Here is a 68020-nt window from a genome sequence, read left to right as displayed (position 1 = left end):
ATAAAAAGGGAATATCTTAAAAAGTAATTTTAGGAGAAGGAAGATAGATGCAATTGTTTATTTCATTAGTTTATTTTCACCTCAGGTGTCCTTTAAGTAGGATTGGAAATGAACATACTGTACACATTTAAGGTTTGTATAAAGTGATGTTATGTACCCTTAAAGGCTTGCATATCGATCTTGCATACCCTTTAAAGGACAACTGGAGTGAGAAGAACATGGAGGCTGCCATATGTTTTCTTTTCTTTTAAGCAATACCAGCTGCCTGGCTGTCCTGCTGATCCTCTGCCTCTAATACTTTTAGCCATAGACCCTGAACAAGCATGCAGCAAATCAGGTTAGCACCACATATATAAAAACCACTGATCTGCAGTGTCTAAGGCCTCTTTTGCACGGACTGTTGAGCTGTGTGCTCAGCGAGCAGTTACCAAGCAGCAGTGAGCAGTTGTGAGTTTGAGAGGCATTTCACTGCCTATAAACAGTCAGTGGAAAAGAGGCCTAATTCACACACCTTAAAAGGACTCCGAGCACCTCTCATGCTCATGGGCATGCCTTTAACCTCTTGCCGACCGCGTCACGCCAGTAGGCGTGGCCGCGGCGGCAGCCCCAGGACCGCCTAACGCCAATTGACGTAAAGTCCTGGGGCTCTGTTTTGCAGGAGATCGCGCGCAGGCTGCGCGCGCATCTCCTGCTTGGGGGGCGGAGCTCCGCCCCGCCTTCAGTCTCCGAGCGGCTATTGCCGCTCGGGAGACTGTTAGACGGCGTGATCGCCGTCTATTTACTCTGTGCAGCGCTGCGATCAGCAGCAGCGCTGCACTGGGGACAGCCGTGTGACACGGCTGTCCCCCTGGGGGACAAGAGAGCGATCGGCTCTCATAGGCAGAAGCCTATGACAGCCGATCGCCGTAATTGGCCGGCTGTGGGGAGGGAGGGAGGGAGGGAGGGAAGGGATTTAAAGGAAGAGGGTTTTTTTTTTCAAAATACGGCAACAATAATATTTATTAAACAAAAAATAAACATGGGGGGAGCGAGCAGACCCCACCAACAGAGAGCTCTGTTGGTGGGGAGAAAAGGGGGTGGGAATCACTTGTGTGCTGTGTTGTGCGGCCCTGCAGCTTGGCCTTAAAGCTGCAGTGGCCTTTTAAACTAAAAATTGCCTGGTCACTAGGGGGGTTTAGCCCTGCAGTCCTCAAGAGGTTAAGACTCCGACCAGTACTGCAAAGTACTTAAAGATGCATACCTTTCTGAAGCTTGTGCTCTCCTCTTTCATTTGATGCCTGAATCGCCATTCTACACCAAATAGTTTTTATTCGATTTCAATTTAAACATCGCGGCTGCCATCTTGGCTATGTTCTAACTTCCGGATCACCCCTGTGTTCTCTGTTAGAGAAGTGCTTCACTGAATGAAGCAGGAAGAGGAAGTGACACGCATGGCCATTGCAAGAGGCTCCTGCAGAGAAGGCCTAGTATGGGTGGATAAAGGTAAGCTACAATACATCCACAAGAATCTTATGTAGTCACACAAAGCTCTACTGGATGAGCTGATTTAAAGCAGATTCAGTTGTATTAGTTGGGTGTGCCAAAAATCTACTAATCCTCTCAGCGTTGATTCATATTGGTTGCTCATTTTTGATGGATCGCGACCAGCAGAAACGTGAACACATCAGGCAGCACTAAACAGTTGAAACTGCAATGCAATAGGAGGCTTGGAGGAGGTGCAAAAACTGAAGCTGTGCCTCTGCTCTCACTTCAGGTGTGCTGTAAGTAACCAGCTCTGTTTTCCCCTAGACTGTCCATTATTATAATAATAATAAACAGTATTTGTATAGCGCCTTTCTCCTGTCGGACTCAAAGCGCTTGCGAGGCAGCCACTAGAGTGCACTCAGTAGCAGTGTTAAGGAGACTTGTATAAGAAACTCCTTACTGAAATAGGTGCTGGATTACTGAACAGGCAGAGCAGAGATTTGAACCCAGGTCTCCTGTGTCAGAGGCAGAGCCCTTAACCATTACACTTTCCAGCCACTGCTATATACATGAACTGGAGAATAAAATATAGCATAATATATTTCAAGTGTCAATGTGCTGAAATGCTGCTTATGAGGTATCGGTGCTATTCCCAGACATGTACTTATTCATGCACTAGATGGCGACAGAGATGTGGTTGGTTGCTTTACTGATGTCTCAGTAAGGACCTTTGGATTTCTAGTAAAACTCAGGAAGTGTTGTAAACAGCAGTTCTAATGCAATAAATCCACTTTCATAACCTTAATGGACACTGTAGTGAGAGTGAGATGGAGGAGCCATATTTATTTCTTTTTAAGCAATACCAGTTTCCTGGCTGCCCTGCTGATCAACTGCCTCTAATACTATTAGCCATATACCCTGAACCAGTATGCAGCTATCAGGTGTTTCAGACATTATTGTCAGACCTGACGAGATTGGTTGCATGCTTGTTTCTGGGCCAAATAGATCAGCAGGTCTGCCAGGCAACTAGTATTGTTTAATGGGAAATACATATGGCTGCCTCCCTATACCTCTCACTACAGTTGTCCTTTAAAGAGAACCCGAGGTGGGTTTGAAGAATATTATCTGCATACAGAGGCAGGATCTACCTATACAGCCCAGCCTCTGTTGCTATCCCAAACCCCCCTAAGGTCCCCCTGCACTCTGCAATCCCTCATAAATCACAGCCATGCTGCTGACAAACAGCTTGTCAGAGCTGGCTGTGTTTATCTCTACAGTGTCAGGCTGCTGCTCTCCCCGCCTCCTGCAGAACTCCAGTCCCCGCCTGCATCCCTTCCCTCCCTGCTGATTGGAGGGAAGGGACGGGGGCAGGGACCGGAGCTATGCAGGAGGCGGGAGAGCAGCTGAGACTGACACTACAGATGTAAACAGAGCCTCACAGCACGGCTGTGATTTATGAGGGATTGCAGAGTGCAGGGGGACCTTAGTGGGGTTTGGGATAGCAACAGAGGCTGGGCTGTATAGGCAGATCCAGCCTCTGTATGCAGATAACATTCTTTAAACACACCTCGGGTTCTCTTTAAACTAAATGCTTAGGTCTTCACCATAGAGATTAGTGAGTTATTCAATAAATTGTAGGTTGCAATTGCTGTTCTTATTTACAATGCCAAAAACTGCCATGCACTGTAGATGTTAACAGCAGGGAGGGAGGTCTGCATTTACCAATGTTTTGGTGTTATATTTATTTTTTAAAAAATACATTAAATTTTATACACACCTCCTATTCAACCACTCATCTCTTATACAGGCTGCTATTACCATTGGAATTCAGAGTCCACCAGCATGGGACCCTGCACCCCTAAGCAATAAGAAGAAAATAGATGAGAAGTGAGGTTTAATTCTTTGAGGTTTAAAATCTTGTATTCATTTGGGTGAGATATCGTTTAGAAGTTAATGACCTGAATGCAGATATCTAGAAGTTCCATTATCATTAATAGTTGCTTCCAGATTCCTGCAGAAGTCCTCCCAATTATATCAACTCCGCCTCCTGCATTGTCCATAACAATAGACAGCAGTGCTATGCAGAGGGAGTGGAGGAAAGGCTTAACCAGTTCCTCCTCTCCCCCCCCCCCCCCCCGAATGTTGCAGACCATGTGAGATGATAATGCAGAGAAGAGACAAAATCTACCTGAAGTTTGGGTGTCTTTTCTTATACAAAAAGTTTTTATATGTCCTCTTCTATGGTTTAACTAGCTACATACCTTCACTTTGATTTTGTGATGTCCAATCCTTAGAGATTATTAACGGTCGATGAAGACATCCATCCATGTGGGAGTATGGCTAAGTGTGTGAATTAATTTTGTGCTAAGACTGAGAAGAACGGTAATTAAAGTCTTGAAGCCTTACAGCAGACATACATGACATAGGCAGTTTGATTAGGCAGGAATTGGATGACTGTAGGTATGTCCAGCCTTCCTGTCTGACCATGAGGAGATGACATTTTTTCTTCCCAGGACCCTTTTTGGTACAAGAATAGATCCAGTAGAGATGAAAATGATCATTGATTTCAAGATGACAATGATTTCAAGCCCATCACACTCCTAAAACTTCTTAAAACAGCCCTAACCCAAAACTATATGAAAAATAAAGAGGAAGTTTCACATAACTGTGCCCAGTACTCCGCACTATATAAAAAAAAAAAAAGTGAGTGAATGAGTTAGATTTTATTATACTCACTGGTGTATTCACTCACAATGGATGTGTCTTCCTTCTCTGTCTCTCCCATCTCTAAATGTAACTTGCAGGCTCCACGTAGCTGATTCTGCCTTGAACAGAAACATTGGTGGTCAAATTGTGCTAACAACATCCAATTACTATAGAAAGGGTCTTGAAAAGGATCAATAACTCATTTTAATGCGCTGAAAACTGAAAGCATTCATTTCACCATCATTAAGGGCCCGTGCGCACTTAAAATCACTATCATGGTATGATCATGATTTTTAACCACTTTGCAAGCACGCAGTTGTCGTGTTTTGAAAGCACGTTTGATTGTGATTCTTGACGAGTTAAGAAGTAAACGTGGGAAGTATTTTTTAAATGGGAGATCACAACAAATTTGCAAAGCACCACATTTGCTATGCAATTTTCTTGCACTTCCATTGATGTAACCCAAACACAGGAAAAATGCTACAGAAATTACGCTTTTGATTAGGTGAAAACTGATTTGCACTGCTGTGAACAGGGCTGGGAGACTTAGGTGCAGGATATAGCTGGTATATGGCTCCTGCACAACTCCTGGCGGCGTTAATTACTATTCCCCCTCCATGTCGACGTGGACTGTGGGGAATGATGTAATTCAGCTTCCAGCTGGCGGCCGAATTACAGTGTTTTAAAAATAACCTCAGCTCTGTCTTCTGACAGCACCGACGTTACTCAGTGTGTGCCGCTTTAGCCGTATTTCCTATTATGGTCTTTGATGGCGCCGGCTGCGCCCAAACCTCCTGCGCTGGATTCTCAGTGTTCGACTGGGATTACTATGTTAATCACGCTGCCTTTGCGATTGTCAAAATGCATGCGCTTCAACTATTTAATTGAAGCGCATGCAGTACGTACAGGCCCGAAAATGTTACAACATATTAGATTTACCAACAGCTAAGAAACTTAGAGAATCACAGGAATGTTCCACAATTCTCCATATGTTTCCTTGTGGTGCTCTCAATATGCTGAAGACCACATGGCATACTGTATGTAGCTGCAATTAACGTATTGTCTTAGTGAAAACTTATTACCCATGGCACGTGAAGTAATTGTTGAGGAGCTCTGATACATAGTACAGTATATAAAAGTACAAAAACCATAAGCGTAAGTGCAGGCACCTATTATTGGATATGGAAAGTTATTGATATCTGCCTGATACTGATATCAGAAGATATCCTTCCCTCTGCTTTTCTCATTGGTTCATACATCTGTACAATGCAGAAAGTAAAACTGATAACTCCTTCACACTACTTCAATATGCCATTTTACTGCTATTACATGTTCATTTCACAGGATAAAGGGATCCACACATATAGTATGTACTCCCATCTTGGTACTAACTGAGGTATGCAAGGCAGCTTACCCAGTGACTCCCTGAAGCATATGGAGATGTTCACAGGTGAGAACAAGAAAACAGAGTAATCACAGCTAGGTCAGTGTAATATGGCTTGTTAAAATACCTATTTAAAGGACAACCGAGGTGACATGATGAGATGGACATGTGTATGTACAGTGCCAATCACACAAATAACTACATTAGTGTAATAAACGAAGGGGCAGCTGCGGCGAACAGCACCGCCGCCACAGCTGCCTCCGTGCCCCTGCCCGTCCCTCCGGCGTCTAGGACGCCGAGGACGGGACTGTCATTTTCCCATAAGGTCGCTGTCTCGCACAGACAGCACCTTTATGCGGGGAGGAGCTGCGTCAGCTGACCTGCTTGTCGGCTGAGGTCAGAGGAGACTCACGGCGCCCCGGATTGGCTGATTGCAGGGGGCGTGCCTGTGAGGTCTCCTCTGCTTCTTAAGCCTTCGGGCTTCAGTTACTCGCTGTCTGCTGTCGTGAATACTATGTGTTAGCGCTCAGACCTTAGACTAGTATCCGGTGTGCTTTGATCTGGGAGGAAACCAGGGATTTCACACAAGACTAGGATTATTGTATATTATTGTATTGATTACCTGTGTATGACTGTGGCTAAACTCTGACTTCGCATTCGCTTGCTGATTCTGTACTTCTACCTATCTGCCTATAGTTGCTGAACCTCTGCCTGTTAACTGATTACTCTTCTGCCTCACGATTCTGTACTGATACTTGCCTCTCTGTTGCCGTACCTTGCCTGTCTGACCACTCTACTTACCAGTGGGCCCTAGCCACTGGTGAGGTGCTCTATACCCGCCAGCTCCACTGGTGAGGTGTCGCCTAGTGACTGATAGTACCTTCCCAGCCCCTCTGGGAAGGTTTAGCCAAATCTATCTAAGTCCCCTGTTATACCTTTCCAGCTCGACTGTCAGCCTATTTCCGTATCCTCCTAGTCAGACCTTTCCAGCCCTGCTGAAAAATGTCGGTGTGATTATTTGTCTGATTTATTATTGGTCGCTTACCAGCTCCCCTGGTATAGACCAGCATTACTATTTCCTGTACTCTCTCTGTTAGTACCTTCTCCAGCTCCTCTGGGAAGGTTTGATCAAATCTATACAGTCAGCGTACTGATAGTACCTTACCAGCTCCTCTGGTAAAGTCTCGCAAAACTATTAAAGTTACGGTTGCACCAATCACTACTCACACAGTCTGTGTTAGCTATACTGGCATTATTAGTGATTCTGCAGATCACCTAATAATCTGGTATAGTGTCTGTATTATTGGTGATTCTGCAGATCACCAAATAATCAGACATCTGAGTTATAACACCCAACCGTTACAATTAGGCTGTGTTCCTTTTTTTCTTCTTTCTCTGGCTGAAAGAGAAACATCAGGTATGCAAATGACAGTTTCTGTCTGGGTCGGACTGAGTCTATAGCATAACCTTCACTGATAAGTAATTACAGCCATAAATCACTTTCCTGTCAGTAAATTGCTTCTGAGAGCAGGAAAAAAGATCCAATCAGAAGCTAAGCCGCATCCCAGGAAGTACTTGTGCTGCAGCTGACCGCTGCAGCGCAAAGATACAGAGGCATGTCATTTTGCACAGGACATGCCTCTGTGTCCTATTAAGATCTAAAAATGCCACATCGGGTTCTCTTTAAAGGTAATGTATGGTAAAGTGCATTTATTTTTCTTAACGGAAGTGGAGTTACACACTTCAACGTTTGTTTTCTGCTTCTGTAATCAAATATGTCTGAATAAACTTAAATGGCTTAAAGAGACACTGAAGCGAAAAAAAAAATGATGATATTATGATTTGTATGTGTAGCACAGCTAAGAAATAAAACATTAAGATCAGATACATCAGTGTAATTGTTTCCAGTACAGGAAGAGTTGAGAAACTCCAGTTGTTATCTCTATGCAAACAAGCCATTAAGCTCTCCGACTAAGTTAGTCGTGGAGAGGGCTGTTATCTGACTTTTATTATCTCAACTGTTCCTGGACTATTTACTTTTCCTCTGCTAGAGGAGAGGTCATTACTTCACAGACTGCTCTGAAAGACTCATTTTGAATGCTGAGTGTTGTGTAATGTGCACATATTATAGAATGATGCAATGTTAGAAAAAACACTATATACCTGAGAATAAAAGTATGAGAATATTTTCTTTGCTGCTAATCTTCTAGTAATTATTCATAGTACACAACCAATTCACTATATCATTTTTTTTTTCGCTTCAGTGTCTCTTTAACAAGGTTTCAAATTAAGCATGATTAAAAATGCATTTTTGTTGTACTCTCTTCTAATATAGCTTTCTTTAGGGTGCATTACTTACCATACTGTGAAGTGATACCAAATTAGCTGAAAACAAATGCATGTGCTGACACACTACTGTAGTGTCAGAACCACAGAAGAGGAAGTCAAGTATTGGGGCCATGAAATGAAGAGAGGAACTGTGACAGCAGGAAATCAGCACAGACGGAACTGTCAGCCAAACACGTATTGCAAGAAGCGGAACAACTTAAGAGTGTTGAATATAGCATAAAAAGAGTAAACTCCTGTACAGAGACCAGGATACAGCAGACCAGACCACATAAACGGTAAGAAAAATATGACCTGAGATTGTTAAGGGCCTGAGCCCACAAATGCAGTTGTATCCGCTTCTGTCCGCTTTTCTGCATCTGTGACATTGATGTGTAACTGAAAAGCGGACACAACTTCATCAGTGGGCTCAGGCCCTTAGTTAAACTGATTATAGGTAACTATCATGTATAACTGGTGCATAAATGTGCATGTTATAGTCCAGCTTTATCCAATAGTAAGATTGTCAAATGATGGAAAAGTCTACCTGTCGCACACTTTCTGCTGTGACATGAGTAGGCATAGACAACTGCAGCCACATGTAGCAAGACCTGGCCTTGTTAGATAATAATCATCCTGTGGTTTTTTTAAGTCGACTTATCTAATAATCTCTGCTATAATCTGTATACAATTAGGGACAGTTATTGACAGCTACAGTATACATGGGCATACTGTATGTAGTATATAAATAGGAACTAATTCATAATGCATTGTGAACAGGGCCGGGTTGCGGCATAGGCTGGAGAGGCTCCAGCCTCAGGGCGTAGTGTAGGAGGGGTGCACAACTCACTCAGCTATCATTCCCTTATTGTGTTTGAAGCAGAGAGAAATATGAAAAAGGGATACATGGCAGTGACTGCAAGCCAGATAAGTAGAGATTAAGGTGTTGGGGGCTTTGGGGCGCCTCTTATTCTAATACCAATCAGTGTGTGACGCTGGGGTAAGAGGGATGGAGGGGCGCACTTTGGTGTCTCAGCCTTGGGTGCTGGAGGACCTTGTCCCAGCTCTGATTGTGAACACTCTGTAGTCTACTCAAAAGAATACCTGTCTAGATAAGAACATGTTTCTATAATATCTAATGGTGCATGGTACTCTGCTCTTGTGCGCGGTACTCTGCTCTTGTGCGCGGTACTCTGCTCTTGTGTCTGGGCATTTTCCCAGAGTTATTCTACCTCTGCCCCCATGAATTAGCGGTCTGGAGTGTATGTTTGAACAAACAGCAGATATTACTCCATTTTGACCCACAATTGCTGCTGTTTGACATCAGCAGAGTTCAACAGGTTTCTCTGGGAGTATCATTGGTCTTTTCTGATATTTCATACTCTACTGTACCTCTCTACCTTGGTTGTTGTTTTAGATCAGGGGCCCCCAAGCATTTTGGGTCGAGGGCCGGGTCAACATACTTCAGACTGCTGGGGGGCCAGAATATACATAAAATGATGTATAAGTCTTTGCGGGCCAGACAGTAAAGCATACTCAGGTGACAACCTGCAGTCCAATTGGACAGCAGTGTTACCTGATGTGGAATTTGATTGGAAACCAGCAAATTACTGCTTTCTGGCTTCCATGTGGATGGGTGGTGCCAGCACTGCTATTCTATATGCGGACCACCAATATTTAAAGATGTAGCTGACCGCATCTATAAATAATACATTTTGTGTGTGGGGGGCCGGTAAAAAAGCCTCAGGGGGCCACATTCGGCCCGCGGGCCTTAGTTTGAGGACCAATGTTTTAGATAGTCCCATTTATAAAACTCAATAGGCTGGCAGGTCTGACTGAGGTTTGGTAGGTTGAAGAAAAGCTTGTTGCCTGCATAGAGAACAACATGATCTAATTATCAGGCCACAACTCTAAAGACTTTGCATTTGTAATGTTAAGTCTGCTACACATGAGCCAATTCACAGGTCTTTAATCAGTTATGATCGGTTTCTCATGATGTGGTTGATTGGATGGATCAGTAGTCAGTAACAGGTAACCAGGAGAGAGAAGTCAAGAATGCAGTGCACAGCAACCGGTATCCAAGAGGGTGTAGGTAGGTAAATAGTGGTCAGTAATGGGTATCCAGAAGAATCAAGCATAGAATCCCAAGTTCACAAACGCACTGGGTGAGCCTAGTTGTATATAGATTAGGTACAGAAAGGCATTAGGACTGTTTGACAACTTTCTGCAAACAGGGAAAGATGTATACAGGCCGAATACCTAAATAATGAGTAGATTAAGACTAAAGAGTTTAAGTAAAATTTGAATTTTCATAGATAATGTTGCTGACTGCAGATAGGGTGATCTTCTGCCACACTGCAGGAACATGGTGCTGCAGAACTGTGTCCAGAGTGTACTTCCCCTCTTCGGTCTTGGTGTAGTGTCACAGTATGTGGGACCAGATGGAACAGGTACCCTCTCTCCCTGAAAATAAGACCTACCCTAAAAATAAGCCCTAGCTGGAATTTTGAGAATGCTTGAAATATAAGCCCTACCCCAAAAAAGGCCCCTGCGAAAGTTAAAGTGGCATTATTGCGTATTCCCTGGTTTTTAGTCCCTTTAACATAAATATTTGTAAGTGGAGCAATGTTATTGCCACGTATTGTGGCTGATCAAAAGGATTTTTTACATTGCCACTAACCATTTATAGCTAGTGAGTCACGTCAGAAGATTTACCTTTCTGACGCAAATTAGCATAATCCATTCTGCAGTAGGAGGCATCTGTATTTATAGATACTGCAGCCGTTAGATTCCCCCCATCTGGTCAGCTCAGCTAGGTTTGGTCCAACTTGTAACTGCACTGTCATGCAGTTATTAAGATCTGTGTAGGCTGCAGCTGTGGTACGGGTTTATAGTTACACACTGCTCGCTGAAGACCCCTAATTTGAAGCTGGCACAGTGATGGACACCTATTGTTGTCCGTTGCTGTGGCTTTCTAATTGCGCAAGACAGCGGCGGCATCAGCGAGCAGATAGAAGCTGAGCCTGCACACTCGCCAGGTTCAATAAATTGTAGAGATGTTTACGTAATTAGTCTTGCATTTCAAACCTAAATATGATTTATACAACGGACAGCAGTGAACTTGACATCTGTTTTTACATGCTCCCCTATAGATGTGGAAAGCAGTTGTGGGGCACAATGTGTCAGTAGCTCAGACTGAAGGTGGAGATGACTGGGAAACAGATCCAGACTTTGTGGTAAGTGAGGGAATTATGATCAAACTATTTTTTTGTGTAAAGCAATTTTTATTGATTTTCATAGCAATCCAACACAAAGAAAACCAAATTCCCCTGTTCTCCCGATACTTAGCTGATCCCCCACCCTCCATTAGAGGCATAAAAGAAAACACAGAAATTGAGAAGATACATGAATAGAACATATTAGCCAGCGATTAATCCTCAAATATCAATTTTGTTAAAAGACAACCAATTTTTCCATACCTTATAACATTTCTTAGAACAGCCTCTGTTTTCATAGAGACAATTATAAGTAGGAAGATCTGCATTTTCCCCCTGCATAAAATCTGCTACTGACGGTGGCAACGACTTCCTCCAGTGCATGCCCACCATTCTAGCATACATAAGCAACAGTGGGCCAAGAAGGCTTTCTGACCAAACTATTTAGTAAATAGATTTCCCCTTTCTAAACACCCAGTCCTACATGCCATGAGACTGACAAAAAAATCTTTAAAGGACAACTGACCTGAGAAGAGTGTGGAGGCTGCCATATTTATTTCCTTTTAAACAATGCACATTGCCCGGCTGTCCTGCTGACCCACTTCCTCTAATACTTTGTCATAGACCCTGAACAAGCATGCAGATCAGATGTTTGACTGTATTTGCTGCATGCTTGTTTCGGGAGTGTGAGCACTGGCAGGTTTGGGAGCCTCCATAGGTGCCCATACAAATATCAATAAATAGCAGGTGCCAGGATAGCATGCAAATTTCGCATCAGTTAGCGGGCGTGAAACTGGTTGGCGCGGCTGTAAGCAAGCACTCCACTGATGTGAAACAGCTGCTCAGTTCATCTCCGGGCACCCACCTCGTTATCACTCAGTTTGTTGCACACACCTTGTTTTGGATTGCTTGATGCACTTTTTATGTGGAATAAAGCCTTTGCAACTTCATGGAGTCCTGCAGTGCTGCGGCTGCCTCCTGTTCTTTTGCATAAAATTTAGATAGATCTGTAAGAAGAAGAACGAAGTTTCAACCACTCAAGACAAAGCTTCAGTAACAGTTTTGGCTACAACTGATATTTAACAGCCAATTGTTACCTCGAGGCAAGTTTTACATTTGTTTCACTACGTTGCGATGTGTTAATCCTGCCGCATCGCACCGCAACGCAAAAAAATTCTCTCATATGACCCTGTGGCAGAGTGCATCAACAGGGTCATATGCATAGTGCTGCCCCCGCTTAGTGACGTGCTCCCTGCTGGGCAGGAAGTATGTCACTGGGATTCGCTCATGCACACCGCAACACACTCCATTGTTTACACTTTGTGCATCACCCATAGACTCCCATTAGCCCAAGTACCATGTGTTAAATGCGGTGCTTACGGCAACCCGCTCCTGCGCTTGCGTCGGCTCAGATAGTTCCAGTGCACCAACAGACTGCAATAAGTGCTTACCAAAGATAAATCAGGAAGTAAATGTACGTTCTGGTTGGCAAGCAGGATGTGTATCAGTAAACAATTGTTTTACACATACTGTCTCTGGATATCTTAGTAAAGCTTTTGTTATTTCTGACTCATTTAGGCCCAGTGCACACCAAAACCGCTAGCAGATCCACAAAACGCTAGCGGTTTTTGGAGCTGATTTCAGAGCGATTCTAGGTATGTTTAGAGACGTTTTCTAAACACACCTAGCAGTTTTGGGTGCGTTTTTGGGTAGCAGATTACACATATTGTTACAGTAAAAGCTGTTACTGAACAGCTTCTGTAACAAAAACGCCTGGCAAACCGCTCTGAAGTAGCGTTTTTCAGAGCGGTTTGCGTTTTTCCTATACTTTACATTGAGGACGAAACGCTTCCGAAAACCGCAAACGTGCAGCAGGAGGAGCGTTTGCGGCTTGGCAAAAACCTCAAACCGCTGGTGTGCACTATCCCATTGCAATACATTAGCCAAGTGTTTTTACAGGCGGATGCGGCCGGCGGATCGCTCCAAAAACCGCTCGGTGTACACTAGGCCTTAGAGGGACTTCCCGACACCCAGGCTGGCTGTGGAGTCCTATGACTGCAACAGGAATTTTCTTAGACTTGGGCAAGATGCTAATAATGTCAAGTCAAGTTGATGCCAATTTTTTAATGTCATGCACATTTATGTGACTTCAAATTGGACCAGCCAAATGTAGTAACTGAAGATTTTAGTTGATTCAAGTTCCAAGCTGCATACATTTGTATAACATTTTCATCAACTCTAAATTATTATCTCATCAGCAATCTCTGTTGGAAACATCATTTGTTAGTGTTTTAGGTAAGAATTTAGGAACAGTGGTATAACTAGAAACTATGGGGTCCCAAACCAGAATAATGTTGGAGGCCCCTTACCTAGACACACTGGAGCAATGACTACTTCCCATATCAAAAGATGGATTAAGTTGGGCAGGGCCTTAGGCAAGATAGCAAGTTAGGCACACCCTGATGGCCACATAGCTTTTTTTTTATATAAGGGCTAGATTCAACGGGCCCCTGGTCTCTCTCCAGGTCCTGGGCACCTGCCTAATGTGCCTTGTGGATGGTCCAGCTCTGCCCATATCACCTGGGTATTAGTGGATACAGTAGCATAAACACATATGCAATGCAGAGTGCACACAGCAAGGTAAGGTCAGATTGTGGAGGATGATTAAAATGGTAGTGAATGCATTGATCCCATCCTATTCCAAGGCCCCATAACAGCCACGTAGTTGCTATGCCCCTGTTTAGAAAACACTTTAGTGAAGGGTCAAGTTTTGACAGATTTAACAAAAGCAGAAGCATGACAGATCTGTTGGGAAAGTGATTTGTCCTTTACTGAAGGCGATATTCTTGGTAAGATTGTGTATATCAATTTTAGTAATAAAAAAAAAAACACAACCCTGTAACATATCTTATGTTGCAGACAGTAATTGAGTGTTGCCTTACTATTTTATCTACTTTTTATATACTCTTGTATATCTTTTTTTAGAATGACATAACTGAAGAGGAACAGAGATGGGGGGCCAAAACAATTCAAGGATCTGGCCGTCCTCAGCATATAGAGTGAGTTCTTTTCCATGTTTTCTGTTGACAGAAGCATAGTCAGTACAGCATCTACACACCGCCAAAAAAGTCTATTTTTCAATAGCTATCTGTTTCTGATATTTAGCTGACATGTTGAAACCTCTTGCAATGCATCTAGTATGATACCGAATAGTGCTGACTAATTCTCCAACCCTGCTGCCTTTTTCTTTAATGTTTTCCTGACAGCACCTTTGTCTTAATGTGTGTGTGCATACAGGAATACAAAAATACAAAATCACCACTGCAAGATACAATTAACGTCCATTTGAAACCCATGCATAAAATGTTCATTGCATTGTAATTGGTCTGTGGTGCTTTCTGCCAAAGATCCTCTCCTTACAGATATATTTCCTAAAGTTGTTTAGTTTTATGTAGCAAGAGGTATCAGGGAGTTCCTCTTTGATTTTTCATAACACATCAGAACTGACAGCCCATGTAAAACAATGAAGAGTCATTAGCCTGTTCACATTTAATGAAGTTTTCCACCTGCAGAAAAAACTTGGAGTTGTATAATATTTTAAAATGTATTTCCGTGAGAGCCATACAATATGTTTCAAACTGGGACAGTGCGTATGTGCAGCAGAGGGCTGTCCCTGTTGCCATGGTGATGTGTATACAGTTGATCCAGCGGGCAGCGGAAGTGTCACATGTCTTCAGCTTCTCTTGGGTTTCAGCAATATCAGCAATTTCCCAGAGAGCCAGACAGGAGAAATATCGACTATAAGCTTGTACAATTAGCTAGCTGACTTGGGGGTTGATTCACTTTGTAGGTCGAGATCCCCGCACTTTGGCCCAATAGACTGCCTGTCAAGTCTCGTCCTACAAAGTCACTCGACCTGACAGGGCTCAGAGTGGGACAATTGAAGCAGCGGTTCGTTTTGGGGGTAGTGCGAGTAAGTTAGTAGTGCATGCTACAGCAGTGGTGTGCCTACTATGAAAATTTTACTTGCGCTGCCACACTAAGCTGCACTGCTTGAGCAGTGTAGCTTAGTGAATCAACCCCTACTGATTTGTCAGTGAGCCAGATGTAGCCATCAAAAGAGCCACATCTGGCTCCCGAGCCATAAGTTCCCTACCCCTGCCATAGAGCCATATTAATCCATGCCATGCACTTGTGACGACCAACCAATTTGAAACAGTCTGTATGCATGTTTGATTATTGTGGCTCTGTACAATTAACAAGCTGACTCATCATTGCATACTGATAGATATCTGCCCAATAATCGTCAGTCCACCCGAATACGCAATATTGGTAGTTCGTCATTCTTGTTGAATATCATTTAGATACATTTTTCATACCAATTGACATCTGACTGTAATGGTGGTGACACTCTGTTAACCATTACACTGAGGTGAGGGTGCAGTGGCGTAGCTACAAACCTCTGGGCCCCGATGCGGAATCTGGATGTGGGCCCCCCCCCGGGCCAAAGAAGAAAACTCACACATAATGAGGCACTCAAAAAACAATCCCACATGATAAAGCACAAAAAAACACACATAAGAAAGCAGCGTTTCCCCATGACGAAGCGGAGTAGGCATGGCCAAAAAACGTGAGCATCATCATTTAAAACTGCTATATTATGACCCATTTTGCCTACAAAAAAGCATGTTACTGTGCACTGTCAGCAAAATATTTAGGTATTTCAACCTTTATCATATGGCATGCATGATTCAGGTGACATACACTACCAGATTCCAGAAGATGCAGGGCACCAGTGTAGGAGTAACTGCACTGTGCTGCCTCCTCACTGGCGACAATCATTAGAGATCCCAAAGCAGATCTATAATGTTCCATGAAAGGAGTGGGGCAAAACCACGAGGGATTTGGGAGACAAGCCATACACCATACAATTTTTACATTTCTTTTCAATCCAAGAATAACAACCATTTTTTTCTGACTGATTGTAACATTTGAAAAATCTGACCAATGTACCAACAAATACATTTTTTTTTATCTTTCTTGTACACCCAATCGTTTTTATCAAATTGCTGTATTGTATCGTGTGTACCTTTAGCATTAACTACACCACTGAATTCAGTTTAGGCATCAGGAAGTGGAGTTAGTGTTAAGCATTAAGGTAAAGTACCCCTGAACTGGGAAAAAAACCCTATTAAATGAAGTCCAAGTCCATTCTTATGAGTGTCCTGTGGTGCTCATTGTCCTTGGAGTCCCTCCTGTTCCCCATCCTCTTTCCTCCTAAGCCTTCCGGAAGTTTCTATGAGCGGTGCAGATCAATTCTAAATTGCGCTGGTGCAAGTTTCGAACTGCTCAAAGCACTTGTACACAAGTGCTTGCTTTGCTAATCACACACGTATTGGAGCTTCGTCTCAGCAGCTAAAAATTGTGTGTTGCCATTTTGGGGGAATTTCCTGATCAAAGGACTTCCGATGGGAAAAGCAAATCTATTTTTTACTCACCTGGAGCGTCTTCCAGCCCCTGGCAACTGTGTCAGTCCCTCACCGCAGCCCTGGTCCTCTGCGTTGTAACGCTGGCCACCCATAACGATGGAGACCCGCCGGCGGGGTCGGTTCTTGTGCACCTGTGCGGGCACTTGTGCACACACGTCCATGTCATCTGGCACATACTGTGCTTTGTGCAGTAGTTGTGCGCAGGCACAGTATGTGCCAGATGACACGTGTGCACAAGTGCCTGCACAGATGCAGAAGGGCCAACCCCGCCAGCGGGTCGCCATAGTTAAGGGTGGCCAGCGGGACAACGCAAAGGACCAAAGCTGCGGCGAGGGACTGACAGCTGCTAGGGGCTGGAAAAATAGATTAGCTTTCTCCCATCGGAAGTCCTTTACGTATTCAACTGGAGGATTCCATTGTATACTTCAAGGACCAGAAGGGACCACGAGCAGCATCTGGAAACTCATAAGAAAGCAATTTAGCCCAATATGGGCTTCAGTCAATTGTTTTTTTCCTCAGTTCAAGGGTACTTTAAGCATTAGTTTTGTGTTGGAAATAATTGTTTTATTTTAATTCCCTCAAATCTGTAATAGATGCAGGCTCTGTGGAACCACAAGGCTCAGAATGTCCTATATTTCAGAACATGCTGAGGAGTTGCAGGTTTATTACTGGAATATATATTAATGTTCCATGTACTCAACTGCAATCCTTAGACTGGTGTTGTGAGAGGACATTCTGGCCCTTGTGATTCCAGGGGATTGGTGTATCTATAGCAGGTCTATGAAAGGGCTATACAAGAAAGCAGGAGGAGGAGAGCTTGCTGTGCAAAGTAACAGACCTGAGGTCACTGCTTGGTTGGACTGAAATGATTCCAGAGGCAGATAACCGATCTTAGGTGGCTGAATTCTTTTGAGTTCCTGCTTGTGCACTCTGTGTCTCCAAGCGGCATCTCTCGGCAGCTAGCTTCCCCTCTCCCTCCTCTCTGCAGCTACTACTACTTATGATCACAGGACAGAAGTGATTAACGGCAATTTCACTCACTATTGCTGTAACTTGAGAAGAGGTGGAGGATTTATTTGCAGTGCTTAGCTCTAGGTTCCGCTGAATGCACTGAATCTGCTCCACTCCTCACTCCTACTCACTGCAGTGCACATGACCTGGCTGCCTGTCTCCCTCCCTGCCTTGTTGGCTCCTCCTCACACCCCCGTCACTCGGGCCGGCAGCAAATGGATAGGGCTGGCTCTCTGCCGCTCTGCGCAGCATTCCACTGTTATGAATGCTGCGCGGTGGTGCGGCGACGACATGTGACGTCACTGGGGACGTCACTGACTGGGAGACTCCAGCCCGGCGAGCAAGTAGTAGTGGCAGAAAAAATTAATAAAAAATGACACTGCACGGCTGGGTGCCCGCCCCCGGGCCCCCCCCCGCCTATTCAGGAGCCGGGCCCGGTCGCGACGGCGACCTCTGCGACCACGGGCCCTACGCCCATGAGGGTAACCCTTAGAGTGCAGAGCATAACTGACCACGGGTCTTCACCAGAGCACAATGCAAGGGACAATGGGCTTTGCCACCTAGCACCCACCAAGTTGCACCACAGAGTTCCCTAACAGTGGTTGGGAGAACAGGCGACACCACAATGTAGAGGCATAGTGGAATACTGTAAGGAGTAACCATAAGTGTAGTCAAGACTGGCCGGGATCAGGGCAGGCTCTAAGGTTCAACGCGGTAGACAGGCTGGTATCAGGGCAGGCTGCAAGGTTCAACAAAGTAGACAGGCCGGTATCAGGGCAGGCTGCAAGGTTCAACAAAGTAGACAGGCCGTGATCAGGGCAGGCTATAAGGTTCAGCACAATAGAGAAAGGCTAGAATCCAGAGCAGGCTGCAGGCTCAACACGGTAGACAGGCCGGGGTTTGTAGGGGCAAAGTCCAGTCAGAGTCAGATCACAATCCAGGATCGGGGCAGGCAGCAGATAAGGGAATCCAGAAACAAGCCAAGGTCAATATCAGGAGATCAGGGATGGTCAGACAAGCCGGGTCATGAACAAAAAGCAATCAGGATCCGGGTTGAAGGAAACTGCTAGGGTCTCGGGCAGCCACACTAGCTGACAGAAGTATTAGCAGTCCTGGAAGAGCAAGCCTTTTATAGTCTTGCAAGGGCTTATTTGATGCATCTTTTCGCATGCCACACATGTAGAAACATAAATCCCAAACTTTGTGCAAGCATTAATCTGCTGCTAACGGTGCTTGCACGTGTACACCTCTGTGCGGACGTATGCCCAGGAATGAAAGCTGGTAAGAGTTGTGAGGCAGAACAGATGCCAGGTGACTTCTGACGTGTATATGAGGCTTGAAAACATTTATCCACACATGTATGTAGAATACAAGCTGAACTTACCGTACTTAAACAGCCTCTGGAAACCGTACCTATTTATAATTATAAGTAAGAGATCTCATGTATTACAAATACACATTTGTGTATGGTAAAGGCTATGTTCAATTTGGTCATGCAATGTCTTTGTGCTAGACATTCATACTAGCTGTTGTTGTAAAACAGGTCATGCACCAGAACTGCACAATCCTGGCCGGTCCTGCCAATAAATCTGCTGAAGCATCACTGAAACAGTTTCTTACATAAAGCAAGCCTTTATGTCAGGAATAGAGATGATCAATTATATGCAAATACTTCAGAATTTATGAAAAGTTTATGCAGATATATCCAGTTTGAAAATAGACCAACCAATTTAAACCCAGGTTTAAATGGATTGGTCCATTTTAAAGCTGCATATATTTGCATACATTTGCATCTGAAGTATTTGCATATCATTGATCATCCCTAGTCAGGAATGCTTCACATAAATGCAATGTTATCTGCACTTTGGAGTGACAGACATGCTTATCTCAGTGTGTTTTTACTGTAATTTCTTCATATAGCTGATTACAATGTTCATTTGTTTGCCTACATGGAACCTGCCCTCTTGCTAACAACGTCAGCACTATGCACAGATTAGGGAAAATTCACAGCATTGTGGCCTGATGTGCTGTGTGTTACCTCTTCACGTCATCTGAAACAGCTGTCAGAAAGGGACCTCTACTTATAGTTCTTTGTACAAGTAAAACAGTCCTCATGAATTGAGTGCAACAAGTGGCACACAAAATATATAAAAGTAAAAATTACATTTTCTTATTTGCTGTTTTGTTTTTCTCCAAAAGTATAAATCAATTAAGGAGCAGTGTATCTAAAGAGCATGATCAGATAAAGAAGAAAGAATTACAGGAAGGGCCTAAAGCTTCATATGGCTATGGAGGGCAGTTTGGAACAGAGAAAGACAGGATGGACAAAGTGAGTAAACTATTATTATTACTGCCTGTGTCTTCTGAAGAGAATTAGAGATTCTCAATAGCATTAAATAAAGTACAGTACATTAGCTACAGTACATCATAGTGATGCTTGTGTTTGTGAGAACCCATGGAGGACCATGTGATCAGTTTTATCAGGTGATAGTTCCATAAGGCTGTGATTTGCTAGTCAGGATCATGTGTTGGTCACTTCCCCTCCCCCGGGACGAGTAACTTCACCCCTGCAAATTCCCTCTTCTCCTTTTAGGAACGTAGCTACTACGACTCTTCCCGCCGCACACTCCCACTCGCTCCTGAGCTCGTTCTCGCCACCGATCATTAGACGGGAGATCAATGAACGGGGACACTCTCCATTCATTGATCTAAGTCCTGTATGAATGACCGCTGTATGAGATGGCGCCGTCATTCACAAGATACAATACTTACACGTCCACGCATTACTTATGCCTAAGGACATCTTGTGGCCAAATAGTAAAATTACATCTACATTTTTTTTCATTAACAATTTTTTAACATTTAAAATTAACCCCTTACCTCCCACACTCCCCAATAGTTACTCCCCCAAAACATTTTGTAAAAATACACAATTAAAAAAAAAACATACATAGTTACCTTAGGGACTGAACTTTTTTAATATGTATGTCAAGAAGGGTATATTACTGTTACTTTTTAAATTATGGGCTTCTAATTAGTGATGGATGCAAAACTGAAAAAATTCACCTTTATTTCCAAATAAAAAATTGGTGCCATACAGTGTAATAGGGAAAACATTGCAATAACCGGGACAAGTGGGCAAATAAAATGTGTGTGTTTTATTTACAGTAGCATGCATTATTTTAAAACTATAATGGCCGAAAACTGAGAAATAGTTATTTTTCTTCAATTTTTTTCTCATTATTACCATTAAAACACATTTAGAATAAAATCATTCTTAGCAAAAAGTTCTTATTTTAAAATGTTAATATGAAGGAAAGGCAACCAGGATAAAAAGAACCAGTGGGCTTTGAATTAAAACAACATATTTTTCCTATGAAATCTTTATGGTTTGCATGACTAGGGGTGTGTTGAGGGTGTGGTTAGAGGTGGGGCAGGGGTGTGGATTAAGTTTCCCTCTTTCCTATCTCACGAAGTTGGGAGGTGTGGGCTTGGGTACTCTTTAAAGGAGAATAAAGAAGTATGCACAAGACAATGGAAGATTGAAATATACTGAAGAAGAAAGAAGTATGCAGATAAAAAAAATAATAGTATGGTTAAAGGGAACTAAACTGAGAAGGATGTGGATTTTTCCTTTTAAAATAATACCAGTTCCCTGACTCTCCTGCTGATCCTGTGTCTCTAATACTTTTAGCCACAGCCCCGGAACAAGCATCCAGATCAGGTGCTCTGACTGAAGTCAGACTGGATCAGCTGCAAGCTTGTTTCAGGTGTGTGATTGTGCCACTACTGCAGCCAAAGAGTTCAGCCGGACTGCCAGGCAACTGGTATTGTTTAAAATGAAACCTCCATATCCCTCTCAAGTTTAGGTTCCCTTTAAAGAACATACAGCATTTTATCAGAGGCACAATCAAAGTTCCAGAAAATGTGACAAACAAGGATGATTTATAAACACCCACATATTCCTTGTGTAGAAGCTTAGATTGCTAGGCTTTGCCTCACCAGCTTATCCTATTTCTTTATTTTCATCTTCTCTCTTGTTTTTCCTCATACATGTTTACTAGATCTTTAAATTTACTTTTAATTAATTTTGTGACATACTGTATCTGAATTGTGAAAAAAAAGTTGCGAGAAACAAAATTGTGATTAGTTGATGGCAATAATTAACCACAGTAAGGGCTGGTTCAGACGGACGTTTGCAGAGCGTTTACTGCCAGCGTTCGGGGCTTGGCGTTAAACGCTCCCATTCAAGTGAATGGGAGCGTTTGTACCAAGCTTTTATACGCGTTTGCACAAACGCGGCGTTCGGGTCCCGATTTTCACTGGCGTTCAAGGAGCCCCTGGAAGCTACATGTTGCTTCCAGGGGCGGTTAACCGCGACGGGTAATGTCCCCCTAGGGGAAGAAAAAACGCGACCGCATCCGAACGCAATGCGAACGCTGCTGAAAGCCTGAACGCATCACGAACGCAACGCCAACAAACGCAACGCCTCCAAACGTCCGTCTGAACCAGCCCTTAAAATATAAACATTGAAGCAGAAGATGGTGACTGCTGGTCTGGATGCCTACAAGAGAAAATGTGACAATGAGGTTTGTGATACATTATTTTCATCTCTTCTGTGGCAGAGTGCCTTAGGTCACGATTACAAAGCAGAGCTGGAAAAACATTCCTCTCAGACTGATGCAACTAAAGGCTTTGGAGGAAAATTCGGAGTACAAAAGGAAAGATGTGACAAGGTAGGTGTACAAGGTGCTAACAGTATAGATATTGTTGCACTGCTGCACACATAATTATGGCTTGCACTGTTCCTAGCTTTCCCTAGATGAATTCTTGGTAGCTAAAGCTAAGTAATGATGATATAATTATTTAGTAACTCTGTTGATGAGGCGATAAAGTGAGGACTGTGTTTCCAAGGCTGGGTAGTGTTGACTAGTGATTTCCTCAAGGGGTACTCTAAGGAACAGGAACGTTATGGTTGATGATTGGCATAAGTTTTTATTTTTTCCAAATAGCTCTGTGTAGCAAAGCCCTGCAACAGGTTATCAGGTTATTAGCTGTACCTTCAGGTATGTTTGAGCTTTCTGCGTGAGGCTAGGTCTAGATTGGGCCACACTTGGTACTAGAAAAAACACTACCCCTTATACGACCCTTACGCCATGTTTTGTGTATTGCGGTAAAGTGGCTTACAGGTATCACACCATCAGCATGGCAAATAAAAATTGGGATGGTCCTTAATAGTAGATGGGAGGGGCACTGGGAACTCATATTAGTCTATTAATAGCTGAAGCCTGAAAACTGTATCTGGCACAGTGCATTCTTTTTACCCTAATATTTGCATTTCAAATGTTTTTTGTTTTTTTTGTTGAAATTTTCATTTTAAGTAACGATCAAGTAGTAGTTCGGCATTGCCAAAGTGACAGTTGATAGCCATTCTGTGAATATAACAAATAGACTTACAAACAAACGTTTGTAATTGTCGCACACGGCACACTTGATGATCCAGAGCTCTTAAAGAGACTCCGTAACAAAAATTGCATCCTGTTTTTTTATCATCCTACAAGTTCCAAAAGCTATTCTAATGTGTTCTGGCTTACTGCAGCACTTTGTACTATCACAGTCTCTGTAATAAATCAACTTATCTCTCTCTTGTCAGACTTGTCAGGCCTGTGTCTGGAAGGCTGCCAAGTTCTTCAGTGTTGTGATTCTGCTATGAACTCCCCCTTCCAGGCCCCTCTATGCACACTGCATGTGTATTATTTAGATTAGGGCAGCTTCTCTCTTCTCTCTTCTCTTTTACAAGCTGGATAAATCGTCCTCTGAGCTGGCTGGGCTTTCACATACTGAGAAATTACAGACAAAGGCAAAGCTGTTTGCAGGAAGAAAAGAGCACCCTGAAACGTCAGTGCATGAGAACTGCAGGGGGAAAGAAACACACAAATGATCTCTTGAGATTCAAAAGGAAGGGTGTATACAGCCTGCTTGTGTATGGATGTATTTTCTATGTGTGGACATCCTGTACATCAACCTACTTCCTGTTTTGGTGGCCATTTTGTTTGTTTATAAACAAACTTTTTAAAACTGTTTTTAACCACTTTTAATGTGGTGGGGAGCGGCAAAATTGTGACAGAGGGGAATAGGAGAGGTCCCCTAACGCACTGGTATGTTTACTTTTGTGCGATTTTAACAATACAGATTCTCTTTAAGACACCTATCTGGAGCGCGCTACAGAAATTATATTTGCAAAATAATATAATTACTAAAACAAAAATTACCCTCAAAAAGCCTAATTTGTGGGGAAAAAAACAAGATGCAGATCATTTAGACGTGATAAGTAGTGATAAAATTATTGGCCAATGAATGAGAGGAGAGCTGAATTGTGAAAATTACTCGGATTCATAAGGTGAAAAAAAAAACACTGAAGGCTGAAGTGGTTAATAAGTCCTCCTGGTGTGTTTTATTTGAGTGTTTTGTACCTTAAATATTTTCAACGCCTATTTTTAATTGTCTAAGAATTCATTGCAGTCCTCTGTGCAGTACATTTAGAAACACTGCATTTGTGGTACCTTATTTATTTGCACTTTTGCTTGTTTTAGTCTGCTGTTGGATATGATTACAAAGCTCAGGTAGAACAACATGCTTCCCAACAAGGTAAGTACGAGACTTTGAGTGTGCGTGTGTGTGTGTGTCTGTGTATGTGTGTGTGTGTCTCTGTGTATGTGTGTGTGTGTCTCTGTGTATGTGTGTGTGTGTGTGTGTGTGTGTGTGTGTGTGTGTGTGTGTGTGTGTGTGTGTGTGTGTGTCTCTGTGTCTGTCTGTGTGTGTCTGTGTGTCTGTGTGTCTGTGTGTCTGTGTGTCTGTCTGTGTGTGTCTGTGTGTGTCTCTGTGTGTGTGTGTGTGTGTCTGTCTGTCTCTGTGTGTGTGTGTGTGTGTGTGTGTGTGTGTGTATGTGTGTCTGTCTGTCTCTGTCTCTGTGTGTCTCTGTGTGTGTTTACAATTATGTGTATTGTTTATTATGTTGAGTACTGGAATATAGTAAAATAAGAAGATGTTGCGATGTCAGACCCTAGCAATCAGTCCACCGAGAGTAGACTCCCCTAAAGAACAACTATCACAGAAACTGTAATTTTCATATAGCCAAGCTCTGCTTTCCTAGTTCCGTGTTGGACTGCAGGGCTGTACCATGCAGATGGGTACCATTTCCCTGTCATTACTCACAGATGAATAATTTACTTTTTGTTTCTGCCCCCACACATACTGCTTTCTCATAGGTCATATGCAAACAGCCAAGAGATTTTTCAACCACATAGCAGCGTTTAAAGAGAAGGACCCTTACTGTTCTTGAATGCTTACACCCACCATTCAGAAGGAGTTATATTTTGACTGAGATTACTTCAGAACAGCACAAAGCAGAGACACAGGATCGAGGCACACAGAGCTGCAGCTGAGGAGTTATTTACACACTACCCAGATGTGGCTGCATGCTTTGATGCTGTACAGGGGAGGACTGACAACTCATGGGGCCCCCGGGCAATAGGAGATTATGGGGCCCCATACCAGTGATTCCCACCTTTCACGTTATATTTTTACAGACTAAGATATAATAATTTACTGACAACAGTAAATATGTAATATTTTATACTGATAAAAACCTCTGCGCCGCGCCAAAAAATGGGTGTGGTCACGCAACAGAATATGGGTGGGGCAAAATATACATGACCTTAGCAGTGGTGTAAAAGGTCTGCCGGGGAAGTTTGAACTCTGCCATAGTGTTTCCCCCCAAAATACATGTAATCTGACAGCATTTCACCAAAAATCCATGCAATTTGGCAGAGGTTCCTCCAAAACACTGGCGTTGTGACGGGGGTGCGGGGGGTGCGACCCGCACCAGGTGGGGTGACCCCAGCCGCCCTAGAGGGGTGCGCTGCATGGAGGGGAGAGACGCAGCCGCGGGGAGGGCAGCCCTCCCTCTCCCTCTCCCAGGGCTGCCCTCCGTGCTCCCCCCTCCAGAATTCATAGAGCAATGCGCAGGGGAGCCGGTGTACTAAAGGACTCACCTCCCTGCGTTCCCATCGCCGCTCAGTCGCCGCTGGTCTTCTCCTCTCCTCTTACGCTGTTAAACACACTGCGGAAGCAGTGTGTGTAACAGCGTAAGAGGAGAGGAGAAGACCAGCGGCGACTGAGCGGCGATGGGAACGCAGGGAGGTGAGTCCTTTAGTACACCGGCTCCCCTGCTCATTGCTCTATGAATTCTGGAGGGGAGAGCACGGAGGGCAGCCCTGGGAGAGGGAGGGAGAGGTCGGGCTGCCCTCCCCGCGGCTGCGGCTCTCCCTTCCATTAGAGGGGACACCTACCTATCCTATACTGGGGGGCACCTACCTACCTATCCTATACTGGGGGGCACCTACCTATCCTATACTGGGGGGCACCTACCTACCTATTCTATACTGGGGGGCACCTACCTAATCTAACCTATACTGGGGCAGCTACCTATTTAACCTATACTGGGGCACCTACCTAATCTAACTTATACTGGGCAGCAGCTACCTATCTAACCTATACTGGGGGCACCTACCTAATCTAACCTATACTGGGGGGCACCTACTTAATGTAACCTATACTGGGGGCAGCTACCTATCTAACCTACACTGGAGGCACATACCAATCTAACCTATACTGGGGGCAGCTACCTATGTAATCTATACTGGGGCACCTACCTATGTAACCTGTATTGGGGGCACCTACCTACCTACCTAGCCTATACTGGTGGCAACTATACTGGCTACTTATATCGGAGGCACCTACCTAACTAACCTATACTGGGGGCACCTACCTATCTAACCTATGCTGGGGGCAACTATTCTGGCTACCTATAACTGCCTTACAGTTACCCCCACCCATGTCATGTCCACACCCATTTTTGTGCCGCTGCGTGCTTCGCTTTTTTTTTGGAGGGGGGGGGGGGCTGTCGGTGAATTATCCGCACCGGGTGTCAAACACCCTAGCTATGCCACTGCTCCAAAATACAGATAATATGGCAGTCGTTCCCCCAAGATAGACGTTATCTGGCAGCAGCAGTTCCCCCAAATACACATAATTTTGCAGCGGCTCCCCAAAATATGCATAATCTGGCAGCGGATCACCGAAAATACATGTAGCAGCAGTGGTTCCCCCAAAATACACAGAATCTGGAAGCAGCAGTTCCCCCATTATACACAATCTGGCAGCGATTCCCCAAAAATACACATCTGGCAGCTGTTACTCAAAATACACTTAATCTGGCAGCAGCAGTTCCCCAAAAATAGTTAATCTGGCAGCAGTTCCCCCAAAATAGGTGCCCCCAGTATAGGTAACCAGGTCAAAAGGTATCCCCAGTGGAAGTAACCAGGTCTATAGGTTTTCCCAGTGCAGGTATCCAGGTCTATAGGTGTCCCCAGTATAAGTAGCCTAGTCTACAGGTGTCCCCAGAATAGATAACCAGGTCTATAGATGTCCCCATTTAGGAGAGCCAGGTCTATAGATGTCCCCAGTTAAGATAGCCAGGTCTATAGGTGTCCCTAGTATAGGTAGCCAGGTCTCCTGGTGTCTCCAGAATAGGTAGCCAGGCCAATAGGTGTCCCCAGTACAGATAGCCAGGTCTATAGGTGTCCCCAGTACAGATAGCCAGGTCTATAGGTGTCTCCTGTATAGATAGCCAGGTCTATAGGTGTCTCTTGTATAGATAGCCAGGTCTTTAGGTGTCCCCAGTATATGTAGCCAGGTGTATAGGTGTCCCCAGTATAGCCAGGTCTATAGGTGCCCCCAGTATATACAGCCAGGTATATAGGTGCCCCCAGTATATGTAGCTAGGTCTTTAAGTGCCCCCAGTATACGTAGTCAGGTGTATAAGTGCCCCCAGTATATGCAGCCAGGTGTATAGGTCTCCCCAGTATATGCAGCCAGGTGTATAGGTGTCCCCAGTATAGCCAGGTCTACAGGTGCCCCCAGTATATGTAGCTAGGTCTATAAGTGCCCCCAGTATATGTAGTCAGGTGTATAAGTGCCCCCAGTATATGCAGCCAGGTGTATAGGTCTCCCCAGTATATGCAGCCAGGTGTATAGGTCTCCCCAATATAGCCAGGTCTATAGGTGCCCTCAGTATATGTAGCTAGGTCTATAAGTGCCCCCAGTATATGCAGCCAGGTATATAGGTCTCCCCAGTATATGCAACCAAGTGTATAGGTGTCCCCAGTATAGCCAGGTCTATAGGTGCCCCCAGTATATGTAGCTAGGTCTATAAGTGCCCCCAGTATATGTAGTCAGGTGTATAAGTGCCCCCAGTATATGCAGCCAGGTGTATAGGTCTCCCCAGTATATGCAGCCAGGTGTATAGGTCTCCCCAATATAGCCAGGTCTATAGGTGCCCCCAGTAAATGCAGCCAGGCTTGTAGTGTCTCCAGGAGGGGAGACAGCCAGTGAAGGAGGGCTATTTGCATAGCAGCGGAGAAGGGGGGAAGTTCCCCCCCCCCCTTCCCTCACCTTGGGACCCTCTTTCCTGGCTCTCCCGTCCAGAATCTGTAAAGTGTCGGCGCAGCGGGTAGCGGCTGACAGCGGGCGGAGACTTACCGCTGTTCAGCCACCGGAGGGAGCGCTGATCTGTGTGCCACTAGTCTGGGCTCGAGAAGCCCAGACTAGTGGCACACAGATCAGCGCTCTATCCGGTGGCTGAACAGCGGTAAATCGCCGCCCGCTGTCAGCCGCTGAGCCGATACTTTACCGATTCTGGAGGGGAGAGCCAGGAAGGGGGGCCCCAAGGTGAGGGAAGGGGGGGAAACTTCCCCCCTTCTCCGCTGCTCTGCCCATCGCCCTCCTTCGCTGGCTGGCTCCCCTCGTGCTCAGGGCTCTCTGGCGGGCGACGGGCGCCCCCCTGACCATGGGCCCTCGCTCCGTGTCCGAGTGCCCTAATGGTCAGTCCGCCCCTGATGCTGTATCTCTGCTTTCTGTTGTTTTAAAGACATTTTAGGGACAGGATTACAGCCAGTAAGAACTGTCTCTGTATGCTGGATGTTCTGGGTATGGCCCCTATCTCTGCATGGTGTAATCTTCCATACTAATGCCCACAGTGAAAACTGCGGACTGTAAATGTCATATTTTATTTACATAAGTTATAAAAAAAAGTAAAAAAAAAACCTTTGTGTTGTTATTTGCTAAAAATGATTAGAAATATATGTGACATTTAGAGTTTTAGTTAACTTTGATAGTTTTGCTTTAATTTGATGCATTTACTCTGTGAATGTTTTAGTGGTTGTATAACCAAACAGCAAGCCAAATATTTAACTCTCTGACAATCCTAAAATATACCCTAAAACAGTATCGGGCAAATTCGGGTGCTTGTGGCTTCTGGACAAACTGTGCGCTGCCATAGACTTTAAAAGAAAATATTGTCAAGGTGGCGCCAAAGGTGAAATTCGGGCACCAGGTGACACCTGATGATAATCGTTTTTTCTGCTTCTCTCTCTTTCTTTTAGGCTACTTGCACACTAAGACGTTGCGTTAGGTGCCACGTTAAGGTCGCATAACGTGCACCTAACGCAATGCCTGGTGCTCTTCGATGTGGACGTCAGAGTGAGCCGCGTTGTGCAGCTCACTCTGGCGTCCGTGATGCCGTGATGCGTACTCTTGGACGCATGCGGCATCACGTGGTCCTGCCGGCCAATCGCCGCACAGAGCGGCCGCTCCAGGAAGTAAACACTGCACGTCACAACGTGCAGTGAATATTAATTAGCCATGTGCCTGGCCGCTCTCCACTCCTCCCCAACATTACTGAGCATGTGCCGACAGTCTAACGCGGCTTAAGCCGCTGTAACGCTATAGTATGCTGCACTTTCTGAAGAACGTGCAGCGTTACATGTAACGCAACGTGGGCAGTGTGAACAGCCCACTTGTGTTACATTGCTGTGCGTTGGGGGAGCGTTACAGGCTGCACTAACGTGCGCCTGTAACGTCCCTGTGTGGAAGCAGCCTTAAGCTGGTGAAGTTGGCAACAAAGGGAAAATTCATTATTATTTTTGCTGTTTTTGTTTTTTCATTTTTTTTGCAGGGGGGATGGTATAGGGTTAGGCATCAAGAAGAGTGTTTATAAGGGTGTGGGGGCGGTTAGGTTTCGGGAAAGGAGTTTGTGCAGGGGAAGCGGTTAGGCATCAGGCAGGAGTTTTGTGCAGGGGTTCGGTTATGGTTAGGCACCACCGGGGGGAGTTCTTAGGGTTAGGCACCACCAGGCGTTTCTCGGGGTTAGGCACCACCAAGGAGGTCTTAAGGTTAGGCACCACCAGGGGGGGTTAGGTTAAGCACCACCAGGGGGGTTAGGATTAGGCATCGATAGTGGAGTGTTCTGTTTGAGAGTAGGGTTAGGTTTAGCTATAGTAAAATGTCAGTAACAACACTTTAAGTAGTAGAGTGTCTGTAAATTTACAGATATTCTATTATTGGCACTGTTCCTGCGCCCGATTTTCCATGGCGTCCAAAATTCATGTACACCCCTCAAACATCACTATCTCAAAGTAATTTTCAGTTACGCATGTAGCAACATATGATCAGTTGGCCAACTCCTCCACAGTATTGTATCATTTGACGGTAAAGTAATAGGGATTACTGTGAAGGAGTTGGCCAGTTTATCTTATGTTGGAATGTATATAAATGAAAAAAAATCCCTCTTTTAAACCAAAGGCTAGTCTTGTATATTTTAGTGTATGCCATGTGCAGAGTTGTTTATTTATTGTATTTGAGACTTGCTGAGGGAACGAAGAAGAGCCAATTGAATTTTTTTTTGTCAATTTTTATCTTACAAAACTAAAAATTAAACTGCTCTCCACTTCTACTTACAAATTGGAGATTGCAGGTGGATAAAAAGAAAAGGCAAGAGCAGAAGTATTAGGTCTCGTTCAGATCATTGAGTGCAGATGGCTGTGCGATCGGAACGCAACGCGTACGATCACACGCCATCTGCGTTACTATGCGCTGTGCTGCAGATCCTTTTCACTGCAGTGAATGGGATCTGTGATGCGATTCCTGAAAATGCATGCAGCAGTGCGATAGCGCATTACTGCTGCGCAACGCATATGATGGGAACGGTAGAAGGACTGTCTATGCCCTTCTACCGTTCTTGCGTGTCGCACTGCCAAAATGCGCACATCAGCGCGCATAGTCTGAACGAGCCCTTAGAATACAGGAGGCAAGAGGTAAACTTATTCCATACATAGGCTTTCTTACCATTTGTGTCTATCTGAACATAACTATAAAAACATTATTCTGATATAAGCTATACAAGCTAAATGTCTATTTTAAAGAGAATCTGTATTGTTAAAATCGCACAAAAGTAAACATACCAGTGCGTTAGGGGACATCTCCTATTACCCTCTGTCACAATTTCGCCGCTCCTCGCCGCATTAAAAGTAGTCAAAAACAGTTTTAAAAAGTTTGTTTATAAACAAACAAAATGGCCACCAAAACAGGAAGTAGGTTGATGTACAGCATATGTCCACACATAGAAAATACATCCATACACAAGCAGGCTGTATACAGCCTTACTTCTGAATCTCAAGAGATCACTTGTGTGTGTTTACCTTCTGTCCCCAGCTTCTCTCATGCACTGAACATTACAGGCTTCCTGCAGACAGCTCTGCCTGTGCCTGTGTTTGTAATTCCTCAGTGTCAGCCAGCTACTTTCACAGCCTCCAGAGGAGGATTTTTATCCAGCTCTCTTCTATCACTGATAAGATAGCAGAGAAGCTGCTGGCTTATGTAAATAAAACACACACTGGAGTGTGCATAGAGGAACAGTTCATCAACACTGAAGAACTTGGCAGCCTTCCAGACACAGGCCGACAAGTCTGACAGGGGAAAGATACATTGATTTATTACAGAGATGGTTATAGTAGAAAGAGCTGCAGCAAGCCAGATCACATTAGAATAGGTTTAGGAACTTGTAGGATGGTAGAAAAAACGTTGTAATTTTTGTTACAGAGTCACTTTAAAGGGTTCATTCAGAAATCTTATCCCCTGAATTAACTCGCCCTATCTATTTTTCACCTTATCTAAAAATAACCTTTCAGCACTTTCTAAGCAAACAAATTCTTCAAACCAAGTTTTTCTGGACCAACTTAACTTCAATATTGCTTTGCTTGCCTTATTTTAGAATGGTTTTGCTTGCTCATTGTTCAAAAAGTCTTACATAGATATAGTAAAGAATAAGGAGAGGTAGAGATAATTTGCAAGAAACATTTTGTGAATCAACCCCTTTCTAGTGTAGTGTTCATTAAATATTCATGCTAGGAAGTTATAAATGTACATAAGTCATGTGTAACATATTATTGTTATTGCTTTTCTCTACAGACTACGCCAAAGGTTTTGGAGGTCGTTATGGTGTTCAGGCTGACCGTGTGGACAAGGTAATAAGTGTACACAGTACAATGCTGTTTACTGTTAGGGAGGGTGAAGGATTGCCATAAGCAGTCACAGGAAGAGAGCAGCTGTGTAGTACAGGGTCATTAGATGGTGAGTAAAATGTGACAATGCAATCCAGTCATAGATAAGCAAAGTAAATGTTATGTAACAGATAACAAGATACATGTGAATACATTATTTTAGCAAAATTGCTTTCTATGGCCTTACATTTCTCAGATGTGTTTTGAAAAGTGACAGCATCTGACTGATTAGCTTACAGGCACATGGCATTGATGTGAGAGAATTGTAATCTGGGTGTCTGGTGAAGCTGAATCCAGGCACAGCAGTTGCTTTATGTAAGAGTGCAATCTATGAACAGCTTGGGGTTTATGGGACCTCATTTGTGATAGTGTTGCACACATTTGTACATGAAGATTCATTTATCATATACTGTTTCTCCCCCAAAATAGGACAGGGTCTTATACTAAGTTTTGCTACAAAAGATGAGTTAGGGATTAAACATAGTCATGTCGTCACATTCTGGCACATCATCATAACTCTCCAAGCCCTGAATTCCCTCATGAATTTCTTGTGACTCTGTTTCTATTTTCCATGTACAGTACTACAATCCACATTTACCAAGAGCTTGGCACTTGCTAAACATTATTGTCTTGTGTCTTGAGGGGTCTTTTGGGTGCAATTATGAGGGTGCCTGCATTCCTTGGTGAACAGTCCTGCTCCACTCTATTGCCAGTTGATTTTTACTTTCTTACATGTATACCATGGCTGGCTGTCTGGACTTGACTTTTTATGAACTTTTTATTTTTGGAGTAGGGCTTATATTTTGGAGCATGCTCAGAAATCCTTTAATATAATGCTATCGCTTATTTTCGGGGTAGGTCTTATTTTCGGGGAAACAGAGTATGTATAACTGGACTGCATATAAATATTGATATGTGCTAAATGTGTCTTGGTACTTGTGGAAGCATGCTATCTTTTACTGTTTGTATACACCTAATTCTGAGCTATTTCCGTGTTTCTACTTACTACGATACTGATCTGTGCTCATTTACTAAGGAGATGTACAGTGCAGACCTGGGAATTTCCACGATCTTCACTTCAAGCCTCCAGTCACATGATTGCATGTTTGATATAGACACAGCAGAACTCACCTGCTCTTCACTGCCTTCTCCTTTAGTGACTCTCTAGGCAATGCATATAATCTCCAAAGTAGATGATGTGTTATTTCAGCAATAAATTGTGAATTCAACCAGTAATTATGATGCAAATGAAATATAAAAAGAATGAACAAAGGTAAAACAGAGCTATGATCACGATTATTCACAGAAGATAACTTAGAGATACTATCATAGACATCAGGATATTAATGCAATTATTATTTGTTGATTAACATTGTCTTTTCAGTCTGCTTTAGGATTTGACTACAAAGCTCAAGTGGACCAACACTCATCGCAACAAGGTGATTACCTTTATTGAAGCTTCTTGTTTATCCACAACCACAGGTTTTTCACCTTTAAAACCAAAGCGATTTTCACATCATGCTCCTCCCATTCATTCACCAATAACTTTATCTTTACTTATCACATCAAAATAATTTATATATTGATTTACTCACCACAAATTAGGCTTCTTTGGGAGGAACTTTTTGCTAAGAATTATTTTTTTATTTGCATTTTAAAGGGAATAATATTAATAAAAAAATCATTATTTCTCAATTTTCAGCTATTATAGTTTTAAAATAAAATGTATTTCAATACATAAAACCTACACATTTTATTTGCCCATTTGTCCCAGTTATTACAACATTTGAATTGTGTCCCTAGTACAATGTATGGCGATTATTTTTTATCTGGAAATATGTGTATTTTTTTCAGTTTTATGATTTATTTTTTTTAATACTATATCAATAATTACAATCTTTTGTTTGCAAAATTAACAGTATTATACTCTCATGACATACATATTAAAAAGTCCATAAGGTAACTATTTGTGTATGTTTTTTTAAAAATGGTGTCTTTTTTATTTTTTATTTTACAAGTGTTTTATTTTGGTAACTATAGAGTAAAATGTAATAAAAAATGTATGTATGTAAATGTATTTTATGTATGTAATGGTTTGTTAGGGTGCATTTTAACTTTTGGCCAGAAGATGGCGCTACACTGAACTTCAGGGTACTATAAATAGTACACAAAAGAACTGTTTACTTTTAGGCTTTGTGAATGAAAGCCTGCATCTCACTGACGCTGGCTCAGATTAATTACAGGCACAGTGATTGGGATTGAGAACAGCTCTCATTCCCTGATCATGGAACAGCTGGATTGCATTAAAGCGTCGAGACTGCAATGCGGCGATCAGGAATGGTGAGGTAAACAAAGCAAGTATGTATATCTATACCCCTGGTTGTGAAGTGTTGTGCAGGGGGGCGTAGATACATACCCAGCAGTTGGTTATAATCTGAAAGTAAATTTTCATTTTCTAAAAAGCAATGCAAATACTGTAGCTATTTGGAGTGCAGTATAAAGCTTACAACCACTTTATAAATAGGGGGCCACTGTACATACACAGCTCTCAGCAGAGGGGGTCCCTGCGCTGTGTGTCTTCTCCAACCTAATTGAAGCATGTGTTGCCTGCATATGCTGCCTTATTGAGTTAACAATACGGCAGCAAATGCAGCTACACTCACTTCAATAAAGATGGGGAGGATACATACATCAGGTATCCATCAGGAGGCACACGGGGACCAGTGGGCTAGCGTCTGTATACTTGCACTCATCACCGGCGGGCGGGATGGTCTTTCATGCGCCACCCTGTATTTGAAGTTGATTTATGCACAGTTTTGACAGATGCGTTTATTCATTTTAATAATTAAGCACTAATTAACAGAAAATTAGCTTGTGTCTTTTCATTGTTCGTGAATGGCGAGGGAATCCAAACATCATAAAAGTCCTTTAAAGCGGTATTGTCACCATAAAAATCAAATTTCAACAGCAATTGGTCTGAGTGTATTAACCACTTGCCGACCGCGCACTCATACTGCGCGTCGGCAAAGTGGCAGCTGCAGGACCAGCGACGCAGTTCTGCGACGCCGGCTGCAGGCTAATTATTCAGGAAGCAGCCGCTCGCGCGAGCGGCTGCTTCCTGTCAATTCACGGCGGGGGGCTCCATGAATAGCCTGCGGGCCGCCGATCGCGGCTCGCAGGCTAAATGTAAACACAAGCGGAAATAATCCGCTTTGTGTACATTGTATGGCGCTGCTGCGCAGCAGCGCCGTAAGGCAGATCGGCGATCCCCGGCCAACCAGCGGCCGGGGATCGCCGCCATGTGACAGGGGACAGCCTGTCACTGGCTGCACAGGACGGATAGCGTCCTGTGCAGCCCAGATTGCCAGGGGGGACAGGGATGAGAGGGAGGGGGGGAATTTCGCCGCGGAGGGGGGCTTTGAGGTGCCCCCCCCCCCCGCAACACCCAGGCAGGCAGGAGCGATCAGACCCCCCCAGCACATCATCCCCCTAGTGGGGAAAAAAGGGGGGCGATCTGGTCGCTCTGCCTGCACCCTGATCTGTGCTGGGGGCTGCACAGCCCACCCAGCACAGATCAGCTAAAACAGCACTGGTCCTTAAGGGGGGGTAAAGGGTGGGTCCTCAAGTGGTTAAGTGATAAAGATGCTAATCCTGCATTCAAAACTTTTTCTGCTGTTATCACATACTTTATGAGCACTGGCCCTAGTGCCAAACAGTGCCAAAAAGTTGAATGCTGGGAGTTCTTTTGAATGCTGGGAGTTCTTTTTATCTACAATATATTCCTCCTCTTCCATTTATTTCCCTGCCTAGCTGATCACTTGTGTTTACAAGCAAGGCTGAGGTGACTCAGTGATTGGATGTGTAAATAAAAGAAAGACACTGGGAGGAGGGCAGCTAATGAATACACAATGAGCAAGAGAAGGGAGGGGGGGAAACAAGAGTCAGGGAGGATATGATGTCAGCATTAAGCTTGGCAAGATGGCCACTGCCTAGAATAGGATTTTCTGCTTTTACTTTATAAAATTCACAGGAATCATTACGTGGATAGCACAATATATCTGTTATGTAAGTAGAAGTAGTATTTATCTACTTATATATGTGTTTTTTATTACTAGGTTAGCATGGGTGTTGCTTGTTCTTTAACCACTTGACGACCAGGGGATTTCTGTCTGATCTGTGCTGCGTGGGCTCTCCAGCCCGCAGCACAGATTAGGATTATGCCAGGGCGATCAGACTTACCCCCTTTTTTCCCCACTAGGGGGATGTCCTGCTGGGGGGGTCTGATCGCCGCCGGCTTGCTGCGATTTGCGGGGGGGGGGGGGCTTTTCAAAGCCCCCCTCCGCACCGTTTTCGGCGCTCCCTCCCTCTCCCTTCCTCTCCCTTCCCCTCTGAGCGGCGCAGGACGGATATCCATCCTGCGCATTGTAGGATAGGCTTCAGCCTATCATATGCCGGCAATCCCCGGCCAATCAGAGGCCGGGGATCGCCGATCTGCTTTACGGCGCTGCTGCATAGCAGTGCCGTATGATGTAAACAGCGGGGATTTCTTCCCCACGTGTTTACATTTTGCCGGCGAGCCGCGATCGGCGGCTCTCCGGCTGTTCACGGAGACACCCTCCGTGAACGGACATGGAAACCCGCAGACAACCAGTTTACGCCAATCGGCGTTAGCTGGTCGTCAAGAGGTTAAAAAAACTAGATGATAAAGTAGTAAGGTGCACTGAAAATGTAATACTGTACATCTGTCCCATTGTGTTTATTCTTTCCCAAGTCTCCTTTGGCACAAAGAGCACACATTTACTTACAACCAAACAATTCAGCTAATTACTAAAGTTATGCTGATCACTCAATAAAAAAGCGGAATATACATTCTACTATGTCTAAGCTTATTGTTGGTCCTTTCTCTTTTATAACAGATCATTCAAAAGGATTTGGTGGAAAGTTTGGTGTCCAAACAGATAGGCAGGATAAATCTGCTCACAGCTGGAGCCACAAGGAAATGGTGCAGCCTCACCAGTCTCAGACAGGTATGTAACCATCTCCATGGAACTCAAGTCAACAAAAAACAAAGCCATAGGTGGTCAGATGAAGTAGGCTGATCCAGTGATCTATTAAATAATAAAATCTCCATTGTAGATTGACCAGTTTAAGGAGCGTAGGCTTACCTAATGTAATTTGAATTAATTTGGCATGCTGCCATGGTGGCACCTGAGAGCTAGGGTTGTGGTGTGCATATGACCTACATTAAATGGCAGACATACCACCCATATATATATAAAATATGGACTTACTTGTGTTCCATCCAATAGCCTGATAAGACTTTGGCTATGCATCCATTTAATAAAGGCGCCTGAAAAAAAGGGGCAGAGGGGATTGTGGCTAGTAGAATATCTGTAAAATTACTGATATTCTATTTATTTCCAACAGTAAAATATTGGTAATCTTTACTAATATTTTATTATGAACCTAACCCTACTCTCACACAGAACCATCTCTCTACCAATATCTAATCCTTAACCCTCTTCTACCTATGCCTAACCCTTAGCCCCCCCCCCCCCCAGTGGTGCCTAACCCTTAACCCCCCCCCCCCCCCTTTGCATTGCCTAATCCTTAACCACCACCCTTCCGTCACCTAACCCCCCCCCCCCCCCCCCCACCCCCCCAGGCCACAAAGTGCACAAATATCCACTTATTGTCACAGAGCAAGCTTTTAAAATGTGCACCTACGAGGACACCCTTCTTCCCAAGGAGCCTGGGGCACCCTTTTTCCAGCGTTGCTAAATATGCCCTGTCTAACCCAGGAACATATGAGATGTCATGTCATTTATTTTTTACAACTCTTTGATGTAGGCTCAGATCTTACAGATTTATTTTAGTAATGATACTCTGTATATTTTACCTCCATAGATTATTCTCAGGGATTTGGAGGAAAATTTGGAGTACAAGAAGACAGGCAAGATAAATCTGCTCATGCCTGGAGTCACAAGGAGAAGCTAGAGCTTCATGAATCTCAAACCGGTAACTATTTAGATCCAGCTAAATAGGATGTGATGCTGTTATCTAGCAGTTATGTGTGGTTTTATACAGTCTCATTCTTTGTGAGGTTTGCTCTTATGCCACTGGGATGAATACATATTTGATTGTCACAATTAAAGGGACTCCGAGCTCATCTTAAAAATGAAAATTGTACTCACCCGGGGCTTTCTCCAGCCCAGTGCTGGTCGGGAGGTCCCACGACGGCGTCCTGGCTCCTCCTCGCGGCTGACGTCACATGCCGGCCGCCTCGCGTCATCACGTGTGACGTCAGCCGCGTCATACGCGGAAGAAGAAGCCCGACACTCGGCCGAGTGTCGCCCGGGCTGCCGCCGGTCAGCCATTCCGGAGCAGGGACTAGGAGAGGAGCCAGGACGCCGTCGTGGGACCTCCCGACCAGCACTGGGCTGGAGAAAGCCCCGGGTGAGTACAATTTTCATTTTTAAGATGAGCTCGGAGTCCCTTTAAAGGGAATCCAAGATGAGAGTGGTCTGGAGGCTGCCGTATTTATTTCCTTTTAAACAATACCAGTTGGCAGTCCTGTTGATCTTCTGGCATCGAAAATGTCTGAGTCACAACCCTGAGACAAGCATGTGGCTAATCTAATCAGACTGGAGTCTGTGCACCTGATCTGCATGGCAGCCTTCATATCACTCTCACCTCAAGTACCCTTTAAGCCCTGGTAAACCCAAACTTTAAGTTGTTAAATTCTTAAAGTGCACTTAATTTAGTGTAAATTTGTAAGTATTACTTTTGCCAGTCATTTTCAAGTTAAAACATCAGTTTAGTTGCCGTGGTTTCCTGCAATGCCGTGGTTTTACAATTCCTCAACTACCTGATAAAGTAATAGAATTGCAATCTATTCCCATTCTCCGCCCCTTTCACTGCCTTTTACTGCCACCACCTTCAGCCACGTTTTCTACAGTAATTCTAAGAAATGATTTTATTTTAAAAATGGAATACATATTGTTTTAACAATTTTTTTAAAATATTTATTACCCCCCAAAAATTGTTGCCACTGTAATTAAAAAAATATTTGATCATTTAGATCATGCCAAAGGATTTGGAGGGCGTTACGGAGTACAGACTGACCGCGTGGACAAGGTGAGAATATCAGTTTTTTTTATTGATGATTATTCAATACTGGTTTTCTTTAGTACTGCCAATTACTGCTGGTGTCTACACCCTGTGAGTCAGAGCAAGTGTAATCAATACTTGTGTTGTTTACCCAGCACATTTATTAGATCCATAAAACATTGATAATTTTATCATCATGTATTTAACAAATTATTAAAGGGGACACCATCACTTTATGCATGGGTTTCCAGCCCCCACTTGACCAGCGTATCCTATACATGAATATGTGTGTGAGGACAGGGAACTATATGGCTACCAAGACATCCCTCATCTGGGAGAACTTTCACATGCAGAGCCTGAAGTTGCGCTCAGAAGTAGATTTTGCATGCGTAAAAACCGGTACCCCTCCTGCACGATTCAGTGATCAGGGAGATTTCCTGCAGGAAGTATACTCCATCCTGTTCAATGAATTGGTTCATGAGTCATTCGGTTGTACAGATACAGGTTGAGTCTGTGTGTGCTCATCATTTGATCTCTTTTCCTGAGCACCTCACTTAGCTTTAAAGCTATTTTCCTGGAATTAAAAAAGTAGATATATAATAACCCCAGCAGAACCTTGTGGGAGGGAGGGTGAACTAGTGCTGCCACTAACTTATTCTCTGTATGGTAATGGTATGGTTGCATGCTGTCAATCACACTTCTATACACAGTACTGGGTGAGGCCGTGGCATTACTTCTGCTACCCACCCTCTATCCAGAAGTGACCTATGGAGAGTGCTGTGGCATGGGAAGGAGGCGTGGCAAATACAGTCAGGCTAGACAGTGCTGGGGGGGGGGGGGGGGGGGGGTCAGCACAGAGAGATTGTATGGCCATCCAAAATAATTGCTGTGAGATATATATATATATATATATATATAATATATATATATATATATATACAGGATCTTCTCAAAAAATTAGCATATTGTGATAAAGTTCATTATTTTCTGTAATGTACTGATAAACATTAGACTTATATATAGATATATATTTATATAGATATATAGATCATATATTTTAGATTCAAATACACACAACTGAAGTAGTTCAAGCCTTTTATTGTTTTAATATTGATGATTTTGGCATACAGCTCATGAAAACCCAAGTTTGCTATCTCAAAAAATTAGCATATTTCATCCGACCAATAAAAGAAAAGTGTTTTTAAAACAAAAAAAGTCAACCTTCAAATAATTATGTTCAGTTATGCACTCAATACTTGGTCGGGAATCCTTTTGCAGAAATGACTGCTTCAATGCGGCATGGCATGGAGGCAATCAGCCTGTGGCACTGCTCAGGTGTTATGGAGGCCCAGGATGCTTCGATAGCGGCCTTAAGCTCATCCAGAGTGTTGGGTCTTGCATCTCTCAACTTTCTCTTCACAATATCCCACAGATTCTCTATGGGATTCAGGTCAGGAGAGTTGGCAGGCCAATTGGAGCACAGTAATACCATGGTCAGTAAACCATTTACCAGTGGTTTTGGCACTGTGAGCAAGTGCCAGGTCGTGCTGAAAAATGAAATCTTCATCTCCATAAAGCTTTTCAGCAGATGGAAGCATGAACCCACTTTTGAACCAGAAACAGCGTCAGGAGCGCCTGACCTGGGCTACAGAGAAGCAGCACTGGACTGTTGCTCGGTGGTCCAAATATATATGTGTGTGTGTGTGTGTGTGTGTGTGTCTGTGTGTGTGTCTGTGTGTGTGTCTGTGTGTGTGTGTGTGTCTGTGTGTGTGTGTGTGTCTGTGTGTGTAACCAGTCAGGGCTCCAATGTGTGTATGATTACCATATCCCCTTTTCTGTACTCCTTCTTTACAGTCTGCATCCGGATTTGGTGACATTGAATCACCTAGTTCAGTATACCAGAAAACACAGCCCTTGGAAGCCAGTAAGTCTCATGCATTTGATCTTAAAAAATATGCTATGGGTATAGCTATTAGTGTTATTTGAATATACTAATAGCCTTAAAGAGAGTCTGAAGCAAGAATAGATCTCGCTTCAGACCTCATATATAGCAGGGGCACGTGTGCTAAAACGCCGCTATCCCGCGGCTTAACGGGCGTCCCTGTCCCCCCCAAACCCCCTCCGTTATGCGGGGGAGCGCTTCCTGGTTGGGGCAGGGCTAACCGCCGCAGCCCTGCCCCACGCGTGTCTGTCAGCGCGTATCTCCGCCTCTCCCCCGCCCCTCTCAGTCTTCCTTCACTGAGAGGGGCGGGGGAGAGGCGGCGATGCGCGTCTGATAGGCGCGACTGGAGGCAGGGCTGCAGCCGTTAGCCCTGCCTCCAGGAAGACAATTTCAGCGACCAACTTTCCGACCAACTTTTGCGGGGGGTGGGTTGGGGGTGAAGGGACCCCCGTTTATCCGCGGGATGGTGGCGTTTTAGCAGGGGCACACGTGCCCCTGCTATATATGAGAGCTGAAGCGAGATTTAGTCTCGCTTCAGTGTCTCTTTAAATATATTGGGGGCCTGATTTACTAAGTCAAAGGATTGAAAATTGCAGTCCTCAGCCTTTTAAGGTGGCCACACACGATACAATAAAATGATCCGATTTTACGTTAATTCGATAAAAGCGATCGGATCTACCGAAAAAATCGAAAGCTTTTTTTCATTCGCCTGAAAAATCCGATCGGATTTCCCGTTTTCTTCGATTATTATTGATCCGGAATGCCAGATATTTTTCTTCAATCTTTCTAAAGATTGTGTGGTGTGTGTTAGATTGACAATTTATTAATATACACACCCTAGCAATTTTGTCAGAGTATCCAATCATTTTTATCATAATTGGGGAAAAAATTGAATATATGTGTGTGTGGTACATTGATCATATTTTTGAAATGTGGGGTGGTGGTGGGGAGGGTGGGGGGCTATGGTTGTTATACAGGGCATATCTTCCCCCTTCCCCTGACCTCCCCAAATAGTTATTAACTATAATCCAACCATGCAGGTTAGGAGAGCGGGAGTAACAGTTACTAAGCACATGGTTCCGCCTTTCTGAGCTATAACCAACATACACGGCTGTCATTACTGGTGAGGTGCCTTCTGTGTGCGGGCAGAAAATCTTCCACAAAGCATCCTTGTCCCAACACTGAATAACAAGAGTCTTTTTTCCCACCACCATGTCCCCCTAAAGGAGAGGGGTAATTGAATGTAGGCTTATAGCACTATGTATTCATACCCTAATAAGGTGTGACCAGATTGCGACCATACCAGGAACAAACCTGCATACCGGAATTTCCAGCCAATGGACCAATGGGCTAACTGTACCACATTTAAATTTGACCCCAAAATTTCCATTGGTCTATTACCAATGAGAAGCCAAATATAGTTCAGCCAAAGTTCCAGTATGCCAACTCCTGCGCACCCAAGTCTACTTGAGCAAGGATGCAAGAAATGTTTTGGCAAAAATAATAAATGTTGTTTTGAAGAGCATATGTTTGTTCTTTTTTTTCTGAGACTAAAATTACATTTTCTATTTGAAACTTTAAAGACACACATTGCCTGTGGGTGACAACCTTAAAGAGGAACTCCAGTGAAAATAATGTAGTAAAAAAAGTGCTTCATCTTTTACCATAATTATGTATAAATGATTTAGTCAGTGTTTGCTCATTGTAAAATCTTTCCTCTCCCCGATTTACATTCTGACATTTATTACATGGTGACATTTTTACTGTGGGCAGGTTATGTAGCTGCTCCTAGCTGTTTTGGCTGTTAGAGACAGCTGTAAACAGCTAATTCCTGTCTGTGAACATTGTTACATTGTGGCAGTTTGGCCAGAGTACCGCGGTACTCAGAGCTTCTTGTGGGAGGGTTTCAGCACAAAATCAGTCATACAGCACCCCCTGATGGTCTGTTTGTGAAAATCATTATATTTCTCATGGAAAAGGGAGTATCAGCTACTGATTGGGATAAAGTTCAATTCTAGGTTGGAGTTTCTCTTTAAAGCAAACCTGAACTGAAAAATACGTCCAAATAAACATACACGTCCTACTTACCTCCCTGTGTAGTCTGCTTATCAATCTCTTTCTTCTCTGCCTTTTCCTGTTTGTCCACTGTGATCAATAGAAATCTCTGTTGTCCAATGTAAAAAAAGGTGATGACTCCATAGTAGCTTCCAGGTCAGCAGTCCGTTAACCAGCAATATTGCTTGAGCCATAGGGTAACATGGACATTACCGTGCACATCAGTTGTCCTTTCAGTTATAACTGACAGCAACTGATATACTGACAAAAGGGCCCTAAGGCTTTTAGCTTCCTGAGAGACAAGTCTGTCAGAACTGGGAGGAATAATAATCAGAAGAAAATGGTGAGCTTCTGAGAGGAACTGACGGCGAGGTAAGTATGTAATATTCATTTGCAGATACATTATTTGTTTATTTTAAATAATTTTACTCAGTTCATCATTATTCGGTTTTTAACTGTCTTATATACCTTCGCAGTGACAAGTGGTGCTCAGAATTTAAGGTCTCGTTTTGAAAACATGGCCAAGACAGCAGAGGAAGAAAATCAGAAAAAAGCAGAAGAAGAGAGAATGAGGAGACAGAATAAAGACAAGATGGAGAGAGAGGGACAAGCAAAGAAAGAGGTGGGGCGGCATGAATAAGCTTACTGCTTATTACAAGGGGTTTGGGGGGGTTTCGTAAAGCGGAATAAAACCCAGCATTTCTTCTTTGCTCTAAAAAATTATTTATAGCATATTATATACAACCAGCATTTTTTTTTTTACTAGACCAGTATTCAAAGGGTTACCCACAGGGCTGGAAAGATCAGTGCAGAGAAATGTGGATGCATCCAAAGTGTAGATTATGTTATCTTGTGATTACTTAATTGTATCAAGTAAGGAATGTGACACATTCTCTAAAGAAGCTCCTGGACAAAGACAGAGACTCAAAGAATTTCTGAATTCAACACATAATTAATAAAATGCAAAGTCAGCTCACAAAGCAAAAAAAACTGTACTTTTGGAAACGTATAATTTCTAAATGAATAATAATACTTATGCACAAATGCAAATATGATAACCGTATGGCATATAAAAAGTAGGAAAACGTGGTTTTATTGAATATTATGTTGGGGTTTTATACCGCTTTAAGGAAAAAAACACTGAACATTAAAACTGCCTAAACTTTAAATTTCCTTTTAAAGTGAACCTGAAGTGAAAATAAACTTGAGCTAGTTAATTATACAGTATATTTAATATCAATGGTAAATAAACATTAATAACATATGATATATTAACTTTATATTATATTAGGCAGCCCCAGGACTGCCTAACGCCGATCGACGCTAGGAGACTGTTAAACGGCGAAACTGCCATCTATTTACATAGTACAGCACTGCGCTCTAAAGCAGCGTTGTACTAGAGACAGCCATGTGACACGGCTGTCCCCTCTGGAGGCAGGGAAGTGATCCGCTGTCATAAAGCTGAAGCCTATGACAGCCGATCGCACTGATTAGCTGGAGGGGGGAGGGAGGGTTTAGAAAATAGAAAAAAAAAGTAGTAAAATTTATTGTTAAAAAATACAAATAAATATTGATAAATAAACAAACAAACATCCCAAGAGGGATCAGAGCCCACCAACAGAAATCTCTGTTGGTGGGCAGAAAAGGAGGGGGGAATCACTTGTGTGCTGAGTTGTGAGGCCCTGCAGCTAGGTCTTAAAGCTCCAGTGGCCTAATTAGTAAAAAAAATGGCCTGGTCACTAGGGGGTTTAAGCCCAGGGTCCTCAAGTGGTTAATGCATATGGTATTCATATTTTAACTATGATTCTGAGGCAAAGGAAGCAGCGGAGCAACAGGTCTTCACTCCTTACTGCACTGTAGCCGCCGCACAGCCAATCTCCTTCCGTCTCTTGTTTGTACATGTCATGTCACATACAGAGATGGGAGCTGCAAGTAAATATGCTGTACGGCATCTACAGTGACGTTAGGAGTGAGGACCTGTTGCTCTGCTCGCTGAAAGAAAGTAAACTAACACTCCATTCTGCTCTGCACCTAGACACGGGCCTTTAGCCCCTGGTCCCCCTGCAACAGGGGTGGCCACGGGCGAGTCAGGTAAAGAAAACGCTGGAGATTTCAATGCCATAGGCTGTAATGTGAATTACGGCTATAACAGCGTTCAGTCAGTGATTTAGGTGCCTTCAAAAAACGGAGCACAGATTACAATAAAATCAGCATAATTTGGCTGCCAGCAATAGCTGGAAGTCAAATAGCGTCTTAATTCAGACTCAATGGGGGCCTGGAGGGGGAATAGTAATGAATGCAGCCAGAACTTTTGCAAGAGCAGGATGAGCCCTTTTTTATGGCTTTTCCCTGCGCCCAAATTTCCCGGCATCTTAATTACATGTATACAGTCACGGGGGCTATTGTTATTCCCTGCATTTGATTTAGTGGAGAAAGACTATCTCTGGGAGATTTATTCACATGGTGAGGCTTCTATACTGCCATCCCACAGCCAGATTGCAAACTAAGGCTATCATATTCTTCCCTATAATTCTTCAACCACGTATGCATCAAGGCTGTCCTTTATCCCCGTTATATGTGATGGCGCTGGAGCCTATGGCTATTCTAGTCAGGTGATCTGAGAGCATTCAGGAATGATCTCACTTCACAGCAGGTTCCACTTCAGTGCCGGTGCACATGTTCCCTATGTGGATGGGGTGCGAACTGCTGTTGGATCAGTGTGATGGCTGTTTTTTTTCTTTTTTTACATATCACAAAAGGACAGGATATTATCTGATTTGAAAGCAAGTAGGAGGCGCCCGGGAAAGGATATACAGGTGTAGATTTCAATACTCTATTTGGCAGTATTCAACTATACTTGTAAAGATAATAAGTTGTCCTACCTTTATAGGTGTCCCCTTAGGAATAGAGACATATGCAAGATCGAGTGACAAAGGTTTATTAAATAGTGCACAATGACATTGGCGCCCGGAAACTCAAAACCTCCTTACCACAGGCACTGTTATTGACCTGAGGAAGCGGCTGTGACCGTGAAACGCGTTGTCTAGTGCACCATTTGATAAACCTTTGTCACTCGATCTTGCATATGTCTCTATCCCTAAGGGGACACCTATAAAGGTAGGACAACTTATTATCTTTACAAATATAGTTGAATACTGCCAAATAGGGTATTGAAATCTACACCTTTATATCCTTTCCCGGGCGCCTCCTACTTGCTTTCAAATAGTAAACACCCCTCCAACAGGAGAGGGAGATCAGGCCGATTTCTGTCGACCTATAAATAATTTTTTTTGGAGCAGCGACAGTCTTAGGACCCAAAGGCCGAGTGGGGATGGTACTTCCCCACCTGAGGACATGAGTGGTTGTCTTCATTGCAACCCAATTTTGTGAGTATAACTTATACTGTTAATTACTACACCCTGATCCACTAACCATATTGCACCAGATTGGGCTCCCGGATCTCTCTGTGTTTTTTTTCCTTCTGCTATCCTACAGGACATTATCTGAGGTTTTCTAGTCTTGCAGTCGGTCCAAATAATAAAGTATACTTCAATAGTTTTCTTGGAAACAAATTTAGGTGATTCATCAGAAAATGTTCCCAGCTTACTAAAATATTGGGGGACTGATATTCTCTAATGATTTGTCCTATTACATTTTATTGTTAAGCCTACCTAAAGTGAGAGGAATATATAGATTATAGACTGACCTATTGATTTCCTTTTAATCAATGCAGATTACCTGGCTATCCTGCTGATCCTCTGCCTGTAATACTTTTAGCCATAGAGCCTGAACAAGCATACGGATCAAGTGCTTTGACTGCAGTGTGAATGGATTAGCCGCATGCTTGTTACGGGTGTGTGATTCAGTAACTTGCATCAGTAATAACTATTAACCTTAACTTTTCATGTTCAAATTTTGCAGAAGTCAGAAGCTTATGTGCCTCAGCGGGAGCACAACCCAGCTCCAGTGCCAGCTCCAGTCCCAGCTCCAGCCCCAGCTCCAGTCCCAGCTCCAGCTCCAGTTCCAGCTCCACGTGGCTCTGCAATGCCTTCACAGCCTGTGGAAGTAAATATACAGTACTTGTGTAAAACATCACATCAAGTGTGGGATCTTTCAAGGTATCTGCATCCCTTCTATTTCTTATGTCATTTTAGATATTACTGGATCCTGATTATGAGGAACCACCAGCTGTTCCTCCCAAGCTGCCAGTAATGATGGTTACTGAGCCCATTCCAGATGAAGCATTCAACGAGGAAGAGACCTATGAAGACATCGCTGTTCCCCCACCAGATGCAGATGAGGAGTATGAGACTATTCCAGATCCTCCACCAAGGCTACAGGAAGCGGATGATGGCGAGGATTACGAATGCATTATAGAACCACAAGGGGAAAAACAAGAAGGTCTATATGAAGAGCTGCCAAAAGAGGGTTAGTAGAAAAACAAAGGTGAACATACAGTATAATCCCAGTTTAATGGGTTTGTACATGCTAACAGAACTGCTCACTTCAAACTCTGGATTTTCTGGTTGCATTTCCCCATATCTGTGGTTTCATACTGTGGCCTTTAAGTAGTGCAGATATTTTGACCTCATGGATTGGCTTTTGCCCTCGTATACAACTTAAAGTATCATACGTAGACGGGTGTTCTTTCCTAATCATGTCCAGTAAATTGAATTTAACACAAGTGGTCTCCAAACAAGACACTTCTCAAAGCTGGTCAGTAGTGTGGTGGGATGCCCCAAAGTTAAAATTCAAATGGCATAAGAGTCGGAACACTTGAATTGTTGTGGCATTTACATTTTAAGGTAAACAATGTTACAAAATGGCGTAAATCATGTTTTTTTATTTTGCTAATGAAATGAATTGGAAGTTGTTTGATGGAGGGCAAAAAATAATGTTATATGAGTTAAACATAAAGCTGCAGCATAGCAAAGTGTGAAGGGATTGAAGAGCTCTGTTTATGAGTTCGAGTTCAGTAGACTAAAGAGATAGGATTTAACTATTTTCTCAGTTCTCAGTTCAAGAGCCCAATCGCGTTCAGAGAAATGTCAAAAAAATCTAATGATCTTCTTATGCCCATAGTCTTATTTACGTAGTTTCATTTCCATGATGAACATAAGTAACCATATGTAAATATTTTCACACAGGCACCACAGGGATATCTGCAGTTGCTCTGTATGATTATGAAGGCGGTAAGTGAATCTATATTGGTTTCTGCCACCAAACATGTGACGAGTCAAATGTGAAGTGTGTATTTACTCAGAACAGCGGAAGCAGTAAATGCAAACGTTTTTTGAGGCTGACTACTAAAGCAGTTCAACATCACCGGAAAATAACTCCAGTGCAGCCCAGGAGTATAATGTGACAGGAAGAATGCAAGGTTTCACCTCTCTAATTCTGCTGCCTTGCCTTATGACAGACTCTCTTTTACGTTTATATACTTAGTGATATATTTGCTACAGAAGTGAAACACTTTAATCTATAGAGACCTTGTTGCCTGACCTTGATTGCCATTGCCGTTGAGAGACAAGGCTGTGTTTACAAATACATCCCATTAAAGAAGCAGTACATCAGCCAGATGGTCCAGGGAGGTTTAGTGAGACGAGAGGATTATGATTTTATTTTCAGTAATAAAAACAAGGTCACTGAGAATTGTTTTCTGTATTCATTGGACAGAGACGAATAGTGCCATTTCCTGAACACAAGTACACATGTGAACACTCACCTTATGCAAACTATGTGACAGAGAGAGAAAGTGCTCATGTATGTTATATTTACAGCAGCGTAAGGCCAGTCCTTGCAATGTAAATGACTCAATGGTTTGATGGCTTCAATTCACTCAGGGCAGTCCGGTACAAAAAAAAAATAAAAAAAAAATAGGTAAAATCCATTCTGTATTTTACACTTTTTTCCCAAATTCACTAAGTTTTCATCACATGTAGTAAAAAAAATCAGTAATATATCGAAAACCGCTGCTTAACCACTTGAGGACCTAGGGCTTTCTACCCCTTAAGGAACGGCCACGTTTTTTCCATTCAGACCACTGCAGCTTTCACGGTTTATTGCTCGCTCATACAACCTACCAGCTAAATGAATTTTGGCTCCTTTTCTTGTCACTAATAAAGCTTTCTGTTGGTGCTATTTGATTGCTCCTGCGATTTTTACTTTTTATTATATTCATCAAAAAAGACATGAATTTTGGCAAAAAAATGATTTTTTTAACTTTCTGTGCTGACATTTTTCAAATAAAGTAAAATTTCTGTATACATGCAGCGCGAAAAATGTGGACAAACATGTTTTTGATTAAAAAAAAAAACCATTCAGTGTATATTTATTGGTTTGGGTAAAAGTTATAGCGTTTACAAACTATGGTGCAAAAAGTGAATTTTCTCATTTTCAAGCATCTATGACTTTTCTGACCCCCTGTCATGTTTCATGAGGGGCTAGAATTCCAGGATAGTATAAATACCCCATAAATGACCCCATTTTGGAAAGAAGACATCCCAAAGTATTCACTGAGAGGCATAGTGAGTTCATAGAAGATATTATTTTTTGTCACAAGTAAGCGGAAAATGACACTTTGTGAGAAAAAAAAAAGTTTCAATTTCTTCTAACTTGCGACAAAAAAAAAATGAAATCTGCCACGGACTCACCATGCCCCTCTCTGAATACCTTGAAGGGTCTACTTTCCAAAATGGGGTCATTTGTGGGGTGTGTTTACTGTCCTGACATTTTGGGGGGTGCTAAATTGTAAGCACCCCTGTAAAGCCTAAAGGTGCTCATTGGACTTTGAACCCCTTAGCGCAGTTAGGCTGCAAAAAAGTGCCACACATGTGGTATTGCCGTACTCAGGAGAAGTAGTATAATGTGTTTTGGGGTGTATTTTTACACATACCCATGCTGGGTGGGAGAAATATCTCTGTAAATGACAATTTGTTAATTTTTTTTACACACAATTGTCCATTTACAGAGATCTTTCTCCCACTCAGCATGGGTATGTGTAAAAATACACCCCAAAACACATTATACTCCTTCTCCTGAGTACGGCGATACCACATGTGTGGCACTTTTTTGCACCCTAACTGCGCTAAAGGGCCCAAAGTCCAATGAGTACCTTTAGGATTTCACAGGTCATTTTGAGAAATTTCGTTTCAAGACTACTCCTCACGGTTTAGGGCCCCTAAAATGCCAGGGCAGTATAGGAACCCCACAAATGACCCCATTTTAGAAAGAAGACACCCCAAGGTATTCCGTTAGGAGTATGGTGAGTTCATAGAAGATTTTATTTTTTGTCAAAAGTTAGCGGAAAATGACACTTTGTGAAAAAACACAATTAAAATCAATTTCCGCTAACTTGTGACAAAAAATAAAATCTTCTATGAACTCGCCATACTCCTAACGGACTACCTTAGGGGGTCTTCTTTCTAAAATGGGGTCATTTGTGGGGTTCCTATACTGCCCTGGCATTTTAGGGGCCCTAAACCGTGAGGAGTAGTCTTGAAACGAAATTTCTCAAAATGACCTGTGAAATCCTAAAGGTACTCATTGGACTTTGGGCCCTTTAGCGCAGTTAGGGTGCAAAAAAGTGCCACACATGTGGTATCGCCATACTCGGGAGAAGTAGTACAACGTGTTTTGGGGTGTATTTTTACACATACCCATGCTGGGTGGGAGAAATACCTCTGTAAATGACAATCTTTTGAATTTTTTACACACAATTGTCCATTTACAGCGGTATTTCTCCCACCCAGCATGGGTATGTGTAAAAATACACCCCAAAACACATTGTACTACTTCTCCCGAGTACGGCGATACCACATGTGTGGCACTTTTTTGCACCCTAACTGCGCTAAGGGGCCCAAAGTCCAATGAGTACCTTTAGGATTTCACAGGTCATTTTTGTTTCAAGACTACTCCTCACGGTTTAGGGCCCCTAAAATGCCAGGGCAGTATAGGAACCCCACTAATGATCCCATTTTAGAAATAAGACACCCCAAGGTATTCCGTTAGGAGTATGGTGAGTTCATAGAAGTTTTAATTTTTTTGTCACAAGTTAGCGGAAATTGATATTAATTGTTTTTTTTCACAAAGTGTCATTTTCCGCTAACTTGGAACAAAAAATAAAATCTTCTATGAACTCACCATACTCCTAACGGAATACCTTTGGGTGTCTTTTTTCTAGAATGGGGTCATTTGTGGGGTTCCTATACTGCCCTGGCATTTTAGGGGCCCTAAACCGTGAGGAGTAGTCTTGAAACCAAATGTTGCAAAATGACCTGTGAAATCCTAAAGGTACTCATTGGACTTTGGGCCCCTTAGCGTACTTAGGGTGTAAAAAAGTGCCACACATGTGGTACCACCGTACTCAGGAGAAGTAGTATAATGTGTTTTGGGGTGTATTTTTACACATACCCATGCTAAGTTGGAGAAATATCTCTGTAAATGACAATTGTTTGATGTTTTTTACACACAATTGTCCATTTACATAGAAATTTCTCCCACCCAGCATGGGTATGTGTAAAAATACACCCCAAAACACATTATACTACTTTTCCTGAGTACGGCGGTACCACATGTGTGACACTTTTTTGCAGCCTAGGTGCGCTAAGGGGCCCAACGTCCTATTCACAGGTCATTTTGAGGCATTTGTTTTCTAGACTACTCCTCGCGGTTTAGGGCCCCTAAAATGCCAGGGCAGTATAGGAAGTCCACAAGTGACCCCATTTTAGAAAGAAGACACCCCAAGGTATTCCGTTAGGTGTATGGCGAGTTCATAGAAGATTTCATTTTTTGTCACAAGTTAGTGAAAAATGACACTTTGTGAAAAAAACCCAATAAAAATCAATTTCCGCTAACTTTTGACAAAAAATAAAATCTTCTATGAACTCGTCATACACCTAACAGAATACCTTGGGGTGTCTTTTTTTCTAAAATGGGGTCACTTGTGGGGTTCCTATACCGCCCTGGCATTTTACGGGCCCAAAACCGTGAGTAGTCTGGAAACCAAATGTCGCAAAATGACTGTTCAGGGGTATAAGCATCTGCAAATTTTGATGACAGGTGGTCTATGAGGGGGCGAATTTTGTGGAACCGGTCATAAGCAGGGTGGCCTTTTAGATGACAGGTTGTATTGGGGCTGATCTGATGGATAGGAGTGCTAGGGGGGTGACAGGAGGTGATTGATGGGTGTCTCAGGGGGTGGTTAGAGGGGAAAATAGATGCAATCAATGCACTGGGGAGGTGATCGGAAGGGGGTCTGAGGGGGATCTGAGGGTTTGGCCGAGTGATCAGGAGCCCACACGGGGCAAATTAGGGCCTGATCTGATGGGTTGGTGTGTTAGGGGGTGACGGGAGGTGATTGATGGGTGTCTCAAGGTGTGATTAGAGGGGGGAATAGATGCAAGCAATGCACTGGCGAGGTGATCAGGGCTGGGGTCTGAGAGCATTCTGAGGGTGTGGGCGGGTGATTGAGTGCCCTAGGGGCAGATAGGGGTCTAATCTGATAGGTAGCAGTGACAGGGGGTGATTGATGGGTAATTAGTGGGTGTTTAGGGTAGAGAAAGGATGTAAACACTGCACTTGGGAGGTGATCGGACGTCGGATCTGCGGGCGATCTATTGGTGTGGGTGGGTGATCAGATTGCCCGCAAGGGGCAGGTTAGGGGCTGATTGATGGGTGGCAGTGACAGCGGGTGATTGATGGGTGGCAGTGACAGGGGGTGATTGATGGGTGGCAGTGACAGGGGGTGATTGATGGGTGGCAGTGACAGGGGGTGATTGATGGGTGATTGATGGGTGATTGATAGGTGATTGACAGGTGATTGACAGGTAATCAGTGGGTTATTACAGGGGAGAACAGATGTAAATATTGCACTGGCGAATTGATAAGGGGGGGTCTGAGGGCAATCTGAGCGTGTAGGCGGGTGATTGGGTGCCCGCAAGGGGCAGATTAGGGTCTGATCTGATGGGTAACAGTGACAGGTGGTGATAGGGGGTGATTGATGAGTGATTGATGGGTAATTAGTGGGTGTTTAGAGGAGAGAATAGATGTAAACGCTGCGCTTGGGTGGTGATCTGATGTCGGATCTGCGGGCGATCTATTGGTGTGGGTGGGTGATCAGATTGCCCGCAAGGGGCAGGTTAGGGGCTGATTGATGGGTGGCAGTGACAGGGGATGATTGATGGGTGGCAGTGACAGGGGGTGATTGATGGGTGATTGACAGGTGATCAGTGGGTTATTACAGGGAAGGACAGATGTAAATAATGCCCTGGCGAATTGATAAGGGGGGGTCTGAGGGCAATCTGAGCGTGTAGGCGGGTGATTGGGTGCCCGCAAGGGGCAGATTAGGGTCTGATCTGATGGGTAACAGTGACAGGTGGTGATAGGGGGTGATTGATGGGTGATTGATGGGTAATTAGTGGGTGTTTAGAGGAGAGAATAGATGTAAACACTGCGCTTGGGTGGTGATCTAATGTCGGATCTATTGGTGTGGGTGGGTGATCAGATTGCCCGCAAGGGGCAGGTTAGGGGCTGATTGATGGGTGGCAGTGACAGGGGGTGATTGACGGGTGATTGACAGGTGATTGACAGGTGATCAGGGGGGATAGATGCATACAGTACATAGGGTGGGGGGGTCTGGGGAGAATCTGAGGGGTGGGGGGGTGATCAGGAGGGAGCAGGGGGCAGGGGGGGGATAAAAAAAAAATAGCGTTGACAGATAGTGACAGGGAGTGATTGATGGGTGATTAGGGGGGTGATTGGGTGCAAACAGGGGTCTGGAGGGTGGGCAGGGGGGGGGTCTGATGGGTGCTGTGGGCGATCTGGGGCAGGGGGGGGGGGAAATCAGTGTGCTTGGTGCAGACTAGGGTGGCTGCAGCCTGCCCTGGTGGTCCCTCGGACACTGGGGCCACCAGGGCAGGAGGCAGCCTGTATAATACACTTTGTAAACATTACAAAGTGTATTATACACTTTGTATGCGGCGATCGTCGGGTTAACATCCCGCCGGCGCTTCCGTATGGCCGGCTGGATGTTGCGACGGGTGAGCGGCGCCAGGCGGAGGCGGAGGATCGCGTCACTGATGACGCGATCGCTCCGCCCATGCCCCTACAAGGCCGCCGCCATTTGTCAATACGGCGGTCCTTGCGGGGTCCACTTCCCGGCCACCAATTGTATATACGGCGGTCGGGAAGTGGTTAAAGAGACACTGAAGCAAAAAAAAAAAATTAAAAAAATGATGATATAATGAATTGGTTGTGTAGTACGGATAATTACTAGAACATTAGTAGCAACGAAAATATTCTCATATTTTTAATTTCAGTTATATACTTTGTTTTTTTATAACATTGCATCATTCTCTAACATTTGCAGTTTACACAATACTCAGCATTCTAAATGATTTTAGAGAGCAGGACAGTGAACTTTTTAACTGTCCTCTGCAGGAAAAAAAACCCAACACAGTGCCAGACAGTTGAGATAATAAGCTTCAGAAGACAGAGATCTCTGCGACTTTGAATGTCGTGGAGCTCAATGGCTCTTTTGCATAGATAACTGGAGTTTCTTAACTCTTCCTGTACTGGAAACAATATTAGACTTATGTCTCTGCTCCTAATGTTTTATTTCTTAGCTGTACTACACATACAAATCATTATATCATAATTTTTTTTTTCGCTTCAGTGTCTCTTTAAATTCACTAAGCCCTGCTTAGTTAGTCTCACCAGCTGTATCTGGCTGGAAACTGTGAGCTTTCCCCAAGTGGAGTGCATGAGCCGTTGCATTTCTGTCCTGTGCATCCTCGGCATCCCTTTAGATGTGCACGCATGCTAACTAGAGAGCCCTCTTCTGCGTGGCAGAATATAGATATGCACATTTAGGTCTTGTTCACATTGCGTTTGGCTCGCGTGTCCGTCCGCATTGGGCTGTTTTTGAAGCATCTTTTTTTTCCAGATACCCGGCGCTTGGGTGGGCGATTTGTTTTTTGTGCTTAGCGGTTTTCTAAGCGTTTTTTCAGAGCAGTTTGTAATTCACTCCCTGATGCAAGTCAGGAAGTGAACTCTTTGACCCGGAAAATAATAAATACAATGTATTTATTCTTAAAAACGTGAACGCAATCGCTACACAAAGCGATTTTGTGAGCGTTTTGTGTTGCTCTTATACTTTCCATTGAGGCGGAATCGCCTCAAAAATGGTACACGCATCACTTTACTGAATGGACAGCGCACAACCCACACTGATATGAACCTTCTCATAGACATTCATTGTCCACACGGTAGGGGGCGTTACAGCATACAGCATGAAGATCTCCCTATAAAAAGGACAAAGGTGCGCACATAGTGCCCAATACTGCTATTTTAACAGATTCTGACAGCTCGTGCTGCACTCCTGAGGGATGTGCCACCACCTGGGGAATACAATGGGTCGGCCCCCCTCGTGAATTCACTCACCAGCTCACGACTTGCACTTCGCATATAGTATATAATTCTGCTGTCCAGGCAGTATATCCAAGTATAAATCCAGGCTTTATTAAAAGAATAAAAAGGCAGTGGGTGACAGACCTCTCCTCTCCCTGGCCGCGGTACACAGGGTAGTGCGTCTCCACGATCCTGCCGATACTGTCCCGGTGACGTCAGCGCGCTCCTAAGCTCCGCCCGACGCGTTTCGTCTCAGTGACTCATTCAGAGCCCCTGAATGAGTCACTGAGACGAAACGCGTCGGGCGGAGCTTAGGAGCGCGCTGACGTCACCGGGACAGTATCGGCAGGATCGTGGAGATGCACTACCCTGTGTACCGCGGCCAGGGAGAGGAGAGGTCTGTCACCCACTGCCTTTTTATTCTTTTAATAAAGCCTGGATTTATACTTGGATATACCGCCTGGACAGCAGAATTGTATACTATATGCGAAGTGCAAGTCGTGAGCTGGTGAGTGAATTCACGAGGGGGGCCGACCCATTGTATTCCCCAGGTGGTGGCACATCCCTCAGGAGTGCAGCACGAGGTGTCAGAATCTGTTAAAATAGCAGTATTGGGCACTATGTGCGCACCTTTGTCCTTTTTATAGGGAGATCTTCATGCTGTATGCTATAAGCAGGATCTGACGCGCAACTGGTTTTTGGATCTGAATGGTTTGGAGTGAGGTACTCTTGTTTGGTTGCGATCCCCTATATCTTTGGTGCTGTAATCCGTGGAGCGCAGTCTGATTCCGGCTATTGGTAAATCTTTAACTATTGTTTTTGTGATTCACAGGTGGTGATGATGAGATCTCCTTTGAACCTCAGGACATTATCACAGACGTTGAGATATTGGATGAAGGGTGGTGGACGGGGTCCTGCAACGGCCGGCGGGGGCTCTTTCCTGCTAATTATGTGGAGATAATGAAGTGACACTGGATGATTTGTTATATGCAATGTTTAGAAACCACTTGTGTATACAGAGAGAAGGCACTTCACAGAAAGATGGCAACTGTGCAAAGCTGCTAAAATTGTACAATAAAAATTGTATTTTTTTTCTTCAATTTAAAGAGAGTCTGAAGCAAATATAAATTCCTCTTTTTACCTGCTATTTAGCTTAAGGCGTATGAACAGAGGTGAAACGCCCCATACAGTGGCAAAACGAGGGCTTTAAGCCTCCCAAATCCGGGGGCAAACATCCACGACTTTCAAAGTCGTGGATTTTGCTGCCGGGTGAGGTAGAGCTTAGCGCTGTAGCTCTGCCTCTACTGAAGTTTATCTGCGTGCGGATCTCCGCCTCTCCCCGCCCCTCTAAGTGAAGGAAGACTGAGATGGGCAGGGAGAAGCGGCGATCAGCAGAGATTGACTCCAGTAGAGGCAGAGCTACAGTGCAAAGCTCTGCCTCTTACAGGAAGTGCTCCCCGCATTTTGCCCCTGGGATTTGGAAGTAGGATTTATTTTCGCATCAGACTCTCTTTAAAGCCTTAGTTCAGCCTGCCATTTTTAATGCATATGACAGCCAATTTGCAGTAATTAGCAGTGATTTTGTGCACTGCATATCTATACCTTTTTAAAATATATATATTGAAATTACCCGGTAGAATACATCCAATAGTTTCTTATTACCAGCAGAGTTGGAGTTCCTACCCCAGCATACTGGAGATCACCTCACCCTTTTCCATTGCTAAATTATATCACTTCTTTATGGCCAGCACTGCAGCTACAATTCAAGGATTCCGGCCCAGTGCACACCGGGCGGATCCGCCTGAAAATCCGCGTGGCTAATGTATCTCTATGGGCTGGTGCACACCGGCGGTTTGAGGTTTTTAGCAAACCGCAAACGTGCCTCTTGCTGCACGTTTGCGGTTTGCTTAAATCCTCAAACCGTCGGTGTGCACCAGCCCATACAGATACATTAGCCACGCGGATGCTGAGGCGGATGCGGCCGGCGGATCGCATCAAGATCCGCCCGGTGTGCACTGGGACTAAACTCTGTCATCCGCACCCAAAACTGCTAGAGTTTTGTGGATCTGCTAGCGGTTTGGGTGTGCACTGGGCCTCAGTGTGTTATATACTATGTAACCCTTCCTAGATTAGTTGGCTGCCCCCTCCCATCCCCTTCCTGGTTCCCTCTTGTGGGTGATTATGTGATTAAAGGAGGAATTGGGGTGGCTTACAGACTGCTATTCAGTCTATTTATGCATCATCTGATATTAGCACAGGAAAACAGATTTGCAAATCCTGCAAGCCAGGTTATAAAAAATATTCAGCACAACATGCATTAATAAACACAAGAGCCTGATCTAGGACTTTTAAGTACAGGGACTGGACAACATAGTATGAATGCTTTGGAAATAGGCTTTCTTAATAAGGTGTTTGAACCGTTATCTGCATTTATTTCTGCTTCTTGGCATAGATTCTTAGTCTCCAGTGAAATTTGTGCCTTTCTTACATAGAAATACCTAGCAATAGCTGAACGATCCACTCAGCAGTTCGTTCAGAAACAGCTTTATCAGTATGCCGACAGAGCGTACACACACGCTACTGTTGGCTGAACATCCGCCCAGCGGGAGGGTCTGACTGACCCGTCGTTTGCGGCGGTATGGCATGTGTACGCGCCTTTACACAAAGAAAGATAAGGAAAAGAATTCAGTGTAGCATACATAACGAATATAATGAACCCTTAAAATACTGCTGTATGTGTTATTGTGCTTCACCCTGTAGCTTCAGGTTAACTGGTGAATTTGCAAACTTGAATTCCCATTCCTCTTTTGATTTGATTCCAACCATGTACATTAAACTTTGATTAAACATACAGAGACTGTGCTTTCTCATGAAAATGTGTGTTCCATCAAATTATTTCAGTAATTAACAATCAACTTTATGCAGAAAAAATTGACATCTATAATCAGTGACTAAAGTGGACGTTCAATAAGATATTATCTTTTCAACTGCCATGTAAGTCAAAGAGCTGTTTCCTCTCTTTGACTTACACTCATGGCCGGATTTCAGGCAAGGTCACAAAGACCATGGCCATGGCGCCTGACCAAGCTATTCCTAGATCATGTGCAGACTCTGTGGAGGTATCAGGATGACCAAGCACCGTGTCTGGGAGAATGTTGGTAGCAGAGTGCACAGACGGCATGTCTGTGCACTCTGCTACAAACATTCTCCCAGACACGGTGCTTGGCCATCCTGATACCTCCACAGAGTCTGCACATGATCATGGCAGGCAACTACACCTACAGGATGAAGGGGCTACCAATGGGGGCAGGTTACAGTTTGTGACCTGAGCTATCAAAGCCACAGCTGGCCGGCTATTTGAGTACGACTCCGCCCCCATCAAGCTCTAACCTATCAAAGCTGTGGAGAGGCAGGAAAGTTTCACGTCATATGTCTCGGCGCTACTGAAGCTGACAGTCAGGTCAGAGAAACTCCAGGATGTAGGCACAAATATAGTGACCTTCCAAAGCAAGAGGAAATAAAAAGGGCATGCCCAATAATGAGAGACAGACCAGGGGCTTGGAGCTGCAGCAGATGAGAAGAGGAGGGAGACAAGGATGCATGCAAATTGTGTGTGTTATGTAATTTAAAGACGGCACAACTTAAATACATTGATTTTTGGAACCAGTAAAAGTGTGTGTACAGGGAGTGCAGAATTATTAGGCAAATAAGTATGTTGACCACATCATCCTCTTTATGCATGTTGTCTTACTCCAAGCGGTATAGGCTCGAAAGCCTACTACCAATTAAGCATATTAGGTGATGTGCATCTCTGTAATGAGAAGGGGTGTGGTCTAATGACCTCAACACCCTATATCAGATGTGCATAATTATTAGGCAACTTCCTTTCCTTTGGCAAAATGGGTCAAAAGAAGGACTTGACAGGCTCAGAAAAGTCAAAAATAGTGAGATATCTTGCAGAGGGATTCGGCACTCTTAAAATTGCAAAGCTTCTGAAGTGTGATCATCGAACAATCAAGCGTTTCATTCAAAATAGTCAACAGGGTCGCAAGCAGCGTGTGGAAAAACCAAGGCGCAAAATAACTGCCCATGAACTGAGAAAAGTCAAGCGTGCAGCTGCCAAGATGCCATTTGCCACCAGTTTGGCCATATTTCAGAGCTGCAACATCACTCGAGTGCCCAAAAGCACAAGGTGTGCAATACTCAGAGACATGGCCAAGGTAAGAAAGGCTGAAAGACGACCACCACTGAACAAGACACACAAGCTGAAACGTCAAGACTGGGCCAAGAAATATCTCAAGACTGATTTTTCTAAGGTTTTATGGACTGCTGAAATGAGAGTGAGTCTTGATGGGCCAGATGGATGGGCCCGTGGCTGGATTGGTAAAGGGCAGAGAGCTCCAGTCGACTTAGACGCCAGCAAGGTGGAGGTGGAGTACTGGTTTGGGCTGGTATCATCAAAGATGAGCTTGTGGGGCCTTTTCGGGTTGAGGATGGAGTCAAGCTCAACTCCCAGTCCAACTGCCAGTTTCTGGAAGACACCTTCTTCGAGCAGTGGTACAGGAAGAAGTCTGCATCCTTCAAGAAAAACATGATTTTCATGCAGGACAATGCTCAATCACATGCGTCCAAGTACTCCACAGCGTGGCTGGCAAGAAAGGGTATAAAAGAAGAAAAACTAATGACATGGCCTCCTTGTTCACCTGATCTGAACCTCATTGACAACCTGTGGTCCATCATAAAATGCGAGATTTACAAGGAGGGAAAACAGTACACCTCTCTGAACAGTGTCTGGGAGGCTGTGGTTGCTACTGCACGCAATGTTGATGGTGAACAGATCAAAACACTGACAGAATCCATGGATGGCAGGCTTTTGAGTGTCCTTGCAAAGAAAGGTTGCTATATTGGTCACTGATTTGTTTTTGTTTTGTTTTTAAATGCCAGAAATGTATATTTGTGAATGTTGAGATGTTATATTGGTTTCACTGGTTAAAATAAATAATTGAAATGGGTATATATTTGTTTTTTGTTAAGTTGCCTATTAATTATGCGCAGTAATAGTCACTTGCACACACAGATATCCCCCTAAAATAGCTAAAACTAAAAACAAACTAAAAACTATGTTCAAAAATATTTAGCTTTGATATTAATGAGTTTTTTTGGGTTCATTGAGAACATGGTTGTTGTTCAATAATAAAATTATTCCTCAAAAATACAACTTGCCTAATAATTCTGCACTCCCTGTATGTGAGGAGGGTTGGCAAGGGGGTAGCTGGTAATAGGGGCCTTGGATGGTAAAAAGTTCAAATAGGACCCTGCTCACACTTGAGGTGCCATGTATCTTCCCTCTCAAACAAGGCCTTTTTCCCACCTTCTACAAAGACTTGGAAGAATGGAAACACTGCCAAGGCATATTTGGACATAAGCAATACAGTTATTCCTGCATTTAAATTAAGTATCCATTTATGCTGTGAAGAGGACTGTAAAAAGAGAGCGTAAGACTTGTTGATCTGAACTGTGGAAACAGAGCTGGATCATTTGCACTCTTAGGTGATTGCCTAACGTCTCATGTTAGTCCAGAGGCCTGGTTGCCATCTCATCTGAACCTTTACCCCCAATTAACCATTTTTAAAAAGGCAGATGTAAAATGGTGGAGCCAGTGTTACTAAGTACAATTAGGAGTCTGCCGATCTCAGGGTTATAACAATATTTTATGGGGATGTTTAGAAGAGAAGTCCATCAAGCCTCACAATAATAACTAATCATGGGCATCCTTCTGAAAAGTTTGTCATAGCAGCAGCGGTCCCCTCAATATAGAAATCCTGACAATGGATAAACAGAAAAACTAAAGAGACCTCACACAAATCCTGTTCAGGATTCAAAAATCAGAGGTTCACATAATGGACAGCACAATCATTTAAGGGAACCAAGGTAAATCTAATATAGTGCCACGTTCCCAACACTCACTGAGGCATTCTTTATGCAGTCACTATGAAGGAAAGGGTGGACAAGTAAACTGTGGTATATGTTTTTAAGTGGTCTTTTGATGTTAATTATACTTGCCACTGAAATGACAGGGATTTACTCTATGTAAAACTGCAGTTTTTACCCTTGTAGTCGTTGAATCCAAGAGAACAGGGGCCATATGCATTTCACTTTTTCTCCTAGGAGATAATTTTTCATCTTAAATTTATAACTTTGCAATAGAGAAAGTACCAAAAAGTAGGTGAAAAAGTACTTTCATCATTATTTTGAGTATTTGTTTTCTTGCTGGTGTTTTAAAAGGCATTTTATTGACAAAGTTTCAAAATTTCACCTAGGAGAAAACTCAGGTGAAAAAGTGAATAGCATATGGCTCAGGGCTCAAAATCCTGGTGATAGTTGCTAGAGCTGCTGTCAAAGTTTTCATGAAGGAGCTTATCAGAATATACAGTAGCTATTTAAATGATCATCGTTTGTAAAAATATTTATTGCCTTGAACTTTTACAAATATTAAGTATCCATTATAAACTTTTCCTTCTTTAGCAGTGTAACACTATGTTGTGCTGCTGTAGTATTGCATAGCAGATGTTCTGTGCTCAGTGCTTATCAAGGTGTGGCGACAGTGACAAGTATGTGCGTGCCTTAACCCACACAGTAACACGTCCATCTGTCACAATTGCCCACCACCTAGATCAATGTTTGGAGTGTCCAATATCTGTCTCACCTCAAGGAACACTCCCAGTATACATGACCACCCATGCAAACGTACACTATAAAGACTAGTTTGGACATAAGGAATTAGTTGAAAAGTTGTAAAGAGAAAAGTTGAAGCCTATCAGACATTACTTCTATCACCGGGTTCTTTTTATACAAATACAATGACCAATTCATCAGGTTTCATCTTGCCGATTTTGGGATTCTGCATCATCTTGGTGAAGACCACAGAGGGTGAGTCAATCTCAACCAAAAACTTGTACATCAAAGTCTTCTGAAAATCTAGATAAGCGTATAGCTATAACCGTTAGATACGATATGTGTTACAGGTATAGAAAAAGCCCAGGCCTTTTATTCACGCATCACTGTTATTATCATGTATTTTCATCTGCACTTTTTTGTCAGTACTACATCATTTTTTGATTATACAGCTAGGCCTGAGACACACTGTAAGCGTTTTTCTGACCATTAGTGCTGTGTCTGCGTTTAAAAAAAAAACAACACTCCCAGTGAAATGCATTACAATCGCAGCGATAGCGATTTTTAAAAAATTCATGATTGCAGCGATTTTACCACAAATTTAATGCAAGTCAATGGGAGTGTTTTTTAAAACATACAGACACAGCGCTGACGATCAGGAGAGCGCTCACAGTGTCTCAGGCCTTAGCTGTACTTTTTATGCAATACCTGGAAGTGTACCTGAAGGGAAAAAAGTGCCTCAAATGTCTACTTACCTCATTAGAAGGAAGCCTCTAGATAAACTTCCAGCGCTGGGACCCCAGAGCCCCACTGACATGGGCTCGCCGGGCTCCCATTGGTGATCAAGCGTGGCCGCACTGCACAGGTGCAGGATGCCTTATGTCTGTGCCAAAGCATGGAGGCGATCAGGCTTAGCTTTTTGCACCGAGCCTGTGTGACTCCGTGCTTCTGCGCAGTCACAGGTTGTCCCAAACCTGCACAGTGCGGCCACGCTTGCTCACTGACAGGAGTGCGGCTGCAAACATCCAGTGGGTCCCAGCGCTAGATCAGCGACCTCAAGGAGGAACCTGGGAAGCCTCTGGAGGGTCTATAGACTTTTCTCTACCCAGGTAAGTTTTAAGGTAAGTATCTGACTTTTTTTTATTACAGATTTACTTAAAATGTTTTAATGTGGATCATAAGGATTAGGAAGTTATTTGAGTGTACTTTTTTCCTTATAATAGGGGTCACTGGAGGTCATCAAAATCCTCCAAATAAGGAGATCAGTGCCCTGTCCCCTTGACAATGGATTCCTCTTATGAGATCATATGTAGCCCATGGAAAATAAGAATTTTATTAGATAGCTGTTGTTCCAAATGTTTCAGGGAAACTTTTTGTGTCCATTCTACAACACCTATAGATTTTCAAGGGGATTAGTTAAATTGCTGCCATATGTTAAAAGATACCCGAAGTGACATGTGACATCATGAGATAGACATGGGTATGTACAGTGCCTAGCACACAAATAACTATGCTGTGTTCCTTTTTTTCTTTCTCTGCCTGAAAGAGTTAAATATCAGGTATGTAAGTGTCTGACTCAGTCCTGACTACAGTGTGACCCACACTGATAAGAAATGTCCCTTTTTATCTCTTTCTTGCTCTCAGAAGCCATTTTCTGCTAGGAAAGTGTTTTATCGTTTGAATTTCTTATCAGTGAGGGTCACACTGTAGTCACTTCCTGTCTGAGTCAGGACTAAGTCAGCCACTTACATATCTGATATTTAACTATTTCAGGCAGAGAAAAAAAAAAAGGAACACAGCATAGTTATTTGTGTGCTAGTTACTGTACATACCCATGTCTATCTCATCATGTCACATGTCACTTCAGGTATCCTTTAATGGCAGAGGCATCAAACCTGGTACAGTCGGTCATTGAGTGGCTGGGGTTTGAATTCAGAATACGGGGTGGTGCCACAAACAGACAATCAGATTTGTTTGATTGATTTCAATAACATTTAAACTGCTTCAATTCACACATTATTGATGCCAACGACCCCAACTTGATTATTGACTGTCTGTGTATCAAGGTTATAAAAAGTGGCCAGATCCAACAACAACCAAATACATATCTGAGCAACGCCGGTCTTCAGCTAGGAGCAATAAAGAAAAGGATGGGAAATATATATAATGTAGAAAAAGTTTATATAAGAAGGTTTTTTATGCATGGAATGTCTCCATACTTGCTAAATGTGTATTGTGAATTGGATTTTATGCACAATACTAAAGTTTTTTTGGGGGTTTTTTTTTGTAAACACATAGCTTCAATTTTAAGAGTGGTTTTATAACCAAATAGTTATTATCGTTATCTTTATGTACATTGGGAGACTGGACCTCAATATAGACAGGTCTTAAAGAAGTGATGACAACCCCATATGATTTTGTACTTATGAAGAAATCTGTTTCTTTTCCAAGCTGCATCTGTCCGCATATCTTGTCCCCCTGGCTGGTTCTTCTATAGATCACATTGCTATGCAGTCAGTAAGAATCCTGCAACATGGGCTGATTCAGAGGTGAGTGTTTGTACTGCTGGAATAATACATGAATAATACTCAGGCTATGTTTCACAGCAGCCATAGCAGATGGTGTGTAGCCTAAGAGTAGTACCTGTACTGTAACTGAATTGTATAGAAATTCACTTTTCACAAGACACTGAGGGGGAGGTTCTGAGTTATATAGACTAGAGCACTCGTCATAATGACTTCAGTATTTTAGTGTCTATCAGCTTCTCTCTCATTCCTCCTCTGAAGTTTAGTCAATGGGCCCATATGCAATTCACTTTTTCACTGAAGTTTTCCCCAGTGTGATATTTTTACAACTTGTACATGAAATGCCTTTTAAACCACCAACACGCAAACAAATACTCAAAATAATCTTGATGGTACTTTTCACCTACTTTTGGTACTTTTTCCATTGTAAAGTGCTAAAAAGTTATTTTAAATTGAAGTTGAAAAATTATCTCCTAGGAGAAAACTCAGGTGAAAAAGTGAATTGCAAATGGGCCAGCGTATCTTAAATCTCAGTCATGTATCCCCTACTAAACAAGTTAATCCTCCTCCACCCTTCTACAGCCTGATAATTTGTACTCCAAACATGACTCCCTTCTCTTGTAGTTGTCTCTAAATCGTTGGATGTCCTCTTCACACATCCTCCTCTGAACATCCTTCTCCAACTTTCTGTCAGTTATCTTCCTCAATTCTCCTCCAAACATCAGCTTCTCTGTCCCAAGCTTCTGTAAGCCGTTAGTTGACCCCTTACACAACCTCCTCTGCCATTGCTTAAAACATTTCTCATTACCCATGTGTGCTCTTTTTGAAGACTGAGCCACTTTTTGTCATAGTTATGCCTCTACACTCTCCCTGTCACTTTTCCTTCTTTGATCAGTTGCCTTCCTCTGGAACTCAATATTTTATCATCTTTGTTCATAATCAACAGTATCAGCCTCACTCATCCTCTTCTCTAGTTGTCTGCAGTCACTGTCCTCACCTACCATCCTTGCTTCTTGCTGTCCTTGTTGAATGTTTTCAAACATCATCTCTATTTATCATCTTTACTTGTCACCTTTTTTGTTTACAGTAGTTGTAGTCGTTTTGATTTGCAGATTAGGGGCTATGCTGCTTGACTGGCAATGTTGTACATTTAAATTCTGATTTGTTTATTTATGCACTGAGCACTTTTTTGCACTTTATACTTCAGATGAAGCCCCACATTCAGGCGAAACATGCAGAGTCACTTTTGGGTGTTTAGTTTATTTGTTTTTATGCACTTGGGCCATATTGGTCCATGTAGATTATGCAGTAGGACCAGTGTTTGATATCCAGGGTTATAGCGCATTTAGATGTACATATATATCTAGATCATCCTGTGATGTTCAGATTTATATTTTATATCTTACTAATAAAATTGTATATTTTAACTAATTTATGATATTTTCTAGGGAGGGTCATCTCCACTACTGTTTTCCGATAGTGCAAATACTTGGTGAAATAGATATGAATTTGATTCTGAAGTTCTTTTCCTGTAGCAATGGGAGTCATTTTTTCTTCTCTTCGGAGATTAACTTCTTGCTCCAGGGGCATAGATAGTCATTTATGCAAGCTAATGAGAAATCAATGGGCAGAAAAAATTGCTCTGGGCCTGAAGTGGTTAAGACACTGAAGGACATAACTCTGCTTTTTATTTAAATAAAAAATGTCAACAGCATACATTTTGTTTCAGTAAATTGCCAACAAAGCACTCCTAAGCTAACAAATTATTACATCTAAAGCTATCAAATAAGTATTTCTCTACATTAACATATTACTATGGTAAAATCCAAAACTGAAAATAAAGCATCAGATGCTTATGTATCCAGGGCCGGATTTAGGCCAAGGCCACCTAGGCCATGGCCTAGGGCACCACAGGAGCAAGGGCACCAAAGCAGCAGGCTAAACTGGTGCAGCATTTGCAAGCTTGCAAATGCTACAGTGCAGGAAGGTCAGGCGAGCACCTGATCTCCCTGCTGGCAGCCACCTGTGCAGCGGCCACCTTGCTCTCTGTGCACGTTGGCGTTGTGGCATGTAGCTACAGACTTAGGCAACATTAGAGATGGAGGGGAAGAAGAAGTTTCTGCACTGGAGACAAGCAGAGAAGTGAGTGACACTGATGACTGCTGCGGTGTGGAGGTAAGCTGTACTGAAAAAGGGGAAGTGGGAAAGGGAGGGATTAAGGGAGTCATCAGGCTACCTATACTGGAGGGGGAGGGGAAGGGGTCATCAGGCTACCTATGCTAGAAGGAAAGAGGGGAGGGATCATCTGGCTACCTATACTGGAGGGGGGGGGGTCATCTGGCTACCTATACTGGAGGGGTGGGGGTCATCAGGCTGCTTATACTAGAGGGAAGGGGGAGAGTTAATCTGGCTACCTTTACTGTAGGGAATGGGATAGGGGTCATCTTGCTACCTATACTGAAGGGGGGCGGCTGGTGACATTGGCCTTGGGCAGTAAAGAGTACAAATCCGGCTCTGTATGTATCTTACTGTGCACTACATGATAACCTCTGTCCTCCCCAATAATATTACATTTCACAACCTTTAAATATTGCCACAATTATGCACTGCTATGAACGGGAATGATCAGGAAGCGGATTAATGAACGCATAACTGGGGAAAATAAAAATCGCGATGTGCAAATGAAAAAGGAAAGCTAGTATAATAAGTAAAATCAATAGATCAAGATAGACAACAAGCAAGCATGGCAAGTAAAACAATAAAGTACAATGATGAGCTGGTGAATAAGGAGGATAACCATCACCAAGATGTTGACAAATTGTAATTGTAAGATGAGAACATGATATGCTGGAACTGGAGGGAGTGGGGGGCAATGCAGGATAATAGGAGTGGCGTAATGAACAATACAAACAAGCAGGAATACTCAACGTGAAGGACAAAAAATGACTGATTTTCAAAAGACAACTAAAGACAAATCACAAGAGACCAAAGTCAGCAACAAAATTTAACTGGGCCGCTGACAAATAAGTCTGCCAATTAACTGAACTTTGAAACCCAACTGAGGTGTATGGCTGAGGACCATATCGGACAACTGACGCAGGGTTCCAAATGGTTAATGTTTGAGGAAGAAGGGAATAGAAAAATTGACATTTTGCAGAGGGTTGGAAGTGGGAAAGCCAAGAATACTAGCTGTGTTCTGGTGAAGTCAAGAAGAGATTAATAATATACAAACACAGGTAGATGTTACAGGAG

General features: G+C 43.4%; 2 protein-coding genes across 3 annotated transcripts in view; both read left to right on the top strand.

Moving 5' to 3' along the window:
* The first annotated feature begins 7958 nt into the window (after window positions 1-7958).
* On the top strand, window positions 7959-57413 carry LOC137561331 (src substrate cortactin-like). 2 transcript variants are annotated; one of them, XM_068272615.1, is made up of 17 exons: window positions 7959-8178; window positions 11032-11115; window positions 14080-14153; window positions 19794-19923; window positions 22220-22330; window positions 24188-24242; window positions 31962-32017; window positions 33438-33492; window positions 36970-37080; window positions 37961-38071; window positions 39135-39190; window positions 41018-41087; window positions 43637-43782; window positions 47082-47225; window positions 47315-47588; window positions 48308-48352; window positions 56401-57413. In XM_068272615.1, exons 2-17 carry the CDS (start codon window positions 11032-11034, stop codon window positions 56535-56537), a joined length of 1659 nt encoding a protein of 552 aa, XP_068128716.1. In that variant the 5' UTR covers window positions 7959-8178; the 3' UTR covers window positions 56538-57413. The 2 variants fall into 2 exon arrangements, with proteins under 2 accessions (XP_068128716.1, XP_068128717.1); XM_068272616.1 differs by lacking the exons at window positions 7959-8178; window positions 11032-11115; window positions 14080-14153 and adding an exon at window positions 15136-15724.
* A 5015-nt stretch (window positions 57414-62428) lies between these two features.
* Window positions 62429-68020, top strand: part of LOC137562279 (regenerating islet-derived protein 4-like) — an 8132-nt gene continuing 2540 nt past the window's right edge. The window contains exons 1-3 of the mRNA XM_068273613.1: window positions 62429-62498; window positions 63226-63352; window positions 64675-64792. Of these exons, the coding sequence (XP_068129714.1) occupies window positions 62429-62498; window positions 63226-63352; window positions 64675-64792 (315 nt within the window). The remainder of the gene's footprint in view (window positions 62499-63225; window positions 63353-64674; window positions 64793-68020) is intronic.

This window comes from Hyperolius riggenbachi, chromosome 3 (assembly GCF_040937935.1).
Source record: "Hyperolius riggenbachi isolate aHypRig1 chromosome 3, aHypRig1.pri, whole genome shotgun sequence".
Lineage (NCBI taxonomy): Eukaryota > Metazoa > Chordata > Amphibia > Anura > Hyperoliidae > Hyperolius > Hyperolius riggenbachi.
The sequence above is the reverse complement of the archived record's forward strand: the minus strand, read 5'-3'. Positions and strand labels throughout refer to the sequence as shown.

Excerpts from the sequence above, each read along its gene's own strand:
- LOC137561331 (XM_068272615.1), top strand. The coding sequence starts at position 11,032 with ATGTGGAAAGCAGTTGTGGGGCACAATGTGTCAGTAGCTCAGACTGAA. Across the intron at positions 22,331-24,187 it reads AAAAGGAAAGATGTGACAAG|TCTGCTGTTGGATATGATTA; the intron begins GTAGGTGTACAA and ends TGCTTGTTTTAG. Across the intron at positions 24,243-31,961 it reads ACAACATGCTTCCCAACAAG|ACTACGCCAAAGGTTTTGGA; the intron begins GTAAGTACGAGA and ends TTTTCTCTACAG.